This window comes from Adiantum capillus-veneris, chromosome 15, assembly GCF_014529385.1.
Source record: "Adiantum capillus-veneris isolate H3 chromosome 15, ASM1452938v2, whole genome shotgun sequence".
NCBI lineage: Eukaryota > Viridiplantae > Streptophyta > Polypodiopsida > Polypodiales > Pteridaceae > Adiantum > Adiantum capillus-veneris.
In genome coordinates, this window is record NC_140945.1 from 18,170,070 (window position 1) to 18,242,158 (window position 72,089).

Here is a 72,089-nt window from a genome sequence, read left to right on the forward strand (position 1 = left end):
ATATACAAGATAAATTTGAAAGCATAAACAAAGTAGATATTCATCTAGTAACACTAAACTCCACTACTTAATCACAGGTAATCCATGCATAAATAGTATCTTTACAATTACATAAGAGAAGAAACTATTATTAAATCAAGTCTAACTCCCTACCTTTAAGGGAGAAGGGCCCAATTTAGATTGTGATGCCGAAGCATGGCTACATGATATGGACAACTATTTCCTAGCTGCGAGAACTACTCAAGAAAATCAAGCAATGCTAGGCCATGTTCCACCTTAGTGGAGATGCCGAACTTTAGTGGAAAAAACACTGTAGAGATAATTTTACAAGTAGCCCATCTTGGGAAAAGATGAAGTAGGTAGTCAAAGAATGCAACCTTGCTCCTGCACACCAGGCCACTAAGATGAATGAATTCTTTGGCTTACACCAATTAGGGCTCTTGATGGAGGATTACTACACAAAATTTGTGTCCTTATGATGTTATGCTCCCTAAATGACCATGGAGAAGTAGATTTCCCATTTCTATCAAGGTCTCAACAAACCCTTGAATTCATGCCTTGGAGCTATGAGGTCTACCTAGATTCAAGATTCCCTTCTCAAAGACAAACCACTTGCAACAAAATAAATCACCCTTTCAAGGAACTATAATAGTTTTAACAACTTTAGGGGAAGAGCTAGAGGAACCTTCAACCAAGGATATGAATAACGTGGAGTAGCGGCTGCAATAAACTTGGAGCAGACCTTTCCCAATGTCAGGTGTTGTGGATGCAATCAGATGGGACACCATAGAAATAATTGTCCAAGAGGGAAAAACCCTGGAATTACTGCCAAAGCCACTACTCAACCTCACCAAAATCAAGGTAACAATCTAAGAGGAGGTATAAATGGAGGATGTGGTGGAGGAAGAGGAAGAGGAGCAAGATCTTACGTGGTCATGGGAGAGCTAACCTTAATGAATAAGGAAGATGATAGAGCCACTCAATTGGTCATAGTTAGTAATCCTAGAGCTCAAAAACAATAGGTAGTGATCTGAAGCAGAATGAAATAATAAAACTTTGATCAGTTATTTGTATATGTAATAGTACATATTATTTACTTTTTCCAAAATACTTAAGAGAATCTAAAGTTAAGTTTTTATCCAATCAAGAAATTAAGAATAGAACTAGCAAATGGGAAAGAGGTTTTCTCTCAATCTACAGTCTCAGGAAGATAGAATTCAAATTCAAAGGAACCCCTACCGTCATCCTATTTTGGCACCTTGTCAATAGAAATCTATGATGGCATGAGCTAGTTATCCAAAAATCAATTCACATTCCCTATACACAAGATAGCCTTCTTTGAAAAATGACCTAGATATGGAAGTATTAATGCACAAGACGTGTAGGAAGCCAAAAACTCTTGGTATGATACCTCTTAAAACCCTTACATGTTTTTGGTGAACCAGGTTAGGGCACAAAGGGGGTACCTCTGGTGCAATGGTGGAAGCTTTTTCTGAACGCAAATTACTCAGAATGGCAAGAACACGCCGAGCACATTCAGATCGACAAAGCTGGAATACATAATACTTGTTGAATGTTGATTGCTTTGAATGGTCAGTTAGATTGAGCGCATTCATGTTGCCAAGGTGAATATATGGATCTTTCATATGAAATGGATTTGACTTGGTTTTTGAGATAATACAATTGATTTGAAAAGGTTTTTAAGATGGGATCAACATCAAGAGTTTCTTGGATAAATTGGGCAACAAATAGTTAGTACTGCTAAATTAAGGAATTGTGGGATCTCAAAATAAATGGTATTCTTGAGGAAAGATAAAAAAAGTTATTGGAAATAAAGAAAGTAAGGATCAACTAGTTGTATGGAAAGATGAACCCAATGAAAATGCTACTCGGGGATCAGAAGTTTTATGTGTACAGAATTCTTTATTTTGAGATAAGGACATTGCAAATTCTTAAGTTGGGGTGATTGTAAGGTTTTCACCTTTTTGGAAGCGGGAAAGTAAATCCTAAAGCTTTAACTGAGAGCAACATGCCTAAAAACTGGTAAACCACTATCTCTAAAGTAGCCAAAATTGTTATTTTTGGAATCTTAAGCACGAAAATATTATAGCCAAAAAAATGCAAAATTTAATTTGGGAAAAAACTAACCTTGCTATTCCCTTTGGAAATTTTTATGACTAATTTAATTCAAAAACCTATAAATAGACCCCCTAGGCTTCTCATTTTCACTCAAACTCAGAACCCTGGCCAAAAATCTCTTGTGCTAAAGAGATACTCCTTAAAAAGCAATTAGATAAAAAACTCTAGTGATTAAGCGACATAATAGTGATCATCTCAATTAATTAGGGAATGATATTAGTTTATATCTATTTTTTTCTAATTAATTTATTAATTAAAGAAGATTAGGACATTTCTTTTTATTGATTACTCTCTTTGAAATATTATTAGACTATTGATCATTTAATATTTAATTATGATTAGTAATCTCATTATTTATTAATCTCCATTAGGACTAGAATTGATCAATTTTGGCCTTAGTTAAGAGAAATTATATCATTTTAGCTTAGATAATTACAAGATAAGCTTGTTTATAGTGCTAAAAAGCTAAAAAAATTATATCATAATTTTTTGATAGATTCTAGTACTTCTTTACGAAAAAATTAACTACTTTCAGCCTTAAAATTGATGAGAGCTTCAATGAGCTAGCTTGATAAATCACTAGATAACTATCAATGATAGATTTGAGTATAAATAAATTGTGATAATTAGAAAATAATAAGTAATTAATTCTATTAATTATCCTAGCCTAAATACCTTATTTTAAGCTGTAAATTAATCAAAGTAATTAGTAAACATGAGTCAAAAATATTTATCAGAGAAAGATCTAAGTGTAAATATTAGGGAAAATTAGCTAGTAACTACTTGATTAGTTTAAGTAGTTATCTTTGTCCAAAACCAAAATTTTGGCTAAAAGTTTATCAAGAAAATTAGTAAACATGATTAAAATTTAATAGCATATTTATCAAAGAAATTTATAAGTATAAATAACCCAAGATAATTAGCTCATAATTACTTAATTAATTCAAGTAAATATCTTAGCCTAAAAATCCTATTTTCGATTGAAATTAAATTAAGATAATTAATAAATCAGATTAAAATCTCATCAAATATTTATTAGAGAAATATTCAAGTGTAAATAACTCAAGATGATTAGCTCATAATTACTTAATTAGTTTAAATAGTTATCTTAATTTAGAATTCTATTAAAATTTAATCAAGATAATTAGTAAACATAATTAATATCTAATGAGTTATTTATAAAAAAAATGTCTAATATAAATAACTTGCTATAATTAGCTCATAACTACCTAATTAGTTTAAGTAATTATCTTAGTTCAAAAGCCCTATTTTGGCTAAAATTTAATGAAAATAAATTTTAAACGTTAATGAGATATTTTTTAGAGAAATATCTAGGTATATTATTTGTGGTAATTAACTCATAATTACTTGATTAATTTAAGTAATTATCTTAGCTCAAAGATCTTATTTTTGACAAAAATGTAATCAAGATAATGGTAAACATGATGAAAAGATAATGAGATATTTATTAAAGAAATATCTTAGTGTAAATAACTCTTGATATCTAGCTTATAATTATTTAATTAGTTTTAGTAACTGTCTTTGCCTAAAAATTCTTTTTTGGCTAAAAAATAATGGTGATAAATAGTAAATCCATTTAGAAGTTTTTGAGATAATTACCAGAGCTACTATACACTATTAGAAAGTTGAGGAAAGTATATCTTTATGAGATAATTACCATAATAAATATCAAGCTAAAAATATGACTCAGAAGATTATAAGATGATTAAAAAAGTTTAGGAACCCGATAAGGAAACTAGGATTAAAATATCTTACATATATAAGCTAGAAGGAAATTACTATGTCAAAAAGTTACTAGTTTTGACTACCTTTAGAGAAAAAAACTTTTATGACAAATAAAACCACCCTAGGGATCTAGAAATTAGGCTAAGTCATGGAAGTATGTTATAGGATGGTAAAATCAAGTTTTGATAATTTACCTAATAATTAGACATCCTTTTTATAAAGATAGAATTCATGGCTCCCAAGAGGACTTATGCAAACCAACCAACTAAAGAAGATGATAGTATTACAAAGAGGACTGGGGTCTCACATGACCACGAGGCCAGACCAAGCAGTAGGCCTACCGACAAGAGTGTTCAAGCCCTTGAGCTTTAGTAAATACCTCACCATTCATAGGTGGGTCTTCATTATAATTTAAACTATAAATAATTCAAATTATTTTTAATATAATAACACTCCATCCGTTAAAGAGTGAATAAAAACTTGGGAGATTATGAAAATTGGCCAAAAAATCGGAAGGGTATCTCCTAAGAAACCATAATGTGATTGTTGTAAACTAGGAAATAAATGTTTTATGTAGAGCTGATTGAATTACGAAAGGACTACTACACATGGAAAAATTAAGAAACTTGTAAAATTTCTCATCTTTTGGTCACACCAAGCCTCCAAAGTTGATGGACCAGTACATTTTCATCAAAACAGTCATTTCTTATGTTTTGTTGCATAAAAAAAAGACTAGGGAATTTTGTAGGACTTGAGATAAATTCCCTAGTTAACTTCAATGGGTTGGTGATCAGAACATATGATTGCTTCTCACTCACTATTTTTCGTTTTTCCAAAAGAAATAGGTACAAAAAAGTTGAATTTTTACCATTCTGCAAATCTATCATCAAAGTTTCTATAGCCACTCTCAATACAAATAATATATGCATGTTTTCTTAGTTCCCTATTTTCCTTTAGGTTCATAAGGAGCCATGGAGCATGTCAAAATAATAATACATCTCTTACCAAGGGGAATCTTGGGGACAAAGATGAAGTGCTAAATACAGCAAACATGAAAAAACTGGGTTCAATTATGAGTTGTAGAATCCCATAGAAACTATTCAATATCTAGCCAAATTTGATCCTTATGACTAGATATGGTTACTACCTACAAAATGCATGCAGTTGTCACAAGAAACTAACAATATTGAAAAAGCTATACTTGATATACTAGAATGTTTTCTTTTCTTCTATAATTGAAAAAATCAACCATCATTGTCTACTATGCAAAATAGGGTATTAGGTGCCCCAAAACTCAAGGAATATTAGCTTTATGTTACAATATGCGACATAGAAAATCAAAACTGTATTTGGATATCATGAAAGCCACCAAAAAAATCATAGAAGAGCTAAAATTGGCTAAAAAACAAGATTTGACAATTTTTGTAATTTGGTCATAACTTACAACTTTAACATATATTTCTCCCTAGAAGCATCAAGACATTTTGAGGACTACTAAAGATAGTTCTCTAGCATTATAGACCTCACAAACATGAATTCTAGAGTGGTATAGTTGCAAAAAGTTGAAAAAAGCCAAAAACAGGACCCGTTTTTTCACACAGTTTAGGTTGTGAAATGTTGTGCAAGGACAAGGTTAAAGATGGAATTGATATTCCAAAAAAATGTCAAGTTTTTTTCAGCTCATGAGACAACTTTCTAGACAGATAGCACCTCAAATTCCATTTTGAAACTCTTGACATAATTCAAGGAAAATGGTCACTTAACAGGACATAAAAGTGTCCCAGGACATAAAAGTGTCCCATTACCAACCTAGTGTTAAGACATCTTGTCTCAAGACACCTTCAACTCCTTGATATATTTTGATAAAATGATGGCTATAGGGCCACTGATAAGTCAGTTACCCCCATGAACGATGAGTCTCTACTCCATCATGTCTTGATGTTTCTACATAAGTTAAGATATTTTTTCTTATCCTAGGGGAGCCACCTGATTGTATGGGCAACTAGTTTGGTGTATGGGCACCCCAAACTTTTGGTGATATATTCACCTTGAATTATGAATAAGGAATGGGTGCCGTTTTCTACCCTTAGGTGATCTTGAGAAGAAGAGTATTGGTCAATGTTGTTTTTAATACCTGTTTTCATGAATCACTGTGCTGGAAAGTTAAAATGAATTATTATTTTAAATGTTGAAAGAAGGTGATAGTAATTAAATAACAAAGAAGCATGTGTGAGTGCGGGGTGGTAAGTGGAGATCGATTAAGGTTGTTGATCATGGACGGGTACCTGATTAGTCAGGTAATTATCCATCTAAAAAACTAACGTTATAAGACTTCTTCAGTGGAAGAGGAGTCCACCAACGGCTGTGTCCTTACTTACGTAGAGGAAAGAAAGCGTTGGACAAGGATACCTTAGTCAATTTTTAGAGAGTATAGGGCCAAAAAAGTATTGGGTCTTTTAGATTTTGTTCTATTTTTGCTTGCAAGACAGGACTAGGTTCTTTTCTAGAGCTATAGTCCCAAGCCATTGCCAATTGTAGGCTTCTCCCATGCCCACACCTTTGTGCCAAGCATTCACCACAGGACAGATGTCAGGTAACTCTCCCACGAACAACACTCTGACTTGTCCATGCTTCAAATCTTTTTCTTGATTCACTAATGACTTTCACTGCCTTTTAAATTTGGGCACCATATTCATCAACTGTCCAAAAGTACAATCTACTTTTCTCCAATCAGGTCTTCCTTTAAACTGTAAGCTGTTTGGCCTTCTCCCAAAGGAAAATCTACCACTTCAAATTGTATACGAGGCTTTCTCTTTCTCTTGGCTTTTGCAGCTTCACCCTCCTTCTCCTTCCCTTTCTTTTTGCTAGGCCTTGGTGCTGCATATCCATCCCTCTCTCTTTTGCCTACTGGCAACACATTTGCATCTTTCTTTTCTATCCACACAATACCCACATGACCACCAGATATTGAGGATTGGTTTTCCTGTCCAGTACCTTGATCTCCCCGTATATCCAATGCATAATCATTAGCTCTGTTAGGAATCTACTGAGGAAGTGGAAACATATTCCCTCCTATCCTTGTTGGCTTTGAACAATAGGTGTTGATGTGACCAAGCTCACCACAATTATAACAAGTATGAATGAACCTCCTCTGCGGCTCAAACCACCTTGTCCACTACCCGCATTAGCATTAGGATAAGCCTCACATGCCTGATCCATCCCTCTACCACGTCGACGACCACGACCACCTACACCACCAAGAACACTAAGTCGTAATTCCCGCATCATGGTCATCATGTCTTGCATATTTCATTGCAATTGTTCGCTATTATTAGCCCTTTGAACAGGTTGGCCTCGAGCTTCTGCCTGATTCTCCTCCTTTTGGCTACTATTATTTTGCTGAGGGACCGCTTTCCCGTATTCATTAATCCTTTGAGCTTTCCATTCTTTCTCTCTGGAAATGGTGACTGCCTCCTCGAAGGTGGTGGGCCTTTTCAGCTCAACTTTGAACTTCAGACTTTCTTTTAGGTTTACCACAAAACAATCTAGTATATTTCACAATAACCAATTGACTTCCAGCTTTTCAATAAACATCTATGAATTTTCATTAGGCAATCCTTGAAACTATGGGAACTCGTCTGCCATGTTTGATTTCCACAAAAACACTTACATGTGACGTCGAAACTCAAGGGATGTCGATGGATCGTTCCAGTATCTAATCCACCTCACACTGGGTTACCCGGCCCCCAGTGCTTGGCTTCACAAAACCTCACGACCCTCCAAAGGCTGCAATCCAATTATACGACCACCTCAAGTGTTGTCCACAATTCACGCATACATAGGTGGTTGTCCATAAGGACCCACATCCCTTTTACATTCACTGCCTGTAGAATAGACATATTTCAAAGGAATTGGAGCATAGGAGCACCTGCTCCTCCGTGGGGGAACAAAAATGATGTTAGCATGCAAACAAGAAGGTAACAAGAACCTCTATAGCCTTGCACACACCACACCGTCGGAAGGAAACATTATTAACCTGCGGAAAACACCTATGTCGAACACGTGTAAAGTTGGGCAGGAAATAGCCCTAACCCAAACCATGATTAAAAGTGCTGAAAACCAAGATCTTAAAGACAAATCTCGTGTTGTGTAGAACTTTTTAGAGTATCCATATGCTTTATTCTGACAACAGCAGACGAGAGAGTTACAAGCTTTTGAAGATGGGGTCTCTCTCAAAAGCTCTAAAAAAGCTAGTCTCTATTAGGAAAAAAAGGGTGTGCAGGGAATTGCAGCTATTAAAAGAGGATTTTTTTTTGCTCTTATCCCAAGGGATTTTCTCTCTCCTCTTACCTGACATAGATCTCTCCTTGGGCACCTTTTAATTGGTCCAATTTTGGCCTTTTTTGGCTCAAAAATGAGTTGTCGATGACCATTTGACCAAGGAATGGGGTGGAAGCAAGTGTCCAGGGACCAAAAAAGTGGCAAGGCACATGTCCATGCTGTGGGAACTCACAATGGGCGCCCCCTCTCTCCCCCAACACCCACGAGCCCCCACAAGCAAGGCAAGGAACCTCCATTAGCCCCTTTGATACAACCTTAGGGGGTACCCACTCCCCCCCTTATACCCTCCAATTTCCACTTGCTCTCCCCCATGTGGGATTACTCCATCTCCACTTGGCACCATCCTCCCACCTCCCCAACTTCCCAAAAATTCCCAGCTTCTCCCAAAGCATGAGAGGACTTCTCCAACAATTTTCCCCATGGTATACCTTGCTGCTCTGGTCACCGAATGACGCACCGTAACACACGGCTCGAATCCCATCACCTCGGCTATCTCCAAAAATATAAAACTTCATCATTTCTAATCTTAGACCCCCAAGTTGTCATAGTTGCCCTTCTCGCATGGACCTGCAATCACCTTCTAAGTTGAGACCGCCCGCTTCGGTATGCTCATAACTCATGATATACAAGTCCAATTCACAAGCTATAAATCACGAATGAAAATAATTATTAGAAACCATATTTTGGAGTCTTAAAAAACCCAAAACATCAACATTCAAACTTGGAAAAATCACACCTTTCTACATGAATGTTTAGAAGGCGACTTCCAAAACTTGCAGGGCTATGTACACATATATACATGAGGCTAGTGGGCAAGCTTTTTGGCATGATTTAGTGACTTCATGCTTATCCAAAAAATGTATGGCAACATCAATTAAGTTCATGTACTACATCCTACCTTCTCAAACCTTGTGTATGCAGATATAGTATTCAAGGTCCAGCCACACGGGCCAACTGCTACACAGCAAGCCATGGAAGAAGCCACCGCTTTAAATATCCAATATCGAGGTATAACCTTGCCACTTAAGCATTGTGCACCATTTCCCATGTCCAATGCTTATCTTCAAATGTTGGAACAACGGCCATGTGTGGATACAAGCATGCCACTTGGATGGAAGCAAGCTTGCCATCAAAGAGTTTTTGCAAACACCTGGTAGTATAGAGCACTTCCAAGACAGCATCTTGCACATTGTCAATTTTCTACTGCAAACATTGAAGCTCTTGTATCACCATGATTTTTTGCACAACGACCTTCACCCTCGCAACACTATGTTGCATTTTGTTGACAAAGGTGCTTCCTAAGGCATTATAGATTGTGACACTTTTATCTTATTCCCAACTACAAAAACATTTCGAAAGCTAACACATCTGTCTTTGGAATGTTGAAAAAATCGCCTTCAAGACTACCCTTGGGCTGTCTCCAAGTGTATCTCCACTAACCCTCTTCCTTTTTCTAAAGCCACAAATGTATATTCTCTATGATGGGATCCAAAACACATGTTTAATTGCATGCCAGAGCCAAGTTATCTAGAGCAAAGAGCCTTTGTAACAAAAATACATAGAACTCTTGATTTAGGCAAAGAAAAAAATCCCCAAAATGGACCTTCAATTTTTTATTTCCTTCGTATCAGTTGAGCCCAAAGAGATGGCATAGATATTGTATCTTCTTCTGGTCTCGAACCAAATGATAAACGAATACAAAAAACTATTTTTGGGTTGAAATTGTCATTTTATTGTCAATGCACTGTTAATTTAAGTATCACATCACAATTCAAGTGACAATTTAATGTTTTAAGTTCAAATTGTCATTATATCACTGAAATTGGTTTGAGTGACATTTGCGTCATTGTCTATATATTGATTTTTCAATTTCAATTAGCAGAAGATGTACATTGATTATATGATTGTTGAATTTTGGTATCTTGTTTGTAGATATGGTTGAAGACCTTGACTACGATGAATGAGGCACAACGAATTAAGAGTATGAAGAAAATCCGATGTGGACAATCAGACTTATCAATTATTTCTAGCATTCAAGAGGATGAATCAAACTTAGAGGGCAAGCCCTTGAGTCGTAAGCAATGCAAAGGCTTATGTCCGAACCACTTTGTTTGGAATTTACTTTTCATATCAAGTGGCCACACAGAGGGAAACCCATCAGTAAAGCTCTCTAACTTACAACATGTGGGCTTAGCTCGAGTTCTTCTCCAATTGTTTATATGTCATCAACAACGAGCTATCCCCAATAATAACCAAAGTATCATATACTTCATTTAGCAGTGCTATGCACATTATATTTGGGCAAGAGAATCAATTGGGATGATAAGCCTCCTAACAAGAGCGTTGGGCTTGGCCGCATGTTGACAAGTTTTCAGTGCAGAATGAGAAAACACCCCAACCATCACAAAAGAGTCATGTTTTTCTTCTACCAAAGGAGAATGAAATCATTGTGGAGATGGCAAGCCAAAGAGTTGACCTAGCAAGCCAAGTTGAAACTATTGTAGGCTTGAGGTTAAAGGTGTTAGAGCTTGAGACACAGCTCGATGCCACTAGAAGAGAGCTTGCACTAGCTCAAAGCAAGCTTGAAAAGTACAACAAGAAGTTTGGTCCCCTTGTAAAAGAAGATGTCGCAGCTTCCACAATCAATCTCAATACATTTTTGGTTGCATGGACCAACTGTGCATCTCTTGGCTTTGATGAATTTTTCTTGAATGAGATTTTGACAGATCTCAATCAACATGCCGAGTTGTAAAATCTATACATTTTATTGTTGTAATCCTCCAAGCCTACTTTTTGTAATCATTTTACATAATCAACTCTGATATTTATTGCTTTGTCTCTTTTTCATCATGGTTATAAATTGGGTGTATGCAAGATAGACCGTACCTACTTCTCGTAGTCCGCACCCAACCGTGACATCCATGATGCAACTAACTTGTCAAGTTTCCTTTGATCCCAAAGCACAAGATTACGATGCATGGTACACAACTAGAAATCGTCGAGTTATTGCTTTTGGCAATGCCACATAACTCACTGATTGACGTGTTCCTTCCACGCATTTGTCCACGCGCCATTTCCATGTAACTGGGTGAGTATGCGGACTCGACAACTCATCAGGCTTGCCACATAACTTGACGGGTTACGGGGAATTTCCAAGAGGTAATGCCATGTGACTCGGCAAGTTACGTGGCATTACGTATTGGAAATGCCACCTTAACTCGCCGATTTATGTGGCAACGCTCAAGTTACTTGCCACGTAATTCTCCGTGGGTACGTGGCATTCTTGAGACCAGTTGTCAAGTGTTCATGCCACATAACTCGACAAATTACGTGGCGTAGCAGCTTCATGGCATCAATAAACCACGTAACTCGGTAAGCTACGTGGATACATTCTTCCAATGAGATCAACGGGTTATGTGGCGTGCCACGTAACTCGACGAGTTCATTAAATAAAAAGAAAAAAAATATCTATTTCAAATGGTTAGATCAAAACTCCAGCTCAAAGGATCGAGTTAATCTTTACACCTTCGAGGATTGAGCTTGCCATCGCTACCCAAAGGGGCCCCCGACAAAGCGACACCAGATACGTGGTGTTGCATTGCATTTACAGAGAGAGAGAGAGATTGAGGTTGGCTAACTTGGCTTCCACTCTCTCACACACACACGTGCACAAAATGTGTTTGGCTCTCTCACACAGACAATCGCACATATTCGAAATGTGTGCCCCTCTCTCTGACACCCACGCACATGTGCAGAAGATTCTGAATGTGGCTTTCTCACCCTCTCTCCCACATAAACAATGTCACAATGTATGTGCCTGTTGTTGTGTTGGGGGGGCGGGGGGGGGGGCTTGGATAACATGTTTTGGACTCGACTTTGGAACCTTTTCACACGTATACAAGCAAGCTAACTCTAAATCTCAGGGGTTTAGGGCCATAATTTGAACCAACTTGATAACCTTCTTGCAATGGTTTGAGCCATCCATTTTTCATTTTGAACAGGCTTTGGATAAAGCAAACATATCTTCTCCCAAGTCTTAGCTAGATAGAGATGACAATGTGTGTGTGTGTGTGTGTGAGTGAGTGAGAGAGAGAGAGAGATTTGGGGTTGGGGGGAAATGTTAAAACAAAACCTACATTTTTAATCTTATAAAGCCTCTTTTAATGGAAGGAAGTAGGGTTTTTTCTGTTTTTCTTATTAAAAAAAGTAGGAAACTTGTAGACATAGGTTAATTAAGTTTATCCCAAAAACTTTCACTTCAAGAACCTACTACCCAAAGCCTAGCCATGAGAAAAACTTACATGAGCAAGATTGAGAGACTCGTTGAAAGGCTCTTAAACCTTTAGCTTCATGTGTGATAGTTCAAAAAGTAGCTCCAAGTTTCTTTTTGCTTGAAAAGGTTATCCATAAGAAACAATTAAGATTCATATAACTTCTAAAAAAATTGAGCGTACATTGAAACCATTGTAAAAGTGGAAGTGATTGAAAAAAAAAACCTTATTGGATTAATTCTAAAATTGGAAACTCTTATTACATAGTACATAGGCTCCTCTCTCTCTCTCTCTCACACACACACACACACACACACACACACACACACACACACAAAATCAACCAGCGCCATATAATTTCTTGCTCCGATCTTGATGCAACAGTCGATGGTGGTGTACATAGGAGCCACTTTTTTCCTCCTTAGAAAACTAGCATCGAGTACTGCACGGCTCAGGGCACACAATCAATTGTCATATGACAAGCAAATAGGCCACAACTTATTGTCCATGCTAGGTTGCCATATGACACGCACTAAAAGTAATTGGTGTCTTCACCTTGGGCAAGTACTTTCAAAACTCTAATTTATACATCACAAATATATATGCATCCTATGCGCCTGCATCATCTATTGAAAGGAAAATATATATGTATCATCTGCTTAGAACTCATCCTAGATAGATGTAAACCCCTTGGATTTGTGCATATTAGCACACAATGATTGTGCCGTAAATACAATTGAATGGCCAAATTTATTGATGGGGGTTTAAGGCAGATATTCAATTTCCACACAACAATTGTGAAAGGGTTACCTTATCTACCTGTTAGAATTTTGTTACACACTTTTTCATTTACTGATATTGATTGTGTTTCCTTTTCTATGCAGTCACCATGTCGGAAGAGTTAGAGCATGGTGGTGGTGACCCCCCCAGCACTCAGCACCCCCTCAACAATTGGCTCCCTCACAGCAACCATAACCACCAAATAGGTACCGACACCTCCTCTTCTTGCACCCTCTCTAGCAGACATACCCACTTTGGCAGCGGAGTTGTTTTGTGGGGCAGAGCACCTTCACAGTCTTTTAGCATGCCCAGATTGAGGTCAACGGCAGAGTCCTTGAGGCTACCGTGGTAGTGTTCGGTATGATGTGGGGCAGAGTGCCTTCACAGTCTTTTAGCATGCCCAGAGTCGAGGTCAGTGGCAAAGTCCTTGGAGGCTACCGCGGTAGTGTTCGATACGATGCAAGACCCCCGTGCCTTCCAGGAGTGGGCATTCACATACTGTGTTGGGAGAGTAGGGTTTCCGTGGCGTTAGGTGGAGGCCCTTCCTTTGATATGCTCACTCACTTTGCAGTAGTTTCATCCATGGCCAGGAGACTTAGTGGCATGAGCACCCTTTCCCATAGAGCAATCTCTACACCCTAGCATGAGAGATCATGCCCTTCTACATTATGTGACATATTATGGTGCCTTGCATCACCACTTGGATGTGCCTACCTACTTTGCTTTCTAGCTCTACGCAGAGTTTTTCATCGTGCTCAACGTGGATGTGCCTACCTACTTTGCTTTCTAGCTCTGCGTAGAGTTTGTCCTCGGTCTCGACATGGACTACTTTGACAAACGTCCAGAAGGGGATCACTGTCAGAACAAGGGCTAGGGAGTTATGAACTGGTCCAGGGGCCAGACTAGGTAGTGTGGACAAGGAAATCTGTCTAGGGCAAAAGGCTAGGAGCATTGCATATATAGTGGGAGGTTGGGAGGTGGATTCCAAGGTCTAGTCACCTATGCTTTACAGTGGTATTAGAGCCAGGTTTTTGGGCATTCACAGGCATGGAGAGTCATCTTCTTTGCATGTCATGAAAATAAAGGGAGGCCGACAAGCAAGCATGGCCACTTAGCAAGGGGAGAGTACAAGCTGTTAGTAGCGCGGGACCGGACCCTGTTGAAGGGGCGAGCAGGAGCAAAGTCCGCCAAAGAGAAGGCACTTGGGCTCGGCCAGCGCGCGCTACCCTGTTGAGCACAACCTGCCACTGTATCACCGGGGTTAGCGCAGTAAAGAGGTCACCATCTCTCTTTCCCTCTTGCTCGCCATCACTGTAGGTTATTGCTGCCATAGCCAGGCTTTACAAAAAAAAGGAGCCTCACCATATTAGGCCGCCCACAAGCCTTAGGGCAAACCAAAAAATTGATTGGGGCTAGTACCCACAAGGGTTGCAGCTTCAAGCCCACGGTGGTCGCAATTGGTGACCACGTACTCAACTACCATCGACAAAGGGGCCGGCAATTAGAGTCGATATTGCCCTGCGTACAACAATCTGCAAGTTGACAAATTTTTCAAATTGATTCATTGGAAACCGTGTTCATAGAGCCAATTACACTAAAGCAATAAAAATTGCAATCGACTTGGCTACGACGTGTCCAAGCAGGGTACCTGCACGGGTGGATTTACAGGTTGATTACAACTTTGACCACCAACGTAATTAGCACGGCTAATTACCTGTTGCGGTGTATCATACGGCACGAGATTATTTTTCGATTCCAGGTATTTTTTCTTCTATTCCTTCCACTGCACGGTGTTGCCATGTATTTCGATATCAACATGACTTTTGATTTTGAGCATCATACACCTGATCCTACCCATGATGGCTTGCGGTCGGATGCTCTCATGGAGGGTGCCCGGGACGCTATGGGAGGTGATGATGCTTATGAGTTGCTTGATATTCAAGAGTTTTGTGCACTTCAAACACTCATATCAGTAATGGAAGGAAATTTTGCATCTCTAAATGAAAATGTCACTAAATTATCTACATTAATGATACAACTTACGAAGCAACAGGCCAAGGGCCCTGTTGACACACACATGCATGAGCACACTGCTACTCAGGGGAGCAAGGCCCTTCTGATCATGGACAAGGTCCATCTCCAGATTCTTTGCCCACTCTCCCTGCAAAGGAGGTGGATGAGTTGTTGAAAAACACCAAACCAACGACTTTTAAAGGGGAAGATCGAGATCGCAATAAGGATGCAATGAATATCTTCCTCATCAAGTGGGATGGAATTCACGCCTTACGGCATACTCCGGATGCAGTCAGAGCAATGCAAACAAGCTTAACTCTAGAAGGCAAGGCCTACAAGTGGTGGATGTCTCTCAAGGAGAAGAATATCATACCATAGAGTTGGGCAGCCTTTGAGGCTATGTTTCGCAAAGAATTCTTGCCTATAAATGAGGAAGATCGGAATTGGACGGCTTGGGACACGTGTTCCATGCATCAACACCCATCATTACTTGAATATATCTCTCACTATCAAGATGTTATCCTCAAGTTGGAAGGACTAGACACCTTTTAGCAAGTACGTGGGTTTATCAGCGGTCTGACACCAAAGCTTAAGAATCACGTCAAGACTCAAGACCCTAAAACACTTGAGGAGGCCATAGTGAAAGCACACATTCATGATGATCCAAATGAAAAGAAATCACATAATAATCATGTGCCTGCTAATACACATGGTAATACACGCACACAGTATGGGCACAATAAAAGGAAATTTATAGTAGCCAATTCTGAAGCAGCTAAAAAACCCAAGGGGTCCCGTGGTCCTCTTTCTCTTGAGAACTTTGATAAGGCTAAAAAAGAGAAGTTATGTTTTCAATGCTTGGGAAGCAGTCATGGAAAAAATGATTGTCCCAAGGGGAAATTTGCTGCTCATGGCAAGGAGAAAGCAGTGCACACGGTGCAACTGCTACCTCTTGAGTCTTCCTCACAATTCTCTACAGTGGAAGTAACACACACCGAGGTGGTGCATGAATGCTGTCTCATAGCTTCCATGTGACAACAAATGTTTGGACCACATGAGTTAGTACGTATGCACGGGTCTCTGCAAGGGCACAAGGTGTGCATCTTGGTAGATGACGGTGCTACTCACAATTTTATTAATTATGGATTGGTGAAAAAACTCAAATTGCCTCAAACTCCGAGTTCCTACCACTACAAGGTAGAAATGATGAATGGATATGATACCAAAATCTGAGATACTTAAGTCCGATATGTACCGTTGAAAGTACAAGGCTACTCCACATCCTTGGATTTTCATGTTATGAACATGGAGAGGGCAAACATGGTCCTTGGTAGGGAATGGTTGCATAGCCTAGGACCATCACTAAAGTGTAGCTATGAGCACAACAACTTGATGTTTGAATCCCATGGCACACATGTGTTGTTGTTAGGAGAGAAGGATGTGCCTTCTTCACCACTAATATGTACAACTGAGCTTATGCAGCTCGTTTTTTATAATGAAATAGATCAAGTTTTCTTGTGTTACTCACTGTTTCATTTTCTCTCTAACATTGAATATGTTGAACATTCCTCAACGCCGCATGCTTCTCTCTCATCTCTTCCTCCAATGGCTACTTCTCAACAAGCAAAGGTTGCTAGTGATTTAAAATTTTTATTAAAGGAATCTCATGATGTTTTTCCTAATGATTTTCCATCAGGATTATCGTCGACACGATCGGTGCAACATAGCATCGATGTGGTTGCAGGCAGTAAACCAATCAGTAGACCACCCTACCACATGAGTTACTCTAAAGCTGATGAGACGGAACGTCAACTTGTTGAATATCTTAGCAGAGGGTTTATCCAACCCAATTCTTCACCATGGGCTTCTTCTATCCTATTAGTGAAGAAAAAAGATGTTAGTATGCGCATGTGCGTAGACTACCGTGGCTTAAATGCGGTTATTGTTAAGAACAAGTACCCATTTCCACGCATGGATGAGTTGTTCGACAAGGTCACTCATGCTCGTATTTTTTCAAAAATAGACTTGCGGTTAGCTTATCACCAAGTACGTATTTGACTTGTTGATATACCCAAAACTGCATTCCGAACAAGGTTTGGACACTATGAATTTTTGGTTATGCCTTTTGGATCAACCAATGCGCCTGCAACATTCATGACACTTATGGATAGTGTCTTGAAGCCGTACTTGGGCAAATTTGTATCGTTTTTCTTAATGACATTCTAGTATACAGTGCTTCTGAAGAAGAACACTTACAACGTCTGAGGCAGGTGTTCGAATTGTTATGAACAAATCAATTATATGCCAAGGAAATTAAGTGTGAGTTTTTGAAGGAGGAAATTCACTATCTTGGGCATGTTATTTTGGCTACAGGTCTACACATGGATCAATCCAAAGTGGATACCATTTGGCAGTGGCCTTCTTCTAAAAATCTAGAAGAGTTACAGATTTTTTTAGGATTTACGAGTTTTTATCGAAGGTCCATTAAAAACTATGCTAATATTGTTGTTTCCGTGACACACCAACTGAAAGGCAAAGGCAAAGCTTTTCAGTGGGGACCCACTCAATAGCATAGTCTTGATACGCTCAAGTACGCATTAGCTACAGCTTCCATCCTAGCTATTGTAGATCCTTTGAAACCATTTGTTTTAGAAACGGATGCCAGTGATCGTGCTATTGGAGCAGTCCTGCTACAAGAAGGGTGGCCAATTGCATTTGTAAGCAAGAAGCTTGATTCAGCACAGCAGAATTACTCTTCTTATGAATGAAAACTCTATGCAATAGTGTTTGCCTTGAAAACATGGAGATAATATTTATATGGTGCTCAGTTTGAGATGGTGTTTGACCATGAAAGCATTAAATGGTTTGCACAACAAACCGATTTGAAGGGCCGAAAAGCCAGGTGAGCTGGGATTCTTTAGGAATATGACACCAAGCTTCGGTATTGTAAAGGACGATACAACGTGGTGGCTGACACTCTTAGCCGTATGCTAGAGACCAATTCTCTCTTGTTCACAAAACTTTGTAGTGAATTTTTGGATTCTCTAAAGGCCAAATATGAGTAGGATTACGCATATTCCAAAGTGTGGAGCCATGTACAAATGAGGGATCCTTCTCACTCCAATTATGGTAGTGTATCGTTAACCTCCACATAGTTCTTCTCTGTCAAGTGATGAACTACAGCGATGGAAGAATTTTGCCATCGACAATGGGTACCTACTCCATAAGGGGAGAGTTTGTGTACCGACGGACACAGACATTCGGTGCCAAATTCTTTATGAATGTCATGACAGTCCAAGTGCAGGGCACCCGGGTATTAGAAAGACTTATGCTCTCGTACGACGATAGTTTTACTGGCCATGTTTACATGGCTTTGTTCAAGATTATGTCTTGCATTGCCAAAAATGTCAGGTTAACAAAGCAGAGCACCTAAAAGCAGGAGGATTCTTACATCCTTTGGAGATTCCCAATGGTAAATGGGAAAGTATCTCTATGGATTTTATTGTGGGTTTACCCACCACTATACGAGGTCATGACTCAGTATGGGTGATCATAGACCGGTTGACTAAAATATGTAAGTTTATTCCAACCAAATCAACGCTTAAGACTCCAGAATTAGCCAAGTTATTTGTGAACAACCTATACAAGTTGTATGGCTTGCCAAATAACATTGTCAGTGGTCATGATCCCAAGTTTAACCATCATTTTTGAAGTCACATCTTAAGGGTCACATGTGTGTAGACTCCGATTGATTGCAAGGGATATGTCAAACTCCAAGGGTGGGAGTTGGTTCAATGTGATTATGATTTATGGTTAAGGGTTGAGATTCCCTCATGGATTATGGTTGATATTTTATGGTGGAAGCCGATGTGGCTTATGGTTTTTTTCCCTCGATTGAGTTATGCTGTCGAAATTTTTGCAGCCATGTTATGTTCTAAAGTGGTTATGCAGGATTGGTCGTGCCTCACCCAAGTAGGGTAGAGCTCTCACCCGTGTGATGTGATTGGATTATGGTTTATGGTTTATGGATTTTGGATTGGATCATGAAGTGATCAAGATGGTTTATGGTAGACGTGAAAGGGTAGAGACCCTGTATAGTCTAACTGTTTGGAAAAGGAATTGTTTGTGCATCTAGGAATTGCTATTGTGATTGGACTCATGTTTTATGTTTCTCATGGCAGTGTTGCTACAAGACTATGTCGGTGTGCGGATGCGGTGCGTGTGCGCAGAGAGTGCAAAGGGGAAAGAGGGAGACAGAGAGCATGACACGATGTCGAGAAATCTGCGGTCTTGCCAGGAAAGCACCGGGCTTATGGCTGTGAGAGTTTGTGAGAGAACTCAACAAAAATTATATGAAGGAGTTAAACCATAGATTCCATGAAGACTAGGGTTTGGAAAGAAGTGCAATCAAAGAAGACTCACTCTTTCTCTCTTGCATTCACACACACAAAGAAAGAACACAAAAGAGAATGTCAAAACAATACGAAGATGAAAACATCAAGGCTATGGTCATATCGTATCATGGGTAATATGAAAGGGTTAATAGATGAGTTAATGGCATTCAATCTTGGCTGACCAAATAGGCTACGAATTGTTCTTTGGAATTGTAGTTTTGTGCTTACCATAATATATATATTTTGTCTAGTGATTGGGATTAATTGTGTGTACAAATCCTCTTGGTTCATAGCAAGATAACTACGCTTACATCAAAAGAAAAATTATAGTCTATGAGAGGTAGTATGATGGGATCCGGTGATAGAAGTATTTCATTGAGCCTTTCAGGGCCAAAGAGAAACACTATACGTTGTTGAAAGTGTATTTTACGGCTAATCCATACGTTAATTCTAATAGATCGTACAGAGTGAAAGCGATAGAAATGATCATCATGTGGGTTATTCATCTAATGTGAGAAATGTAGACATGAGAAAAATGTAGATATGAGAGAAGCGAAGAGATGAGAAGTTTCCCTCCCAAGCCCTATTCTTGCCCGTAGGCAATAAGGATACTGCGGGGAGAGATGTACCTGTAGCAAGGAGAACCTAAAATTTGTAGAGATGATGAATTACTAAGAGTGAGAGAGATAGGTTTGGTTAAGGAGATGAGATTAGATACATATATATATGTTTTGGATTAGAGATGAAAATGAAAACAACAAGAAATCAAGAAAACATCAATGTAGAACACATCTTACTTGACAAACCCTTCGGCACCATTATTGATGGAGAGATAAGAAGAGTGGATAATTCCACTTTGATTGATACATCAAGTGCAAGACCTTCTTTGATTAAAGTTGATCTTCGAAGGTTAGCTTGTTGCAAGAATGGCTAGTCTCCCTCTAGGAGAAAGTGTAGGCTTGGGCTTATGTTAATGGCTAAGTACAATTAGGCATTACTACTCACTCCCTCAAGAATTCCTCTCATCAATGTCTTGAATGCTTGAGTTCTTTCCAAGGAAGAAGAGGTCCCCTTTTATAGGTGAAGGGAACCCACAAGGGTTTACACAAGAAGAGAGGAGCCAGTGTGAACAGGAATTGGAAAAGTTGGAAATGAGCTGTCCCTGCATGATGTGGGCAGACTGGGGTCCAGTATTTTGATTATATCTCCTCAACAGTTGCTCCAAATAAAAAAGTAAAAATATGGGCAAAAACTTCAGCTCATTAGCTACGATTTTCATTTTAAAATCGTTTTCCAATTCGGATTGGAACCTTGTGTAAAAAATTCATCAAAATAGGGTCCATTTATGGTAGCAAAAGTCTTCATGTGGTCTCCTTAGACTAGACTTTCATTTAATTCCAAAGGACACTTCATGCCATATGAAAGCATGACATTGCTCCTTGACAAAGTTTTGTAATCATGCTTGCAATAATGCATTAAAATAAGTGTATCTTTGAAATCATGCCACCTAGTGTCCCACTAGGATTTGATTCTCTCTTAGTAGCTATTTAAAAAGAAATATAAGAAAAGTATAAAAAATACATAGAATATATATATATTGGAGTTTACCCTAGATATAGGATCTAGCTAGGGTGTGAGATGATAATGAAATAGTAGAAATAAAGAATCAATTCTTTTTGCCCCAAGTTAAAGAGGCGGAGCTATTGATGCTTTTCCCATAGTATTTTCTGATGGTAAAGTAAGGATATGTTACCCTTGAGAAAAATAATAGGATGAGATAGAAGGCTTATTATTATACTTAAATATGCATATGTACACTATAGGAAATATAATTATGTATCTAAAAAAATACAAGATAGATCTTGTAGCATGCGTTCCCACCATGTACGTGTCATAGCACGACATCCACCCCCTCTAAACCTGCACATCCTCTGGTATGTGCCACATTGTCTCTTTGTAAGATTAGACCTCTTGTACATCTTCCTTGTCTTCTTCTTCACTGGATGATTCCAGAGCTTCATGTTCACTTTGATCTTCACCTGTGTTTTTCTCTTCTTCCTCATCCATATCTTCTAGATCATTGTCTCCTCTTCTCTTAAACATTTTAATCCTTTTTCCTGCAATGGGAATCTTTACTTCTGTACCATCTAGTTCAGACAAGCTATAAGTAGCATTTTCATGCACATGCTTTACAACATACGGTCCAAACCATCTTTTTGAGAACTTACACATGACTGTGTGCTGGTTATCAAGGCTACTATCATACACTAAAACCCAGTCACCTTTGTCAATTTCTTTGCTCCTGAGTCGATGTCGCTTATCAAAATAGTCCTTGTTTTTCAACCTTGCATTTTTGAGTCGTTCTTTTGCAGCTTCAATGTCTCCAGGTCTTCTCTCTAGCTGCCTTATACGCAGTGCAAGGAGATCTTCTCTACTAAGCCCCTCTTGCCAAGGTAGTACATTCCATGTGGGAATTGTATCCTCAATCGGCATCACTGGGTTTTGACCATGCATTAGCTCCGCAGGCATGTAGCCAGTTACTGAGCTATGTGTTGTACGATCAGCCCATAAAGCATATGGTAACAATTTTGGCCACTCACCAACTCTTCCTTCGCAAGCCTTGGCCAAAGCTTTGATGATAGGAGGATGCCCTCTTTCACTCTTTCCATTGCCTTCAGGGTTGTAAGCTGTAGTAAGAGAAAGCTTGATCCCTAATCTAGAAAAGAACTCCCTTGCTTCTTCGGCATCTAGTTCACCTCGATCTGCAGTGATTTTTCCCACACAACCATAACGGCAAATCACCTCATCAAGAAGGAATTTGCACACAGCTTCTGTGGTCTTAGCTCTTAATGCTCTTCCTTCAACCTGGTTAGTTAGGTCCTCTCTTGCAAGAACCAAGTATCTTATCTGCCAGAGTCCTAAAGGCATCGTGACTAGATCCACAACCCATTTATAGTGCATGGCTAGTGGATATGTAGGGTGCAATCCATCACGATGTCGAACATTTGAATACATTTGACAAGTTACACATGACTCTACAAACTGAGATACATCTTTATACATACCCTTCCACCAGTATTTTTCTTTCAACTTGGAGAAGGTTGCCCACACACCCCTGTGTCCAGCCCATAGACTCTCATGAAACTCTTGCATGAGCTTTACTTGAGTCTCTTTTTTACATATAACCCGTTGTGGTGTAGCACCCTTTTGTTTAGGATGCTTCCACAAGTAACCATCCCTTAAAAAGTACCCATATGCTTTCCTGCGTATCCTCTTGAATTCTTGTTCAGACCAATCATCCTGTTTTGTTAGAGTACTCAAGTACCTTCCAATAGAAAGCCAATCACCTTCATAAAGATCTTTCAAGAACAATTCAAGTGAATTAGTCATGCAGACATTGTTACCTTTGACATGAGAGATAGAATAGAATTTTGTGCCTACATCATCTCCCTCATCAATCATTTGTGACTCATCTTCATACCTTGCCCTTGATAGCATATCTGCCACTGTATTATCTTTACCTGCAATGTGCTTAAACTCGGGATTTAAGGACTTAATGTAGGCAATCCACCGCAACATAGCAATGTCTGGTGTTGAGCAGCTTGTAATCATCCCAAGAAGTGGTAGACAATCTGTTTCTACAACCACACATGCACCAATTAGGTACTCTTTCCCACTTTTCAAAGGTGTAACCATACCCCATAACTCTCTCTTTATCTGTGGATAGTTTCTTTGGTGAGCACTTAGTACCTTTGCTCCAAATCTTACCACATACCTGTGTCCTTCTTTGTCATCTTGCCCTATTGCCCATCCAATCCTTGTAGGACTGGTATCTATTGTCACAATCACTGGCCTTTGACACTCATAGTCTACCTTTCTCAAAGTCGTTGCTGACTGGAGTAACTCCTTTAGCTTTTTCATGGATTTTACATATGCTTCTGTCCATTTAAACTTTTGATTCTTTCTAAGCAGCTGATAAAGAGGATCAGCTACATGTGCATAATGTGGAATCCAAATAACATAGAAGACACATGCTCCCAGAAACCTTCTAACCTCAGTGATGCTAGTGCATGTTTCTTTAATTCTTTGGATGGCATCTACCTTTGATGGACAAGGTTTCCTACCATATGGCCCGCACATGTGCCCCACAATGAGCACTTCTTTGACACCAAACATAGACTTTTTCCCTGACAATGTAAGATTCACTTCTTCCAACCTAGACAAAATTTTATCACAATCATTTATGTGATTTACCACAAACCTGCGACATCCCTTGAGATCCAAAGCTTCATCTTTGTCACTTTCTTCACATCCTTTGATAGGCAAATCATCAATGAAAGGCATTGTGATTTGAGGAATAAAGTCACGTAAGACCTTATTCATCTCATTCATCATATGTGCAACTGAGTTGGTTGCTCCCTGTGGCAAGGTACACATCCTTACCAAACCCAAAGGTGTCCTCATGGTTGTCAAGTGTCTGCTTTCGATTGCAAGCTGAAATTGATCATACCCTGAGTAGAGATCCCCCATTGAGTAGATTTCCCTCCCTGCAAACGCCTCTGCAAATTCATCCACAATTGGACCTGTACCTACATTTCTAATTGTCACCTTGTTCACTGGTTGCATATCTTGGATGAAGCGTAGAGAACCATTCTTCTTTGGAACTGTGAACCACCTGTTTGAGTATGGAGCACAAGAAGGCTCCAAGATTCCCATTTTGATTTTCTCATTTAGTAGCTCTACTAACTTTGGCAAATGAGCCTTTGGAACCGGAATAGGCCGCAGATTCCAAGGCACATGAGGTATTGTGAAAATTACCATAGGAGCTACAATATAAGGATCAACACATCCTATCTCATGTGGCTCAAATGCAAAAGCCTTACCATGCTTTGAAAGCATTTCTTTGAAGCACTTTGTCTCCTCCTGTGTTAGAAACTCCTCGCAACCAATCTGCAACTCTTCAAAAGACTCCTTTGTGAAGGTATGCCCGATCTTTTTAGGATTCCGCAAACTTGGTTGTAAAGAAGCCTGTTCAATCTTTTCCCTATTGTTGGGTGGTAAGGGTGAAGCTACTGGTTTCACCTTCTTTGCTACACTCTTGTATTTAGTTTCAACATGGACTTCTGGGCCAACTGTTTGGCTTTCTTTAAAGGCTTCTATTACTTGATACATTTCCATAGAGCAAACTTCCACAACTTCATTTTCAAGATGCAAACTAGACCTCATTATAGCATCAAGCTCACCCATAGTATCTACAAAAGAAAGTTGTTCACATAAACCCAAAACATTTTCAGTAGGCTTTAGCAACCCACTCTTTTTCATGCCTATCTGTATATTATGCATATATTGCCTCTCACATTTCTTCAAATCTTCAAGTTTTGTAAAACATACTGATCCATTCCTTGTTACCAAGGAGCTCATTGAGAAAGTTTCACCTATTTTTGGATCAGGCGAGACCCTTTTTCTTTCTGTACCACTGCAATCCCGCTTTACAATGGTACTTGGCAAAAACCCATCATTTCTCTATGATCATGAAACTCTTTGCTCACCTTTGGTAGAGGATGTTCTCTGAGGTTGTCATGATTTCTTTCATGGTTTACACAAACTGTGAGAAATTGGACAGCACGTTTACCATCTTTGCTACGTATCCTAGCATATGCTGAACCATCGTCCATTACCTTTGTTTCCATTCGAACTCCCACAATGTAGGGCTATCCAAGGATAAGATGATATGAAGATGTATTCTGAACAAAGAAGTTTTGGTCAATCTTTACATCACCTATTGTCACCTTCACACCTGGACATGCTGCATACAATTCACCGGATGAATTGTTTGCCACTTTTACCATCCAACCATGATCTGTGTCCATCGGCCATTTGCACTTGTTGTAGAGGCTCTTTGACATTATGTTTATTTCTGAACCATGGTCAATCAAGGCAACAAATGGCTCTTCAAGATCACCTACCTTGACCAAAGTTTCTGTAGTAGCCCTTGCCCAATGACTTCGTGAATAGTAACTCCTAGGAATATCTTCAACTTCTTCATCATCATTTGAGAAATGCATTTGCTTCACTCTCCCACTAGATTGGTAGCATCCTATCACAGCTCCATCATCCTCCTTATTTTGTAGTTGCATCCCTTGTGTCTTTGAGGTTTCCCCTTCAACCTGTGGACGAGAAACTTTAGCAAGGGTTTGCCTCTTCCTCTTGATGATGTCAATGATCTCCTCATGGAATTCACGCTTTGCAATGCCAAGAACTTCTCCCAGAGTAAACTCAATCTTGCTATTCAAGATCCTTTCCTCCAAGACTTTCTTTAAATCTATAGCAACCTCAATATCAGATTGTAGTTTATAAGTTGGGCCTTTTGTCTTACCTTTCGTTGGCTCTTTCTTCTTTCCTGTTGTAGACTCCTCCATGAGTACTTCAGGTGGAGATGCTCCTTGTGTTGAGGGTGTTTGAGAAGGCATTGAGTCCCTTATTTCCCCAATTCTAGAAGCTCTTTTTGATGGTCCTTCATCAGCATTCTCACGTCTGCGCTTCTCTTCTACAATTGCCTCATTTTGTTGGCATTTTGTAATGTAGGCATGCACTGACAATGAGTCCACTGGATCATTCCATCCTGTTTCTAGACATATTCAATCACCTGCTTCATGTAGAATCTCTTTTGTAAGCTTTCCCTTTTTAGCTAATTGCATGACATTTGGCCAAATTTGACCATGATGGTCACTCACCTCTTCATCACAAAAATGTTAAATTTTTACTCCATAAGTAGCTGCCTCAACTGAAGAGGTGGCATGCTTGGTTGCCATATCTTCAACTAAGGTTTGCATTCCCCCCTCCCAAAGTTAGTTCTCAAGGGTAGACCTGTCTCTCTTAAGTGGATTTTACCATCCTTAAAAAAGACAACATCTTTTGACAAAGCATCACTAAAATCATCACAATCCCTTCTTACATGGTCTGTACTATCACACCAAATACATCTATTGACAAACCCTTCTTTGGGCTGTTGTCTTTGCCTAGGAAGTGGCCCTGATGGTTGGCCTTTTTCTTCAAGCTTTGCAAACTTCACCTTCAAGTCACGCATTCCCTTCACAAGCTCATCTAGCATGGACTCATAAAACTTAGGAGCGATAAAAGTAGGCTTTACCATTTTGTTAGAAGTTGAGGTGGAAGGACTTGTAGTGTTTACTACCATCTTGTCCCTTCTTCTTTGTCGTTTGGCAAGCAGTGAGACAACACCTTCAACCTCATTCTAGTCGGTCTTTAGTCCTTGCTCAGCATCTTTATCTTCAAGAAGAAGCTCCAAATTTTCTTGAAACTCTTTACCTGCAGCTTGTAAGAAAAGATCTGTCTTCTCTGCATCTAGTGTGGCCCTTTCTGTCCTAGTGAGTTGTGCATAGCACCGCTCAAATTCCCTAAGTAGCTCTGTTATTGATAGTCCTTGCTTTGGCTTGACTACCCATTCTAAGAATGTCCTTTTGGTCACTCTCTCCGAGTCCTCCATGAAATATTCCTCCTTTAAAGCTACTTTGAGTTCTTCCCAATTTCTCCCATGCCCATCTCTAATTGCCCTAACATGCTCCCTAATTTCTGGAGCAAAAACTAGCTCAAAGCTTTGAATCATCTCACCTTCTGACACGCGATGCAACTCCATCTCCTTCACATACTCGCGTAAGTACTTGGTTACATCTTTGCCATTGAACTGATCCATTTTGTTGACGACCGCTTGTATGGACTTCGTTGCTGAAATCTCCCTTCTTTCAGTAGCATGTTGTTGTTGCATGAACATTGCAAATTCTTAAAACATTTGCATTGTTGCTGGGTCAAAATGCATACCCTGTTGCTCAACATGATCACCCATGGTTACCCACAAACTCTCACCCTAGCAGATTCGCGTCGGGTTCACCAAAAATATGTCAAGAAATTTGCGGTCTTGCCAGGAAAGCACCGGGATTATGGTTGTGAGAGTTTGTGAGAGAACTCAACAAAAACTATATGAAGGAGTTAAACCATAGATGCCATGAAGACTAGGGTTTGGAAAGAAGTGCAATCAAAGAAGAGTCACTCTTTCTCTCTTGCATTCACACACACAAAGAAAGAACACAAAAGAGAATGTCAAAACAATACGAAGATGAAAACATCAAGGCTATGGTCATATCGTATCATGGGTAATATGAAAGGGTTAATAGATGAGCTAATGGCATTCAATCTTGGCTGACCAAATAGGCTACGAATTGTTCTTTGGAATTGTAGTTTTGTGCTTACCATAATATATATATTTTGTCTAGTGATTGGGATTAATTGTGTGTACAAATCCTCTTGGTTCATAGCAAGATAACTACGCTTACATCAAAAAAAAAATATAGTCTATGAGAGGTAGTATGATGGGATCCGGTGATAGAAGTATTTCATTGAGCCTTTCAGGGCCGAAGAGAAACACTATACGTTGTTGAAAGTGTAATTTACGGCTAATCCATACGTTAATTCTAATAGATCGTACAGAGTGAAAGCGATAGAAATGATCATCATGTGGATTATTCATCTAGGATAATATGTGAGAAATGTAGACATGAGAAAAATGTAGATATGAGAGAAGCGAAGAGATGAGAAGTTTCCCTCCCAAGCCCTATTCTTGCCCGTAGGCAATAAGGATACTGCGGGGAGAGATGTACCTGTAGCAAGGAGAACCTAAAATTTGTAGAGATGATGAATTACTAAGAGTGAGAGAGATAGGTTTGGTTAAGGAGATGAGATTAGATACATATATATATGTTTTGGATTAGAGATGAAAATGAAAACAACAAGAAATCAAGAAAACATCAATGTAGAACACATCTTACTTGACAAACCCTTCGGCACCATTATTGATGGAGAGATAAGAAGAGTGGATAATTCCACTTTGATTGATACATCAAGTGCAAGACCTTCTTTGATTAGAGTTGATCTTCGAAGGTTAGCTTGTTGCAAGAATGGCTAGTCTCCCTCTAGGAGAAAGTGTAGGCTTGGGCTTATGTTAATGGCTAAGTACAATTAGGCATTACTACTCACTCCCTCAAGAATTCCTCTCATCAATGGCTTGAATGCTTGAGTTCTTTCCAAGGAAGAAGAGGTCCCCTTTTATAGGTGAAGGGAACCCACAAGGGTTTACACAAGAAGAGAGGAGCCAGTGTGAACAGGAATTGGAAAAGTTGGAAATGAGCTGTCCCTGCATGATGTGGGCAGACTGGGGTCCAGTATTTTGATTATATCTCCTCAACCGTTGCTCCAAATAAAAAAGTAAAAATATGGGCAAAAACTTCAGCTCATTAGCTACGATTTTTATTTTAAAATCGTTTTCCAATTTGGATTGGAACCTTGTGTAAAAAATTCATCAAAATATGGTCCATTTATGGCAGCAAAAGTCTTCATGTGGTCTCCTTAGACTAGACTTTCATTTAATTCCAAAGGACACCTCATGCCATATGAAAGCATGACATTGCTCCTTGACAAAGTTTTGTAATCATGCTTGCAATAATGCATTGAAATAAGTGTATCTTTGAAATCATGCCACCTAGTGTCCCACTAGGATTTGATTCTCTCCTAGTAGCTATTTAAAAAGAAATATAAGAAAAGTATAAAAAATACATAGAATATATATATATATTGGAGTTTACCCTAGATATAGGATCTAGCTAGGGTGTGAGATGATAATGAAATAGTAGAAATAAAGAATCAATTCTTTTTGCCCCAAGTTAAAGAGGCGGAGCTATTGATGCTTTTCCCATAGTATTTTCTGATGGTAAAGTAAGGATATGTTACCCTTGAGAAAAATAATAGGATGAGATAGAAGGCTTATTATTATACATAAATATGCATATGTACACTATAGGAAATATAATTATGTATCTAAAAAAATACAAGATAGATCTTGTAGCATGCGTTCCCACCATGTACGTGTCACAGCACGACAACGGGATGTGGGGTGGAGCTCCCAAATCTCACTGTGTGAGCACCATGTGAGAATGTGAGTGAGAGCTCCTTATTCTTTGTATGTATAAAGAATAAGGAGATAATTGTGGGCAGCCAGACACTGACCGGCGGACACGGGTAAAGCACGGTGAGGCACACCGCCTTTACCTAACATTCTCCCACTAAAGGCTGTGTGTCGATAAGTGGCAATAGGACTAGCCAACAACTAGTATATACAAGAGGTGAGAGAAGACGACTCTCAACCTATGCCCACTGGCTCACTCCAAACATGCACTAGTGTAGATGCAACATGCATACCACTAGGGCTAGAGCTATGATGACACTCATGATGCAGGTATCGAGTGACGACCTCCATGGCTCCACAATGCACAATGCCAGTGTCAATCATCGCACGACTGACAACTCCCACTGCAAATGCACCAACCGCATAAGCAAGATTAGGTCTCGAAACCAAAAGATCAGACATAAGAGACCCGAAAGCCGATGAAACATGCACTATGTGTGCCAACCTATCCCTGTCAGCAACCTCAGTGCCATATGCATCCTCATCAGGAACCACCTGACTATGCATCACCATGTCAGCATCATCTGGCAAAGGCATATTTGCTGGGAATGACTGCAAAATCAAAAAATCAGCACCACTGAAATCACACACAGCTGTCTGAAGGACACTGTCGCCCTCAAACATATCAGACGCATCATAGAACAATGCATCGGTCTCTGGCTCAATTGATGTCACCTCAACTGATGACTGACAAAGCTATGCATTCCCAGAGATACCACTGTCTATGTGAACGTCACCACAAGACAAATGCACAACCTGCTCTCCATATAGCACATCCGCAAAAGAGACACACCTCATCTCTCGCTCCAAACATGGCTGCAAATACACAGAGACTACACCGCCTAGTGTGTCAGAAATATGCAAAGGGTATATCAGACCACTCCTAGCACCTCTGGCTATCACCAGTGATCCCCTATGCATCTGAAATGACCGCTCTCTAAGCAATACACAATGTCCACTACTCTGCAACTGACGCACTGAAATGAGACTCTGACTGAGTCCTGGTACATAACGTACATCTCCCAGCATAAGCAATGCACCGCTAGGTAAAGACATGCATACAACTCCAGCACCCTCTATGTCATATGTTGAACCATTATCAAACTGCACACAACCAAGTCTCCCACTAGAGAAAGACCAAAATAAATAACGACGTGACGTCACGTGAAAAACTGCATGCTCGTCTAGTAGAAAATGCGTAGACAATGTACTATCCCAAGACACAAAGTTAGACTCAAAAGTGACATGCCCGTCACATGCACACACTCTAGCATGTGTCCTCACAGTAGCACCATGCATCTACCTCTTCCGTTGCCTCATACGCCTAAAGCAACGACACCTAATATTCCCATCATGGCCGCAGTGCCAACATGTCAATCGCGATCATGAACGAGAACCGCCTCTAACCTGAAGCTAGACTCAAAAGTGACATGCCCGTCACATGCACACACTCTGAAGGCAAGCTAGACTCAAAAGTGACATGCCCGTCACATGCACACACTCTAGCATGTGTCCTCACAGTAGCACCATGCATCTGCCTCTTTCGTTGCCTCATACGCCTGAAGCAACGACACCTAATATTCCCATCATGGCCGCAGTGCCAACATGTCAATCGCGATCGTGAACGAGAACCGCCTCTAACCTGAAGTGTCTCCATGCCAAAACTATGGCAAACAATGCTCGAGATCACAAGACTCTCCCACCCGAGAGCAAACCACTGTCTCAAGCAAACAAGGATACACAACTCCTCACTCTTGCAAGAGTGGATACAAAAACACAAAACTGTGTCCAAACTGACAAAACCTATCAAAGTCAAAGTAAAACACTCGATCACAAACTATGGCGAGAATCTGGAAAAAAATCCTACAGAGTTTTCCCAAAAAACTGAGCAAAAAAATCAAGTACAATCTCTACCATAAACCATAACACTACTCAATGCCAATGAGTAGAAATGCCAAAATGCCTCCACATTTTCACATACAATGGGAATCCGCACTCAACGTACATCAACGGAGTGACCCCACATAAGCAAGCGCCAAAATATTTTCAACCCGAAAACTTGATCAATGCAAAAACAATGCTCTCAAGAGAGCTCATCGGCACTTGAAAGTGCTCACCAAAATGCATATATAATGGGCATCAACTATGCACCATAACCATATGCAAACCCATTCACAAACACCATGAATCCAAGCACAAAATCACTGTCAAAGTATCCTATCAAAACCAGTGAAAGAAGCTCCACATGTGTGCTCCAAAAACCGTGTCTCTCAAGAGACCGCTTCGGTGGTGTGTAAATGCCTCCGTACTTCGTAGCCCAAATCTACCAAAAACCCTCAAACCACAAGCTCTGCACAAGCTCAAATTGCATCTTCAGCTTAGAATTGATGCACCTAACTTTGAGCACCTGCCGTGCTTCCAAAAGTGCATCAAACTCTCACACTGCGAAAACAAAAAACCTGCAATTTCAGTATACAGTCAGTCTTATCTGAATATCAGCAAAACGGTGAGGAATTTGCAAAACATTTCTTCTGCAAAGTTGTAGACCGCGTTGATACGGACGGGCTAGGTGGACAGAATTTTCAGGTCTGCATTCTACAAGGAGGAAACGAATCTGAAAACAGTGCTGCTGCGCACACAGTTTTTAGGGCAGCACCTTCACTTACACACAATCTTCCACACTCCTTTCTGAGCTTCCACAAGAGGATACATCACTCTCAACTGATCTCACAAGCTCCCATTTCATTCTCACAAAGCTTCCAAGCTTTCTTAATCTCTCCACCACCGAGAGCGATCGAGTTATCGCCTCGAAGCTCTCAAAGCCATCGTGCTCTCTACGATCACCATGGCTCTGATACCAATTGTGAGTGCGCGGATGCTGTGCGTGTGCACAGAGAGTGCAAAGGGGAAAGAGGAAGAGAGAGAGAGAGAGAGAGAGAGAGAGAGAGAGAGAGAGAGAGAGAGAGAGAGAGAGAGAGAGAGAGAGAGAGAGAGAGAGAGAGAGAGAGAGCACGACACAGGATGTGGGGTGGATCTCCCAAATCTCACTGTGTGAGCACCATGTGAGAATGTGAGTGAGAGCTCCTTATTCTTTGTATGTATAAAGAATAAGGAGATAAATGTGGGCAGCCAGACACTGACCGGCGGACACCAGCAAAGCACGATGAGGCACATCGCCTTTACCTAATAGACTAGGATCACCTACATCACTTAGCCTTAGACTAAAGGGTCGCTGACCTGGGGCTTTGCTGGATCGGGGGTGTTGCCTAGGTCTTCATCTTTTTGTTAGGCTCATCTACACGGTTAGTGCGTCGGGGTTGAATGACCTACACGGCTAACACGTCGGGGATCTTGCCTTGGCTTGGCTCAAACACCTGATACTAGACATCGAAGAGGCGTGGCACCTAGATTGGTATGGTTGGTGTTGATACCTTACCAGCTGCTGGTATTTGGGATCCTTTCAAATCTTGGGTTCATGGAGGGAGGCGAAGCGGCCTCACCTATGTCTGGCTCAGGTAGGATGGAGATGTTCTAGCTCGCTCTCGGCGAAGTGAAATTCTCTCTATCCTTAGTAGAGCGGAGGTCGATGGGTGGACGGTCGATCCCTACACAGGGTCCGCTGCTCTGCTAGTTATTTTGTCATATTTTTTTTTTTGATGTTATGTTATACCCAGATTTTGTCATTGCATTAATACATGGTTTCCTGTTCCATTTAGATGGGCATTTAAAGATTCTTTGTTTTCAATTTCTCATGTCTCTGTGCACTCTATTTCACCCTCCACTATATTCTCTCTCTCTCTCTTCCCGCAACACGGTGTACACATATATTCACCCTCCACAATGTTATATTTTTTCTTGAGTACGCTTTCATTCATAACACCCATTCAAGGGTAGCACTAGTCGCTATGTACCTCTGGATGCAGTCCGGCTCATGGCGTAAACTCCATGCTTGGTCGGGCGCTAAGAACTCCTCCCCCATACAAATGCTTCCACAACTCTGATGTATATTGAAAATTGTATAAAGGTGTAAATTGTATATTCTGTGCATAGACCCCTAGGGAGGAGTATCTCTCACCTGGTATCAGAGCCAATGCTTAAGGTGATAGGGATAGCCTAAAGCCTGATACTAGTCGGGCTAGTTATGCATCATGCACGCATTCATGCATGCTGTTTGAGAAAGGATTGTATTCATGATGCATCTATAGGTGGCATTGGTTGATGGTACTTGTTTGACTTGTCTTCTTGAGTGGAAGTGTTTGGGTTGAGTTATGGTAAAGTGATTGTAGTGTTCAACAACGACGATATAATTTTATTGAATGTTTGTTTTGTAGTAACCAATGGCTCCCAGAGTGACGTCTGAGTGCTTTAGCCAAGGAAATGAGGTTTTGGTCATAGTGTTCAACGACATGGCGACACAATTGTCCATGGATGAACGAGAACTCTTTTACTTAGAAGTTGGGACCAAAGTCTTTGGCATACCAGGAAGCACAACTTGTTGAAAGAGTGTTGACCGTAGTTACCTTACCCGTCACCAGGAACCTTTCCGTCCGTTCTTCATCTATATTGACGACAGTCCAAGAGATTGGTTTGCAAATCTCATACTACTTCAACTCAGAATATGGCTAGGCCTAGGAGACATGTTCTACTACTTGGCGATGTGTTCCCAAATGTTAAGGATTGCCGAAGTTGCCAAGAAGTTTGAAGCTCTTGCAACTGTCATAGGAAAGAAAAGTTAGAGGATAATACTACAGACCACGTTGTCGCATGAGAGGTCTGAGAGAATACCCTGTTATGAGAGTTAAAAGGATATTTAGAGAATTAGCTCCAAGACACCCATAATATTGTAATGAAATCATAAAGATCAAATTTTGATGAATAAAAGAAGCATAAACTTAGTTTTGACTCACATGTGTACTAAGTTTTCTCTCTTTCTCTTATTATAGATGGATCTTCTTAATTGTCTTGATGAACTTGTGAGTGATTTTTCACAAAGAATCTTTTTCAATTATGCGGCTGGACTCAGTCTCCATTGGGGAATTGAAGTGACTCGAGTTTCAAAGGGGACTAGGGATTTCCTTATACCCAACACTTACGTAGCATGGTAGTTATATGTTGAAGCTCAGCCCGAACATCAAACACAAGTACCTGATAGATTCATGACTAACCCACAGCTTTGGGTGAAGGAAAAGATCCAAGAAGGTGATGTTAAAGTGCAAGGATATGTTCTTGACATTAACTTATGCTCTCTTTTGGACATACCGAGTTGTGAACTCATACTTAGTAAAAAGGTCCTTATGCTAAACCAAAGATACGGCTTTTGTGAGAAGGTCATAATCAGAATATGGAAGAAGTCAAATGGCGGCAACCAATTCTATTATCTACCCGAGGATTGGTTCAATAGAGTCTATGGACCCATTCTCAAGTACAACCCTCACAATGTTACCATTACCTTCGATGACTACGAGAAACCAAGGTGCATTAGTGACTTTTCTTGAGCACGACCAATAGCAGTGAACTCGAGTAGATATTTCTATAGAAATGATGTAAATGAACGACATGCCCATGTAAACTGTTTTAATGGATTACCACCCAAGGATGCGTCGTGGGGGGAAGAATAGTATAAAGAGAAAGACATGACTTTTAGTGCACAAGTTGAAGTGCTAAACTTCGACACCCGTGATGTGAACAAATATAGGGGTAGAACCTTAGTTGTAAGAACCAAGAATTGGTTCATTGGACCCTTTCGTATTTATGTATCTCCCAAGAAACACTATGTACCTTCTTGATCTTCTATAGTTATTAAAAAAAATTGGTTTTTATATAACACATATTATTTTGAGGATATAATACTTGATTTTGAATCTTGATTTTATCCTTCTAACTGACATGAGTGATGGTGTGTGTGTGTAGATAATTGACATCTTACCTTCAGGGATATGGGCGGATATACTCTCTCGCCTTATGATGGAAGAGCATTTCCAAACTGGAGTGGAAGTACAAAGACTTGTCACTACCACGCATAACGGGGAAGAAAGAAAAAGGTTGATGTCTACAGATTTCATTGTACCGAATACTTTCAGAGCTTGGTATCAGTATGCTATAGGGAATCCCGAGTTTAGACCACCTCAACATAAACCTTCGCCTGTTGGGTGTATCGAGTGGATACATTCTAAGCTGGAAAAGGAAATTGTTGTCACAAAACAAATATTGTATATAAATGCGTATGAGCTTACATTAAGACCAACAAAGGAAACGTGGATAGCTAGAAACATATTACCCTTAGTAATGGCTACGGGGTGTTTCAGCATTGTTATGTTTAATGTATGTGGGAGATAGTGCGAGAACAATGATCGACATTCCTATAGTCCAATCCCTTCGAAGTTATTCTTTGACTTATTTGGAAGGTTATTAATCTACAACCCTCGCAATGTAAAGATTTTATACAATGCCTACAGCAGATCTCAGTGCCTTGCAGATTGTGCAAATATCCACAGCTCAGTTGGATGGGACACATTGGACGTGTTTCCAAAGGATTCTGCTTTCTTCAATTACTACTTTGAGTACAGGAAGGCGATTATCCACACTGAAATGGGGGTTCTTGTAACAAACAAATCTCTAACTCACACAATGGTATGACTCATACGCCAATGAAGAGATGTTCCAGCCAAAGATCGTAAAGGACTATTGAATCAACCATCAGAAATACTGAAGGAATGGGACAACTATGCTCCATTGGTGGAAGGATGTCACAATGGATATTATCAATTACATTATGCTAGAGCCACTAGGATTTATTAGAAACTTCCTAAAAACCTTGTAGACTTTTGAAAACTCAAAGTTTTGTGATATCAAAATTTGATTGATTTGTTATTCCTTATCCTAATTGCTTCTCATCTTATCTTAAATGACTATTCAAATTGATTTAAGTGATTTCACGTGAAACAGGATATTTTGCTAAGTGTGATCTTGGTTGATATGGTGCAGAAAGTTACCATGCCTCCTAGAGGAAATGCGGCTGGCTGCTAACGCAAATGCACCTATTGTTCCTCAACACACCATCATCGATAGAGACATCGATGCTATGCTTTGCAAGTCTCAACCTGGAAATTTTAGCGGGGAAGGCAAAGATGTAGGCAAGATTCTTGAAGATTGGATAGAGCGCATGGATGACTACTTTGATTTGGCTCACTCATCGGCAGTGAACAAGGCTATCATCGCTAAGTTCAAACTGGAAAAAACAGCCAAGCATTGGTGGAGAGACCATTGCACAGAGAACAATGTTGATCCTAATGCTGCAACTTGGGATTATCTTAAGACTCAACGTAAGAAGAACTATCAGAACAAAGTTTATCATTCAGACCGTATGAACGAGTTTCTTGATTGTACTCAGGGGACCAAAGATCTGGAATCATACTACCAACATTTCTTAACCCTTGTCAAGTATACTCCAACAGAGATGGCTCAAGAGATTAAGGTAGCTCAATTCGTGCCAGGGCTACATAATCCTATGAAGACTAGGCTCCAAAGTCTTCGCCTTACCAATTTTGCAGATGTCCTTGATGTAGGAAAACCCATTGAAATAGAGTTATCTACTGCCAAAAAGAGGAAACCAGAACCTGTTTCTGTTTGTGAAATCAAAAGACCTCGTCCAAAGGAGGAACAAAGATCTAGAACTCCACAACAAAGAAGAGAGAGCTTATTACGTATGAGAGCTAGATAGGATCATTTATGCTACACTTGTTTTGATTCTGGTCATCAATCCAGGGATGTCCCTTTAACAACTCAAGCTTCACAGGATTGGTGGACAATTATGAACATAGAAATTTCAATCCGAATCGGAATTATGGGAAATTTAGACCTAGGCCATCGGCAGTTCAGAGGAACTTCAATCAACAGAACTTTAACCAAAACCAAAGACCGCCTCAAAACCAGGGGAATTTTAGACCAGGCAATCCGCCTTTTTTTCAGAACGGACCACCTATCAGCAATAACAACAATGGGAATGTTAATCGTCGACTTCGTCTAGGAGGAGTGGGAAATCAAAGACCTCAGGGAAGACCTCAAGCTAACAGAGCTCAAGGGGCTAGAGGGGAAGGAAATCAGGTAAACGTGTATGTTCATGCTGCAATTGAACATCAGGGAGTGAATGAACAATTTTCAGCTATTCAAATCCTAGCAGAGTATTAAGGTAACCATTTTATCCTATTGGTTGATTCAGGAAGTACCCATTCTTTCATATCTCCTAAGTGCATCAGAAACCTCATTCTGACTGAACACCTTGATACAGACCTTACAGTAGAATTAGCTACGGGTAGGAAGGTTAGATCTTCTACTACATGCAAACTTCAGAGTCTTACCCATCGGAATTTACGATGGAATCCTAGGGATGGATTGTCTTTAAACCAACGATGCTCATATACATTGTAAAGATGCTTCATGAACTTTTCAAAATGATCAAGACGCTAGAGTTACAGTTACTGGAAAAAGGGAAAAGCCTAAGCTCAAACTAGTGAACTTTACTAAACTTATGAAGAGTTATAGGAAGAATGAGAAGATTTACAAAGTAAAGCTTAACCCTAAAGAGAAGAAGATAGATTCACCTGAACTCGAATGGATAACAGAGTTTGATGATGTATTTACCGAAGAACTTTCTCATCTACCACCGAGGCATGATGTTGATCATGCAATAGATCTTACTCCAGGAGCTCAACCAGTTGCTCGTAGACTTATAAGATGTCAGTATCCAAATCTGCCGAACTCAAGGAACAATTAACACAACTTCTTGAACAAGGCTTCATTCAACCTAGTGTTTCTCCATGGAGTACTCCTGTTCTCTTTAATAGGAAGAAGGATGGTACTTAACGTCTCTGTATTGATTATCGTGGATTGAACCAACTAACAATCAAGAATAAGTATGCAATACCAAGGATTGATGAATTGCTTGGTCAATTACATGGATCTTCTATCTTCACAAAGATTGATCTTAGGTCAGGGTATTTCCAAATCCGAATCAAGGAGGAGGATATATCAAAGACCGGATTTAATACTCGTTTTGGACATTATGAATTTACAATTATGCCTTTTGGACTTACTAACGCTCCTGCAACTTTTAATCGTCTTATGATCGACGTGTTTCAAGAACATCTTGATGATTTTGTTCTTGTCTTCTTTGATGATATCCTGGTTTACTCAAGAAACAGAGAAGAACACGAACAGCATGTGCGACGAGTACTTGAACTTCTCCGTCAAAATCAACTTTATGCCAAACGTAGCAAATGCACCTTTTTCACTGACAAGGTGGAACATCTGGGATTTATTGTATCCAAAGATGGTGTTTCTACTGACCCAAGTAAGATTGAAGCTGTCAAAGCTTGGTCTACACCGAAATCATTACGGGAAGTACGTTGATTTCTTGGTTTGACAAGATGGTATCGCATATTTATTGAAGTTTACGCTAAGATTGCATCTCCATTGACTAATACGCTTAAGAAAGAAATTTTTTTTACTTGGAATGAACGTGCTCAAGCTGGTTTTGAAAAACTCAAAGAAGCTTTGGTGAATGCTCTAATACTACAGCTTCCAGACTTCTCAAGGGCATTCACTATACTCACTGATGCAAGTGGACAAGCAATTGGTGACGTTCTGCCTCAAGAAGGAAAACCAGTAGCTTATGAATCTCGTAAGTTACGTATACATGAGTTGAATTATCCTACGCATGACTTGGAATTATTGGCCGTTGTGCTTGCTCTTAAAGTATGGCGACATTATCTTCTTGGAAGGAGATTTGAACTACATACCGATCATAGAAGCCTAAAGTGGATCTACACCCAACCTGACCTTAATATGCGACAGAGAAGATGGATGGAATTGTTATGCAAATATGATTTTGGAATCAAGTATAAACCTGGGAAGGAAAATCTGGTGGCTAATGCCTTGAGCAAGAAGAGTATAGTAGCAGCTCTCACAACCTCTACTACTTCTCTAATTGACCTTATTCGAGAAGATATGACTAATGATCCGTATTACTTAAGAATCCAATACTTGATAAACCTAAATAATCGCACAGAGAAGTAGGAAAGGAAAATCAAAAGCTTTCATGTTGAAGATGATGACCTTTACTTTGGTAATCATCTTTGTATTCCAAATCAAGCTGAAATCAAACTTCAGATATTGCAAGAAGCTCATGATATACCTATAGCAGGACATCTAGGGTACATTAAGACTTACTCTACTATAAGAAAGAGTTTCTTTTGGCCAGGAGTAAAGTGCAATGTGTTGAACTATGTTACAAGATATTTAACATGTCAACATATTAAAGCTGAACGAATTCAATATCCCGGTAAGCTTCAACCTATTGATGCTCCACAAATGAAGTGGGAATGCATATCTATGGATATTATTACATGACTTCCTACATCTCTGGGATATGATTCTATTTTTGTGGTTGTTGATATGCTTACAAAAATGACCCATTTATTTCCAGTCAAGACAACATTTACGGCTAAGGACATAGCTCAAGTCTTCATGAAAGGTGTTTTTATGTATCATGGTCTACCTCGAAGGATAATATCTGATTGTGATGCGAAGTTCACCTCTAATTTTTGGAAAGCTTATTCTCAGCTACATGGACCCATTTAGCCTTTAGTACTGCTTATCATCCTCAAACTGATGGGCAAACAGAGAGAACAAATCAAATCATTGAAGAAATTTTGAGAGCTTATTGTATGCATGAATAGAGTAAATGGACCAGCTATTTGTATTTGATTGAATTTGCGTATAACTCATCATTCCAACACTCAATTGGAATGTCTCCTTTTCAAGCATTGTATGGGCAAGAGTGTCTTACTCCACTCAAATGGACAGACCCTCTCATACGAGTTCAAGCATCCAAAGAAATATTGGATGAAATGCAACTACAAACCAATCTTATACGGCAAGATATTAAGACTGCTCAAGATAGACAGAAGAGTTACGCTGATCCAAAACGATCTACCAGACTTTTTGAAGAAGGGGATATGGTATTCTTGAGAGTGAAACCCAAACGTAGTTCTTTATCAATGGGTAAGTGTAAGAAGCTAAGTGCAAGATATTATGGACCTTTTGTAATCACATAACGAATTAATGACCAAGCTTACAGACTCTTGTTACCACCACACATAAAGGTACATGATGTTTTTCACGCCAGCTTACTCAAGAAGTATGTACCTGATCCACAATATATTCTTGATGATTCTCTATTATCTACATCCAACGACGGAACTTTTGAAGTATATCCCAAAGAGATACTTCAGATCAAAATCAAGCCTCTACGTAATCATACCATTATTGAACACCTTGTTAAATGGTCAACGTATCCTCAGGAAGATGCCACTTGGGAACATGATGATGTAATGAGACTAAATTATCTTGACTTCATGTCGAGGTGAGGACACCTCGAATTTTTCATGTGTGGGAGGATGTAAGATTTCCAATTTTTGGGTCTCTTTTAAAAATAAGAAAAATAGCTTCCAATATCTATTTTGTCGAATTTTGGTTGACAATATTAGAAAGACATAATTATGTCGGGATGTTACGGTGTGGCGTAGTTTAGCTACAGTTTTCATTAGTTCGATAGATACTGTTTGGATGGTCAAATTTAATGTAAAAATTGAATGGTAAGTGGGAGAGTTGACCACCAAAAAGCAAAGGCTTGTTTTTAGGAAAGAAAGACTCTTTCTTTTAAAAAAGGGAGGAGGAGCTTAGTTTAGGACTCTTTTCGTGGGAGCCAAGCTTCTTTTTAGAGTCTCTAAATCGCGCATCGAAATCCATGTCCTCAAGAGAAAAAAAATTATAAAAGAAATTGAAAAGCTATGAACGTGCGCGAACTTGTCTCTGCTTGCTCACTCTATTATTAGCTAGTACTTTTGGCCTTGAGAGCCTATATAAAGACCTCTCTTCTTTCACTTTGAGGAGGATAGATACACTCTTAGACGCGGAAGCTCTCTCGCTTTGCCGTCAAAATTACTTATCTATTATATGGAGTGGTGGAAGCTCTTCATCAGCATCTCCATAAACTCTTCTCTCTCATAAAGAAGAAGAAGAAGAAGGATACTTTCTCTCTAATTTCTTATTATCTTCTCTCTCGTTTCACGGTGTACGCGCTCTCCGGAAGTTTTCGTGGCGAATACCTCTACATAGCTCTCATCACCGCTCTCTTGCGGCAAAGCAAGAAGCCTTTCGACAATCCCAAATCAATCCAAAAGCACGGTGAGAAACCATAAACTTCATAGTCATCATCTCTCTCTCTCTATCTCGTTTTTTTTCTACGTAGTCACCCTCTCGGTGATTGTTTTGGTATACGAGTGCAATATGTACGGATTAACTAAGTACATACGAGATTGCCTCATGATTGTTTCATCATGTTTTACACGTTTATTTATTCACATGATGCGTTATAGTCACGCACGTGCATAAAGAAGCGCTTTTCGTTTCACGTCAAAGAAGTGGTAGGAATATTGTTTTGGTCATAAATAAAAAATTGCTATGAATCAGCCCGAACCCTTTATATCATGGATAAAACACATCATTTAGAACATTTTCTCTCTTATGTGTCATGTGAAAAACACGCACGAGTTAAGAGATATGGTCAAAAAACAGATTGCTACCCACTACACAACCAAAAATTTTGACTCCAAGCTCCTTGGAGAACTACTATATAGATTCTCCGGATGGGCAAACCCACTTAACCAATTGAAAATATTGATAAAAAATGATGATAAATAAATTTAAATCTCCGTTATCATTTTGGGAATGCGAGTTATTAGTCACTCTATTATCAGTTTTACCTACACATGTAGGAGTGCTATCAAAGGGGGATACCATATGACGTCGTGAGTTAACCGAGCCGTTTTGATATGTTCTATGGTTTTTTTTGGTGAGTTGATTTCAATTATTATATGGCCCTAAATTTACATAAAAGCATATGGTTAAACATTCCGAACCGCATAGACAGATATGAATAAAGTGACTTTCTTTGGAGGTTATCGTTTGTTGTGTGAGTATCATATGGTCAAAGTGACGTGATGGGATGATAGTCTACATTATAGAGCTTAACTTGATGCATTGGTTTGAGGTCAAACACTTTCATTTGCATGTTTTGCATGCTCCCAAAAAATGTCAAAAAAATTGTTTCTGCTTTGTGTGTGAAGTTATGGTTTATGGTTGACCTAAAGGTCGGAGTTGTGTTGCATCATGTTTATGGTGTTGGAATGTTATCATATGATGTATGTGAACTCATGGATTGATGTGGATACCTCATATACATGGTTATGATTGCTTTCCACCTTTCTAGGTCAAAACTAGCTCTAGGCGCTAGAGACTCAGTGGTGAAGTGCGGATGTGATGCATCAACTTTGCACGGTTGGATGTTGTAAAAATTGGATTTTTATATCATGATTAGTCATTGGTCGGACTCTTTTTATGCATGAAAGAATCACATCTTAAGGGTCACGTGTGTAGACTCCGATTGATTGCAAGGTATATGTCAAACTCCAAGTGTGGGAGTTGGTTCAGTGTGATTATGATTGAGATTTTATGGTTAAGGACTGAGATTCCCTCATGGATTATGGTTGATATTTTATGGTGGAAGCCGGTGTGGCTTATGGTTTTTTTTTTTGGATTGAGTTATGCTGCCAAAATGCTGCCGAAACTTTTGCAGCCATGTTATATTCTAAAGTGGTTATGCACGATTGGTCGTGCCTCACCCAAGTAGGATGGAGACCTCACCTGTGTGATGTGATTGGATTATGGTTTATGGTTTATGGGTTTTGCATTGGATCATGAAGTGATCAAGATGGTTTATGGTAGATGTGTAAGGGTAGAGACCCTGTACAGTCTAACTATTTGGAAAAGGAATTGTTTGTGCATCTGGGAAGTGCTATTGTTATTGGACTCATGTGTTATGTTTCTCATGGCAGGGTCGCTATAAGACTAGGATCACCTACATCGCATAGCCTTAGACTAAAGGGTCGCTGACCTGGGGCTTTGCTAGATCGGGGGTGTTGCCTAGGTCTTCTTCTTTTTGTTAGGCTCATCTACACGGTTAGTGCATCGGGGGTTGAATGACCTACACGACTAACGCATCAGGGATCTTGCCTTGGCTTGGCCTAAGCACACGATGCTGGGCATCGAAGAGGCGTAGCGCCTAAACTGGTATGGTTGCTGTTGATACCCTACCACCTGCTGGTATTTGGGATCCTTTCAGAGCTCACGTTCATGGAGGGAGGCGAAGTGGCCTCACCTATGTCTGGCTCAGGTAGGATGGAGGTGTTTTGGCTCACTCCCGGCGAAGTGAAATTCTCTCTGTCCATAGTAGAGCGGAAGTGGGTGGACCGGTCGATCGCTACACAAGGTCCGGTGCTCTGCTAGTTATTTTGTCATAAAAGAAAATTTTATGTTATGCTATACCCAGATTTTGTGATTGCATTAATACATGGTTGCCTGTTCAATTTAGATGGGCATTTAAAGATTCTTTATTGTCAATTTCTCATGTCTCTGTGCACTCTATTTCACCCTCCACTATATTCTCTCTCTCTCTCTTCCCGCAAAACGGTGTACACATATATTCACCCTCCACAATGTTATATTTTTTCTTGAGTACGCTTTCATTCATAACACCCATTCAGGGGTAGCACTAGTCGCTAGGTAACTCTAGATACAGTCCGGCTCATGGCCTAAACTCCATGCTTGGTCGTGCGCTGAGAACTCCTCCGCTATACAAATTCTTCCGCAACCTTGATGTATATTGCAAATTGTATAAAGGTGTAGATTGTATATTCTATGCATAGACCTCTGGGGAGGGCTATTTCTCATGCAGGCACCATCATGGATAACTATCCATTGCCAATAACGGATCATGTTATTGAGAGGGTAGCAAGGAAAGAGGCCTATAGTTTTTTGGATGGGTTCTCAGGCTACAACCACTTGACAATTAAAGCAGAAAACCAACATAAGATAGCTTTTGCAGCAAAGTGGGGTATATTTTCCTACAAGGTAATGCCTTTCGACCAGACTAATGCCCCTGCTACATTCCAAAGACTAATGAGTCATGCATTCAAGGCATATCTCAAACAATTTCAAGAGATATACATGGATGATCTTTGTGTTCATTTTCATTGGACAAGTGACCACATAATGCATCTAGGAAAAGTCTTTGAAAAGTTCAGAACGTATCGTATTTACTGAAACCTTGAAAAATGTGTCTTCATGGTAAGACAAGGTAAAGTTTTGGGCCACATTGTGTCCAAAAACAAAATTTCCACCGATCAAGAAAAGGTACAAATAGTTTCCACACTACCGAGACCAAGAAAGATGAAAGAAGTGCAGGCATTTATGGGTCATGTGGGTACTACAGGTGTTTCATATATATATGCTATAATAGCTAAGTCGTTGTACGGCCTCATTGCTAAGTTTGAATGGATAGAAGAATGCGAGCAGGCTTTCCATAAATTGAAGCAGCAATTAATTTCTGCTTTAATTTTGCAAGCCCTTGACTGGAGAAAAATCTTTCATGTTCATGTTGATGCATCGGCCTATACCATAGGATGCATATTAGCCCAGCCTGGAGAGAAGAAAATGCTACTCTAGCCTATAGCTAAACAACGGAGAGAAAAATTATACCACTACGGAAAGAGAAGATCTAGCAATGATATATGCTGTCAAAAAATTTAGACACTACCTTCTTGAAAAAAAATTTGTTTTCTTCGTGGATCATCAAGCACTGCTATATCTAGTAAGAAAACCTTGCAACACTAGAAGGATTATTCGTTGATTTATACTATTGCTTGAGTTTGACTTCACGATAGTCGTAAAAAAGGGGACTACACACACGCATGAGCAGATCATCTTTCACGACTGTTCCATGGGGAAGCACCTGAGGGTATCGATATGATCTACTATATTTGTATTTGTTTAACATTGAAATGGTTCCAAGGTGGAGTGAACAGGTCTATTGGAAAAACATGGAACACAATGTCCATACATATGCAAAATCATGTGATATCTGTACAAAACAACCTCTAGTGGAACATGTCACCCCGTTTCGAGTAGTACAAGCACCCAAATGGAGTACTCACATAACTGAGCACTTAGGAAACAAGACCTTCTCTGAGGGATGGAGAAAGGCAAGAATGAAAGCTGTAGAAAAAGAGGCCAAACACTATCTGTTAATTGCCAACCAATTGTATAGGAGGGGAAATACGAACAACTACGATTGTGTGCTACGAAAAGAAAATTTTATGTTATCCTAGACATTATGTGAAATTTGGACTCATAAAGGAGCCCTTTAAGGAGTTTGACTTTACCTCTCTCTACCAAAATGGATGCATGGATAAAGTTTTGCAAACAAACTCCAAAGTTGGCGGAGGTTTGACAGTTAGAATGTCCTCTTCAAGCTCTATACTAATATATAGCACGCCATGAGATTCCTCATATTTTAGAAGATTCTTTTTTTTATTCAACTATGATATGACAACTCTGTCGGAATCTAAGTGAATCCAAAAAGAATCTTCTAAAATATGGAGAATCTCATGGCGTGCTATATATCAGTAGATACAGCTTGAAGAGGACATCCTAATTGTCAAACCTCCGCCAACTTTAGAGTTTGTTTGCAAAAATCTATCCATGCGCCCGTTTTGGTAGAGAGAGGTAAAGTCAAACTGCTTAAAGGGCCCCTTTGTGAGTCCAAATTTCACCTAATGACAAGCACATTCAAGACAGCCATGGGGACATTTCTCTGCTGATAAAAAGGCAAAGTTAGTGCTACACTTAGGCATATGGTGGCCAGCCCTATTTATGGATGCAGAGACCTATGTCAAATGATGTGATGAATGTCAACGCACCAAACCACCCCTACGAAGAGATGAAATGCCATTAAGGCCAATGATGGGAGTACGAGCTTTTGCCAAATGGGGCATCAACTTTATTGGTCCCATCATACCTCCGGGATACAAATCGCACGCACAATAGATCATAGTAGCAATAAACTACATGATGAAATGGACAGAAGCAAAGGCAACACAAAAAAACGATACACAAACTACAACTCAATTCCTTTTCGAACATATTTTACAAGATATGGTCTACCCACTAGTAAGTGATAGGGAAACGCACTTTCTAAACAACGTCATTGAAAGCTTCCTTGATAAATTCATGGTGGTCCATCGCAAATCAGCACCCTATCACCCGCAAGCCAACAGGCAAGCGGAGAGTACCAACAAAATCTTATGCATGGTACTCACCAAAATAGTCAGTGATTCAAGAAATTGTTGGGATCAAAAGCTACACACAGCATTATGGGCTTACAGAGTAGATTTTAAAACTTCCATTGAGACAACTCCCTTTAACCTGGTGTTCAGGATTAATGAGATTCTACCCATGGAATTCTTAATCAAAACCCTACTAGTTGCAACACTATTAGGGTGGATGGGCCACGAGCTATCGAAAAGACTAGATACCCTGGAGCAATTAGATGAAACCAGAATGAAAGATATAGCTGGGATTGTTAAAGAATATGATGTTAAAGAATATGTCTGTTGTGTTATGGGCGGCTGGAAATTGCTATACTATGTTGTAAATATACTTTGGATAATAGTTCAAAGTGAAGAAGAGGAGAGCAGCACGTTGAACAGTTGCTGCTGCAGGGTAACGATTATGTGTGTGTGTGTGTGTGTGTGTGTGTGTCTCGATGTGTGTTAGTGTGTGTGCATAGTCTTATTTACTACCTTCTCCATCACATGCACACTCTACAAAGTGGTATCAGAGCTCAGTTTAAGGAGCTACAGTCAATACACAGATTTCCGCAGCTCTGGAAAACAGCAAAAAAGAGAGGTTTTTTGGTCATAACTCCCTCACCCGAACTCGAAATACAGTGATCCAGAAGTCTATCTTTCTGTTTTTGGGCATTCCCAATGCATTGGCATACTCAAATTTTCCAAAAATAGAAATTTTTTGCAGCAAACAGCCAGCTCTCATAGGCATAGAAGATTTCCAGTTTTGCTCTCGGCAGTAGATTTACAGGTTATAGGTGAAGAATTCAGCATTTACACAGGTTTTGGAGAGTGGCATAGAGCTTTTGCATCATGATATTGTGTTCTCGAAGATTACATTTGGTTGTTGTGGGTCCGTTATGGACAACCACCTATGTAAGAAAGGTTGTGGAAAGAAGTTGAGGTGGTAATATTGTCAGATTGAGTACTTTGTGGTTATTTATGGATATGCGGTTAATGTATTTTGGAAAACTGCAGCCTTTGTGAGGGTTGAGTGAGGTTTTTTAAAGCCTTGCCTTGGGAGCTTTGGTACCTTGGCAAGGTGGATTAGGCACTGGAGCAAACCCCGACTGGCCTTGCTAAAGACCTCATATGTTGTTTACGACTATGGGAAGAAGGTGGATGTATGGATATGTGATACAGGACAGCGTATGGATTGCATTTGCATACAAGTCCATGTGGACATTGTTTTAGAGTATTTATGCATAGTATTGAGTCAGTCTGTGGCAAAGTGAGTCAGTGGATTTTTCCTTGGCAGTGATTTATTGAGATTGTCACTTGGTTGAGATTGTCACTTGAGATATTGTCCAAATACAAACGGAACTCTACCAAAATTTTGTCAAAATCTTTTGGAAGAAATTGAGAGAGTAAAGATGGTAGAAAGTTCAACTCAAGTCACAGATTGTTGGAGAGAAGCTGACCAGAGAGAACTACATCATATGGTCTTATACGATGGAAAACTTTATCATGGGCAAAGGTTTATGGGACTACATTACAGGTGAATAAGAGTGTCCTGAGGTTGATTTTGAACCAAACAGAGAGAATGTTGAAGCACATAAAACATGGCAAGCAAGAGTAGAAGCTTACAAGAAGTGGATCGAGAATTCAAGGAAAGTGATGCATTGGATTTCACTATGCATTAGTGACTTCTTTATACCACATGTGAAGAAGCCTCGATCTCCAAAGGAAGCATGGGAGATACTAGCAAGAATGAAAAGCTCCAATACAGAACCACAAAAAGTTCACTTGAAGCAAAGATTACATTGTGTATGGCGAGGAAATAGATCCATATCATATTATGTGACAGAGATAAAGCAAATGCAGGAAGATCTTGCGAGCATTAATGTTGAAGTTCCAGATGATGACTTAGTTTCAGTGACATTGAATGGTTTGGGACCGGAATACAAGTCATTGGATACATCTATATCTGTTCGAGGACACATGCCTGATTTTGAAGAGTTAGTAAACTTTTTTTTGCAAGAAGAGGTGAAGTTAGGCAAGTCACGTCCTTCTACATCAAATAACAGTTCCAGAGATCAGGTTTTTTACTCTAGAGGTCGTGGAAACAATAGACGTGAAAGAGGAAACTATAGTCATGGAAACAATGCTGGAAGAGGTCAATGGAAAAACCAACAAAGTCAAAGTTACAATGATTACAGCCAAAGAGACAGGGGGAGAGCCCGACCTCGTGGACATGGAGGTGGACGATTTGTACATCCTCAAAGAGATGGATATTGTAGCAGATGTGGCATTTATGGTCACTTTGAAAGAGAATGTTACACAAGGCTAAATCAAAATCGTGATCATGGTGGAAAAGGCCGAGGTTATGGCAGACATGGAGGAAACTTTCAATCCTCATGATCAAAATATATATGACAATAGATTGAGTGGACATTTATTTCCTATGGAGCATGTTGTTGGAAGCATGGTGGAGCCGCATTATATAGATGATTGGTATTTAGATAATGGTGCCACAAATCATATGACATATCATGGTGAATGGTTTGACAGAAAAGAGAAGTTAGAAGAGGATGAGTTTGTCGCTACAGGTGATGATACTATGCATCGGATTACACATGTTGGTTCAGTTCCATTGCTAGAAAAAGACGGGACATACAACACATTGGGAGATGTTCTATATGTGCCTTCAATCACAAATAATTTAGCATCAGTTGGACAAATGACAGATCAAGGGTTGCAAGTCCGTTTCAATCGTTATGGATGCTTCATAGAGGAGTTTCACAAAGGCAGACCGGCCAAGATATCGGCACGAGGAAGAAAGGAAGGTCGCTTGTTCTCATTGGAAGCTGGAGATCCATGTTTACACAGTGGTATGTCTGCAAACAAATCAGCCACTTAAGATGATTGGGCAGAGTTATGGCATAAGAGGATTGGTCATGTCAATTTTAGAAGACTAAAGCATATGCAATCAAATTAAATTGTACGTGGATTACCAAAGTTTGGCAGATTGAATTTTGATCATGTTTGTGAAGCTTGTCAATTTGGAGAGGAATCTCGTTTACCATTTCCAAAGAGGGGGAGAATTAGCCAAAGTCCTTTGGAAATTGTTCATTCAGATATTTGGGGACCTTGTGATCATGCTACACCAAATGCTTGTCGATATTTTATCACATTCACAGATGATTACAGCAGAATGACATGGGTTTACTTTCTAAAGGCAAAGTCAGAGGCATTTGAGGTATTCTTGGAGTTCAAAGTTATGGTTGAGAAAGAGAATGGTTGTCAAATTAAATTCCTATGTACAGATGGGGGGGGAGAGTACATGTCACACAGTTTTGATGATTACTTACGTGGACAAGGCATAAGAAGACAGATTACTTGCGGATACACACCACAACAAAATGCAGTTGCTGAGAGAAAGAATAGAGTCATAGCAGAAATTGCAAGAGCCATGATGAATGAGATGAATATGACATTAACATATTGGGCTGAAGCAGTTCATACAGCAGTACACATTATGAATCAAACGCCAACAACCGCCATCCATGAAATTTCACCTTATGAGAGACTTTATGGGATCAAGACAACAGATTCCTACATAAAAGTTTTTTGATGTGTTTGCTATGTTCATGTGCCAAATGAAGCAAGAAAGAAGATGGAACCAAAGGAAGTGAAGTGTATATTCTTGGGCTACCCAATTGAAAAGAAAAGTTACAAGTGTTATGATCCTACGATAAGACAAGTTTATGTCAGTAGAGATGTCAGATTTTGTGAGCATGAACCATGGTATAAACCAAAGCCAGTGATGATAGAAGATGAGTATGAAGAGCAAGAGAATGTGCGTCATGTTGTTGATAAGCTAGGACCATCAACAAGAACTATTTCAGGACCACATATGGTAGAGGAGAGTACAGGAAGTGTTAACCCATGGAGCGGTCGTTTGCGAGATAAGAAGCAAGATGAGAAAGGCAAGAAGAAAGTGGTTGAAGAGAGTTATGGAGATGAAAGCCTCAATGAAGAGTATGGTTTACCACATTTGAGGACACCTGGCAGTAAGCATACTGAGAAATATGTACCCCCATATGCAAGAGTTGAAGAGAAGAGTGCACCACAGTTGAGAAGATCAGAGAGGGTGCGTTATCCAGTTGATAGATTGACATACAAGGTTACATGCGTACACATTACACATACATGGTTTCACGTGTGCAACATAAAGAGCCTACATGGTTTCAAGAGGCAATTGGAAAATCAGAATGGGAGTCAACTATGGATGATGAGATGGATGCTCTTGTGAAGGATGACACTTGGGATTTGGTTTGCTTGCCAAGTGGAAAGAAAGCAGTTGGTTCAAAATGGGTATACAAAGTCAAGTGCAAGTCATATGGTAGTGTGGAAAGATACAAAGCGAGGCTTGTTGCTAAAGATTATGCAAAACAAAAGGTCTTGATTATGATGAGATATTTAGTCCAGTTGCAAAGATGACAACAATCAGATTGGTGATTGCAATGGCAAGTATGTTCGGTTGGAAGTTACGCCAAATGGATGTCGATAATGCATTCTTGAATGGTGACTTGGAAGAAGAAGTTTATATGATACAGCCAGAGGGTTATCAACATCCAGAGTTTCCATATTATGTGTGTAAGTTGAAGACAGCATTGTATGGTTTGAAGCAAGCGTCTAGAGCTTGGTGTGAAAAGATAACCAGATTCTTGAAGAAGATTGGATTTAAACAGTCTACTATTGATCACTCATTTTTTTTGAAGCATGTTGATGGAGAGATCGTCATTATTGTTATCTATGTTGATGACTTGATTCTCACTGGAAGTCATGATGAGAAAATTTTGCATGTCAAGAAGAGTTTGTTGAGAGAATTCAACATGAAGGACCTTGGTGAGTTGAGATATTTTTTGGGAATTGAAATTGTCGACACTTTATCAGGAATTTGGATGATACAAAGACAATACGTGTTGGATATGCTTGAGAAGTATGGAATGACAGCGTGCAAACCGGTTGATACACCTCTTGATCAAAATGTGAAGTTGATTGATGATGGACATTACATTGATGATGTCACTATGTATCGCAAGATGGTTGGAAGTCTTATTTAGTTGACAATAACAAGGCCAGATTTGAGTTACGCAGTGGGTGTTGTGAGTCAATTCATGCAATAGCCATGTAAAAGTCATCTTGATGTAGTGAGACGGATTATGAGATATGTGAAAGCCACTATCAGTTATGGAATGTTTTATGAAAAGAATGGGAAGCTTTGTCTTTATGGTTACATAGATGCAGATTGGGCAGGAGATTTTATGGATAGAAGATCTAAAAGTGGTTATGCATTTTCCAATGGCAATAGTATGATAAGTTGGAGTAGCAAGAAGCAATTAACTGTAGCATTATCAAGTACAGAAGCTGAATATCATGGAGCAGCTTTGGCAGCATGTGAAGAGTCATGGTTGAGAGTACTTATGGTAGACTTTGGTTTTGACTATCTTGGTAGTGTCATTATATATTGTGACAATATTAGCAGCATCATGTTGGCAAAGAATCCAGTTTACCATGCTCACACTAAACACATTGAAGTACATTATCACTTCATTAGAGAAAAAGTTTTGGTAGGTGAGATTGATTTGGTGTATGTGAAGACCAATGATCAAGTTGAGGATATATTTACAAAAGCTCTTGGAAAGGAGAATTTTTTCTACTTTCATGAAGCATTGGGAATCCATCATATGCAATCTTATTCTGAGTTTGAGGGGGAGTGTTAAAGAATATGATGTTAAAGAATATGTCCGTTGTGTTATGGGCGGCCGAACATTGCTATACTATGTTGTAGATGTACTTTGGATAATAGTTCAAAGTGAAGAAGAGGAGAGCATCACGTTGAATGGCTGCTGCTACAGGGTAACGATTGTGTGTGTGTGTGTGTGTGTGTGTGTGTGTGTGTCTCGCTGTGTGTTAGTGTGTGTGCGTAGTCTTATTTCCTACCTTCTCCATCACCTACGCACTCTACAGGGATATATGCTCAGAAAAAACAAATGAAGGCTTTCCATGATCAACATGCAATTATCAAGGAGTTTCAAAAAGGGGATTACGTTTTAGTGTATACCCTCAAACAACACTCCAAAAAACTCAAAAGGCGTGGGTTGGGGCCTTTTGTAATACATGATTTCTCACAAAGTGGCACCATCAAGTTCGCAACATTAGCAGGTGAGGAGATGCCTAATTTGATGAGTGACTGCAGAATAAAGAAGTATCTTCTTCCGCTAACACCAGAAGAACTAAAAACAATACATGTAGCAGATCAACGTAAAAGTCAAGCACATGACATTCAAGAACAGGCACATCAGGAAGCCAAAATCAGAATATTAAAGTGCAAGGAGAAAGCAAACTTTCAAAGAATACTCTGATAGCATCCATACAAATGATGACTACATGGTTAGATGGAATGGATCTATGTATTAAGTTACAACTTGCTTATGGCACAACCGAGCGAGCATTAGTGGACACCGGGGCAAGAGCTAATGTTGTTAACTACTCCACTTTCAAAAAACTCACAAGGGAACCTCTAATACCAAACACGATCGGGTTCAAAGTAGCAAAAAAAGGCACAATGGACAGTCTGGGACACATAAATTTACCAATCACTATTGATGGCACAATTTATCCGCATCAATTTCATGTAGTCGAAGATCAGCATCTTAACAAAGCAATTATTCTGGGAGTTCCGTGGATGCGCACTTATCAGGCCACACCAAACTGGCAGGACAATACCTTACAGCTCAGACAAGAGGACCATCTTTTGCCACGCCCTTTGTACAAACAAACCATGTATGGGAACCTCTAGCATCACCACATGCACTAGTTCAACGGTATTTTCCAACCATGGTAAGGAACGTATGGATCAAAAAATCCATCATGAAAACCAATCTGAAGAAATTTTGGATACCCAAACAACAAAGCAATACAAGTCAATCTACTTTGCCTTCATAGAATTAGGACCTCGCCAAACCGTGCACAGCCTTTGTCGGACAACCTAGGCCAATCCAACATCAACCTTGACAACCAAAATATGTCAAGTGGATATGGAAACCAAAACAAACTCGCTCACACGATGACTCTTCTAGGGAATCCACAAGCAAGCAATTTCAGTGGCAGCCAAAACAAAGCCCTCAATCAAAACAACCAGCAACATCACAACTTATGCAGGTTACTGTCAACACATGGTGCATCTTCTGCAATTACTACTATTGGACCACGCAGATTCAATGTGACCTCACCACCAGCAGCCACTAAACATATTGTTCAACACCCCTCTCTTGCATAGCATTTTGTTTCCATGCATACCCTCCATCGGCATCATAGAGACACACTATACGGTTATGCATAGACACATATTTTGTTCCCATGCACTCTAACACATGTTCGTCTGGGACAACTCACTCTAGGAAGGGGGGGAAATGCAGCAAGATTATCATTTTGTATATATTATTATCATATTAGTTCTTTTCTTTTCTTTTCTTTTTCTTTAAAACAAGCTTTTCACAGCCTATAAACTCTTAGCTTGCATAATCATGAGCCGTACCGACACCATCTAATACCCGGTTAAGAATATGTATGTATGAGAGGTAACACTAACTTTGGCTAATTTCTGGCCAAGTAACATGGCAAATATGAAAAGGGCACAAGATGGATTTTGAGCCAACTTCTAAAGGATCAATCAAAACTATAGATCGAGCGTCTTTTGTCGACCAGATATTAGAATGAAGAACAGTTCAAACTATAGGTGATCTGCACAAGATGGATTTTGAGCCAGCTTCTAAAGGATCAATGAAAACTGCAGATCGAGCGTCATTTGTCAACCAGATATCAAAATGAAGAACAGTTCAAACTGCAGGTGATATGAAAAACAAGATATGTTCAATGGAGGTAAGTATGAATGGGGCATTCCGGGTAGATTAGGAACATATAGTCAAATGGGGCAACATAAGCTCCTTCTTATGTAGAGAGAGAGAGAGAGAGAGAGAGAGAGAGAGAGAGAGAGAGAGAGAGAGAGAGAGAGAGAGAGAGAGAGAGCGAGAGAGAGCTACAGAAGCATAGGGTTTTTTAAATTGTTTCTACCCGCTGCGACCACCTCGGTAGCTCTTACTACACCAGATTCGACATGTATGATCATTAACCCTACAAGAACATGTATGTATGCCCCATACTGCATCAACATTGCCAAAACAACAAATCAAAGCAGTACAAAGTCACAAAATTTGCAAACTAACAGGGTCAATGGGGGACTTCAAAACTCATCAAAAATCAAAAACCTTTCATCAGTAGATCCCAAGTAGCTAGCAGAATCAGGTAGGACAAAAATAGCAGCAAAAGGTGGTGAAACATGGATCACGATCCATGTTCCTCAAACCCTAAAATTAGAAAAATTTTTACAGGAGCATCCACAGGTGACCAGGAACAACCTCCTCTAGCTGGAATTTCAAAATGCTTCCAAACATGGATCGCGATCCATGTTCTATTTTGCCAAAATCAGGGCAGGAGTGATTCACTAGTTGGGGAATGCAAAAATATGACTGATGCTGCAAAAATTGCTCTTGAAATCATCAAATCCTCCTAGGTTGCTACCTTCAATCTGAAAATGGTCTTTTGGCCAGTTTCAAAGAAAAAAATGCCAGTTGGAAAGGTTCACACTCTCCTCAAAGCCTATCATCAGGGAGATGCAACTTAAAGGTGTTTTTAAAATCAAAACCAAGAAAAAAATTACCTGCAAAATGGTGCAATTTTCTTGGCTCAATTTTTCCCTCCAATGAATTCAGATTATGGTGGGATTTGAAAGGGAGTTGGGCAAAGCTGTGAATTATAGGCACAAAACATGAGGAATCAAGGCAATAACAGATATCAGGCGAAAAATGTGCCCAATAGTGGTTCCAAAAAACAGATATGATCAAGACAAAAAAACATGGCCATAAACTGGGAAATGGGGCAAACTAAGAAAAAACATGTCCAAACTTGACCAAATTTCACCAGTTTACTAGGAAGACCTTTGGGAAAATATGTGCAAAAAAATTGTATCAAAATTCATCCCAACATGGATCACAATCCATGTATCTTTTTGACCAAACAAAGAAAAATCCATACCATCTAGCCTAGTATGCTCAAAGAAGCCAAACCATAAAGTTTCAAGCCATTTGAGTTTCAAAATCCACTTCAAAATGCCAAATTTGTCTAAGTCTGAAGAAGATATCCAAAAATTAGCTTAAGTACCAAACCAATGATCCAAATCCCAAAAAATTTGGACCAAGGCACCATCTAGATGAACCCTACCAGATGGTATCATCAAATTTCCAAAATGTTGTCCAACATGGATGGCGATCCATGTACCTCCAACCCTAAATCTAGAGAAATTTGCACAGTAGCATCACCATATGCCCAGGAACAACTTCCTCTAGTTGGATTTTCAAAATGCTTCAAAACATGGATCGCGATTCATGTTCCTTTTTCCTAGAATCCACATGTTGCACTATATCCTTGTGCCTATAGTAATCCTAAATGCACTAGTGAAGTTTGGTCAGATTTGGGGTAGTTTTGACAAAGTTAAGCTCATTTTTTCATTTTATGGTCAAGTTTGCATGTTCTTCAACTTTTCAAAGGTTGTGATCAATTGCTAAACCCTATTTCCAATACTAAACTGACCACACAATGCCTCAAAGGAAAACACAAAGGGAGTGGGAAGCTGCACCTTATGAGATAACAAATATCTCCTCACATGAGAAGGCTCATATCACAGAATAGGTACTCAAAGCAATACCGGCCAACATATTCATTGGAAGGTTTCAAGTCGTAGACGGAGAAATAGTGAAGGCCACTATCTTCCCACGAGAAATGTGGACACTGCACATGGCAGTAGTAATGGCAATGGGATTGACAGAGAGGAGAGTGGTCAGCTGTAACTTTGAAAATTACCTTCTCGCCAACATCGTCGAAGCAAACCTAAAGGGGAGCCAAAAAAAGTAAGGCCTACATGAACGTAGGGCCAATGCTAACATGGATTTCCTATCAAGCATTGGGGATGATTGATGATCTACCACTCACAGAGGCGCAGATAGATCTAATTTACAAATCTAAAAGAGAAGTAAGACCTCTGGCCAAACCATCCACAAGGCCAAAACCAGAAGCTAAGCAAACAAGGAAAAGTGCAACCATAAAGGACTCAGACAACAAAAAGACAGAGTCGGATGCTTGGAGTAGCCAGAAAGCCGGGTCCCAACAAAGAGATACCCCTTCGGAGTACCAATCTTCAGAAGAGGAGCTTGACACCCAGTTCTCCTCCCTGGAATATACAAGATTGAGGAAGAAATCTTCCCGCGTGGCAAAAGCCATCCCAATAACTCAAGCCAGGAAAACAATGGAAGAAGCGCAGGCGTTGCGGGAAAGGATTCCCTAACAAAAGCATGAAGAAAAAAGAAACAAAGGTTGACGATGAAAAAGAAGAAGAAGAAGAAGAAGAAGAAAACATTCCATTGCTACGCAGGTAGACAGTGGCTGTGGAACGGATCAAGCAGTCGAAAAGACAAGAAGCCAAGGAAAATTGAGAGATTGTCAGCGCCATGTGGCAATGGATACATAACGAGCTCAAACAAAAGCTGGAGCTAAGGGAGAAAGAAGAGGCAAAGAAACCACATGTCGATGATCTAGAATCGTCTGAGAATCCACTCAAACCAAAAAAGAGGAAGATAACTCACAAGGAAAGGAAGGGCAAGACATGCTTGACCAGTAGGGTCAAGAGTTTGATTCTCCCAACGACACTTGGGTACCTTCAAAGATTGCAATAAAAGAGAAAGAAAAAGTTGAAGACCTCCCAGAGCAAGGAACGAAGAAGATGCAGTCGGAACAAAAGACATATCAAGAAACGGAGGCAACACAACCAAAGCCTACCATCACTTCAATGGCTATAGAAGAATTAAAACTGAAGAAAAAACGATTGATGAGGCTGGGACATCAGATCAAGGTCAACAGAGCCAGCTGAAACCAAGCATGCAATCTGTAATAGAGGAGGGAGAAAAAATGGTCTAGTTATTTGACATTGATGCTCACTTAGAGCATATCAAGCTCCAGTTTTAATGCCAAAGGACTCTCTACAACCTGCGCGAGCTCGAACTGGAAGATACTAAAAGAGACATGTCTAAGGCAATTGAAAACACCTTGCAGCTAGAACAAAGAGTAGAAGAATTGGAGAAAGCACAGCTACAAGTCCTATCCGAGTTGTAAAGAGAACAAGAAAATGCAAGGAGGTGCAACAATTTAAGGAGGCCAACTCTACACTGCAAGTTGAGCAGCAATGCCTCGATGAGGAACTAACCAGAGAAAGGGAACAAAATGAGAAGCTGCAAGGATGATAGGTTGTGGTTAGCAGGACTCTGACTCAGCTCTTAGCCATACAAGAGACTCCCACCTCCTCAACCATGACTGCAAGATCAACCTCCCTGAACCAAGAGGTTAACGATCTAAAAGAGTCCCTGGCTTAGGAAAAGTATGATAGACAAATCATGACAGCAGGACATAGGGCCCTGCAAAGAGCCAAAGACGAAGAAATTGAAGAATTGAGGAAGCAATTGGTTGAGGCACGGGGGGACTTGGAGACTCTGAGGGCCAATCAAGCAAAGCCTCACCAAACAGCCCCAGTAGACTTTGAGCAAGAAGAAGGGTTAGAGAACTCCACATTCAAAGCTCACCAAACAGATGTGCCAACTACAAGCACTGGAAAAGCAACACAAAAATCTGTAGATCCAACCACAACATCCACTTTGGATTCGGCCACGACGAACTTCAGTGTTGGATCTCAGAAGTCAAAGACCCCTCTCACAAAGCATATCTACGGTATGAATTGAAACTGATGGAATCGGCTCCCCTCATTATGATCGCTCCAGATGAGGTGGTCAAAAACCTTGGGCATGAGATGATCGCCCTGCCCACTGATGCGGTAGGAGGCTGGATTATGGCAACAAAGAATGCTACCAGACCTTGAACCAAACAGCTGAGGGAATTACAGGGATGCTCTTGTCACTGCAATTCAGATTCAGGGAGATATACATACTTTGGAGGACCGCTCCATCACGCTTAGACCTACTATCTCTAAAAAAGACTAGAAACAAAGAGAATGAGTCCTAAAAGAACCAAGGTGAAAGACTCATTTAGTTGATCAAAATTTTAGGTACCCATACCGATGGGATCCTTATGATCAAGGGTTTCAATGACTATGCACAAGGACAGTGGAGCTCCAAGCACAATCCATACTATGAGGGTTCCAAATACCTTGATTGAAGCAAGGGATGTGCAACCAAACGAGAGTCAATGAGTGGACTCCAACCTAGAGTTCATTGTTGGGGTTTTCAAGACAGAGGTGTCATCTTAGGAGAGCCTAGATTTATGAGAATGGTTGCCAAAACATGAAGGATATGACTCTGCATGCGTAGATAAAAACTCCAACACATAGAGCTCCACCCCTACTCAGGAAGAGCTTAAAAGCTGGAAGAATTTTTGCATTGATAATGGTTACTTACTCCACAAGGGTAGAGTATGTGTACCAAAGAACTCAGACACTAGGCGTCAAATCTTATTTGAGTGTCACGATAGTCCAAGTGCTAGTCATCTAGGTATTTGTAAGATGTATGCCTTAGTTCAATGGAAATTTTATTTCCCGGGCTTACATCATGATGTTCAAGAGTACGTACTAAACTGCAAACAGTGCCAAGTTAATAAGGCAGAGTGCCTAAAGGTACGTGGCCTTTTACATCCTTTAGAGATTACACAAGGTAAGTGGGAGAGCATCTCTATGGATTTTGTGGTAGGACTACCTACTACAAATCGTGCCCATGATGCCATACTGGTAATTGTAGACCGTCTCACAAAGATGGGTAGCATCAAACATGTTGTTTGCATCTCAAGTGCACTCTTGAGATTCTCATTCTCAACCACAAGTACCCTTAGTGTGCCAATCTCCATTGCAAGTGCCTGTACGTCTTTGCCTTCTTTGTTTATGGTCTCTTGCAACGATACCAAGTATGCCATGATCATGGTTTTTGATGTCGTTGGTTGGGTAGTTGTGTTGCTATCTCCACACTTAGGAGATTTTGGATCATTTTCCAAAATGGTTGTGGACCTTGTTGAAGAAGAAGAACCCTTGCAACAAGTACTAGAAGACATTGTATATAAAATAAGAGATGAGAGTCAACTTTCTTGAACCTGTTCACTTCAAAAATGATGTTACAAAAATGCCTTCCATAACTCTAAAAATGTCTATCTTTACATCAATGTCTAGAGGGCGTTGTGCTCTTTGATTGAGTCTATAGATCACCCAAATCGGAGTTCGGATGAAGACGTTATGAATCATGATCAAAAGAGTGAACTATTGTCTACTAAGTCAAAAAACGGCAGCGAGAGAGAGAGAGAGAGAGAGAGAGAGAGAGAGAGAGAGAGAGAGAGAGAGAGAGAGAGAGAGAGAGAGAGAGAGAGAGAGAGAGAGAGAGAGAGAGTTGGTTTGTGCCCAGGTAGCCAGTGAGGTAAGATTTGGGTTTGATTGTCAACACCTTCACGTTTCTCTTTGCCATCATAGTGCATAAAGATGAGTTTTTTGTTTATTCACAACACCTGGGATAATATCAGCCATTTAATTGCTTTGTATATCTCAAGATAAGATGGTATACTTGGAATGCTATGAACTTATATTAGATTTTCATGTTGGCCTTGATTTTATTATCATCATCATGTAAATATTTTTCGTTGGTGATGTAGTCATTATTATATGATTGTACTAGAGAGAGAGAGAGAGAGAGAGAGAGAGAGAGAGAGAGAGAGAGAGAGAGAGAGAGAGAGAGAGAGAGAGAGAGAGAGAGAGAGAGAGAGAGAGAGAGAGAGAGAGAGAGAGAGAGAGAGAGAGAGAGAGAGAGAAGGAAGGAGTGAGGGACAAAGAGCCACGGGGGAGAGAGAAATTAGAGAGAGAGAGAGAGAGGGAGAAAACTAAAAAGGCCTCACTCTAGAAGCTTTTGGAGCGAGCTATGAAACGTAAGCAAAAAGAGGGGAAAATCTCACTGCAAAGCTCACTCCAAAAGCTCTCTTTGTATCCATCCTCCCTACACAGCCATAGGCTTCACATCATATGGATGGAAGCAAGCAGGAGAGTAGGCCTATGACTTGCTACGTGCAAGAGAAGAAAGTGAGCATGCTCTTTGTAGAAGGTGTGTGTGTGTGTGTGTGTGTGTGTGAGCACAATTTGCTAGGACCAAGCAAGGGTGATAATATACCTTGATGAGCATGCAAGCAAAGGACCCCCAAAGGGATCTCATGATATGGAATGGCTTAGCAGCCTGAGGGAGACATTTCTGATCAACCCGCTCATAGTTTCTCAAAAACAGAGAAGCAAACAATTTTAGAAGGGGGGAGAGAGAGAGAGAGAGAGAGAGAGAGAGAGAGAGAGAGAGAGAGAGAGAGAGAGAGAGAGAGAGAGAGAGAGAATAAGGCTATTAAATGGGCCGCTTATGGCGAGGGACTAGGAGAGGTAGAGACAACAACCAAGGGATGTGGGTAGGTAGTGAGCTAGAACATGCTCGTTTGTTAATTAGTTCAAATGTGTGAGGTACACCAACCTTTTTCCTTGGGTTGTATGTGGGTGCTATTAATCATTACCTAGAATGGATAGTTGAAAATCAAAACATGGAATGAAAAGAGACATGGCTTGCCATTTTTGGCTATGGATACTTACATCCGTAACCCTAAATGGAGACTCATAACTGAATTTCAAATGGGAACGAGGAACATAAGCATTGTATCCTTTCTAGTGAGCCCACCCCATAGTTGAAGTTACCCAGATTCCACTGTCTTAGTCAAAATGTGTGTGTGTGTGTGTGTGTGTGTGTGTGTGGGTGGGTGGGGCCCTCCCCCAACCCTCGGAGAGGGTCCACATGGTGGGAGGTAGGGCCCACCATGTGAAACCCTACCCCCAACCAAGTTATGTCCAATAAAAAAACAAAAAGTTCAAAAAGAAAAATGTACATAAATGTTCAAATTGTAATCACAAGTTGAGAAAAGGTTACCATTGTAAAAGTGGTGTCCATTGGGATTATAAAAAGGTATTGAAACCCACATAAAAATTTTCTTCCAATTTATACAATATTGAGCAAGAGAGAATCCCTCACTATCATACCTACTAGCTAAATCAACATGTGTTCTAATAGGTAGTATAAGTGTTTGTTTGTGAAACCATCAAAGATCCTGCAAACCAAGATATGAGTACAATTGCAATGCTATTTATGAGCCAATAGCAATTATGATAACTAACCAAGAATTGCTAAAAGATAAGGTTGATAGCAATGCCGTTCTCAACCATGTTGTTACAACATAAGTAGATAAAAAAACAAAAACAAAAACTTATAGTTGTACTTTTCACTGACCAGATATGAAGAACTAAAGTGTTCCAAATTGTCCTTGTTGATTAGGAATTCAACATTAAGAAGATATGATGAGATGTCATAACCATATTCATGTGTATGGTGAGTAGTGATAGTCATATTGTATGCCCTTGACCAGATTTGGAGCCCATTGGGCCCCAAACAATCCACTTGGATTGGGTGGGTCAAATAAAAAATTATAAGTATTCAAAAATTGAGACAATGAGGATATGATTAAAGTATCAAACTAAACTTTATAAAATAGGTATGTCAAAGTAGTTAATAATCCTACCTTATTTTGACCAATTAGGAGCCCAAAGAGCCCTAAACCCATCCACTTGGATTAGGTCGGTCAACCTAAGGTGCGACTCTAGATTCAAGTTAATGTATACATGACAAGTTAATGGATACATGGACTTATTAGGAGCCCATGACCCCAACCCATCCACTTGGATTAGGTAGGTTAGCTCAATAGTTATCATAGGTCTAAGCCCATTGTATGGTACTAACCTAATCAAAGACTAGTTAGGAACATATGCGTGTGTTTATGATTGATTACCTAACAATAGTTTGGCATGTGCAATCTATTGAACCATAAAATGGAACAAGACCGGATCATATGTATGTACCAAAAATGAAAATGAAAATTTTCAAGAAGGTACTATCATTGTAGTTGGTATTGTAATCCCAAGGAAGGAGAATCTTACCTATCACCATCTAAGAACACAAGCTACATGTCTATACTAGCATCACTTGGGAAGACAAATGGAAATGACCCCTTCCCCTTGTTATCAATGTCAGTGCCAAAAATTACAAAGAAACTAACAACTAAGGAGAGATCGAGCACTGAATCTATATATATATATATATATATATATATATATATATATATATATATATAGAGAGAGAGAGAGAGAGAGAGAGAGAGAGAGAGAGAGAGAGAGAGAGAGAGAGAGAGAGAGAGAGAATGTGTTAAAGATCCAAACTGGTGCAAATGGGAGCGAGAAGTGAAATAGAGTAAACCTTCACTTCATGTAATTAAAAGTCAAATATAACCCTATTACTAGGTTTTAATTTATGTTTACATGCTTTAAAATTTAATGCATACAATTCACAAGAAAATTCCAACGACATCTTGTTTGTTTGAGGCCAATATTTTCCCCAAAAAATCAATAATGGCCATCTCCCATGAGATCCTCACATGAGGTTATATGGCTCAATCAAATAGAAAAAAATATCATATTTGAATAACATCAAAGCTAATCCATTTATAGGTCAAGTTTAGCGTTATTTTGTTTGAACAACCCTACAAGAATTTCAATAATAAAAATGTGCTTTGACGTTACCAGTTCAAAACCAACATTAGTTATGTATGCCTAAAGATACAAATGAAAAAACGTTTAAAATTTCAACTTTGTGGCTCAAATCATGCTCCTGCGATATTCCAAATATATTCTAATAAAAAGCTCCCCAGGTACTTTCTAGATGATGCTAATATACCAAGAAGTGTATGACAAATGAGATCATTGAGCACTCCAGCCTCTAGAAAAACCCATTTTGCATGTGTAATTAATGCGCAATAAGCATATGCTTCCAATTGTAATGTTGCAAACAGAGATATTCAAACATCCTAGGCCAAAATCAAGATGATATCTATCATAATAATCAATATCTAATTCTCCTAAATAGATTTTTCTTATAATTTATTCTTTGTATAGTTGTCATTAGATTATTAGAATGATATCATTTTGTACTTTATAACTTTGTGCTCACATAATCTGTTGTTTACTTACAGAGTCAACTTGTTTTGAGAGGACATGAGCAAGCAACCATGTGCAGAGATGGAAATCACCCTATTTTTGTTCCGTGAGGAACCTTTCACTACCGTGTTAAAAGATTTTGATAAGAATAGTAGGATTTTTGTAGAATCTTGAACCAATAGGTACTCTCTAGGAGCTCTTAGAAAAGCCATCCCTATAGTACTACTATCTTCCCTAGTGTCATAGACACACAAATACTTGTGTATATGAATCTCTAGATGAGAAAGACAAATACTTGTAAGAGAAGCCTAACAGCAACAACATTGTCTCCATTTGTAATTATTTTATGAGGCTGGATTCCTCTATAAATGCAATATAAATATTTCTTTTTGTTAAATGGTGTCGCACTGAGTGAGAGTATTTTATTTAGATTACTGGAGTTTCATACAGATTTGAGAAATATTGTTGATTTTTTTGGATATTCTGATTTGTCTGTAAGATGTTTGAAGTTTCAAGTCTTAATCATTCCACCATGAAGAAATTCATGCAATATTTTGATTTCAGTTTAATCACTAATGGTTATTCTTATTAAGTGGATCATAACCTTTGTCAAGATGTCCTCATTTGCTTTCCAAGATGCTAAATTCTTGCTTTCCAAAATGTTATTGTTTCCATACTATTACTATGCCAAGCTTGACTTAGAGAAATGAAAACTTGAGATGGAGGTGTAGATATATAGGGGTGAATTATTATTGATTCTTGTTTCATCATATATATTATAAAGCCTTTGAGTTTCCACCTTTTTGAGTAGTGTTGACAAGTTTTTGGTATCAAACCTTCTTAAATATCCCTATTCATTCGCTATTGGTAGCTATTTATTTGGTATTGTTAAAGATCATACCAATAGCTATCACCTTGTGAACTTAATTGTTGAATTGCGGATTTGATTTTTACTATGTAGCTCATTTGGATAGAGAAAGTGTAAACATAAATTATAGATACATGCATTGTTAACATAGAAGATATGTATCACTCGAACGTATATAACTGCTAATCAAGAAACCTTTGGTCGGATACTATAACAATAGGGGTCACATGTGGTTTTAAATACCAAAGAAATGGCTTAACCAAAAAATTTCCAAGAACACGAGGTGAACACAAGGAAGTAAAAATTGGCTCCTTGTTTGGTTGATTTCTAGTGCTAAATGTTCTGAGTGCACAAAATTTGTGAGGCCTTTGACCTTGCGAGTTCACTAAAGTATATGTAACATAGCACATGTGTTCAACAGAAGGGAATTTATATTCTTGTAAAGTTACAGAAACATGTGTAGGTAAGGCCTATAAGGGCTACTTTCAATCCATTGTGGTGAACGGACATGATATAGGAAAATTTGACATAGTGAATACTCCGGACATCAAACACTACAACTCTATCTCATGGCCATACATTAAAACAAAGCCCCTATTTGTCATTTTGAAGCCCTAGAGACCCTCAACAAGAGGGACCACAACGGCGCGTAGAATGCCCATCTAGGCACAAATAGGGACCAAGATATTTCCAAGAACAAGGGATGGACACAAGGAAGTAAAAAATGGTTGATAAGCATGATACAAGGTTTAGGTATCTGCCATTTGGGGGGGGGGAGGGGTTGCTATGAACACATTAAACTGCCCAGTTCTATCTCATGGACATGCATTAAAAAAAGCTTGTACTTGTCATTTTAGGGGCCCAGGGATCCTCAACAAGAGGGGCCACAAGGGCGCGCAAACTGGCCATCCAAAAATTTTGGATGGCTGATTTGCGTGCCCTTGTGGCCCCTCATGTTGAGGGTCCCTGGGGCCCTAAAATGACAAGTACAAGATTTATTTTTATGCATGGCATGATACAATGTTTAGCTATTTGCCATTGTGGAGGGGGGGGAGGGGGGAGTTTGCTATGAATACATCAATTTGCCCAATTCTATCTCATGGCTATGCATCAAAAAAAGCCTGTACTTGTCATTTTAGGGCCCCAGGGACCCTCAACATGAGGGGCCACAAGGACGCGTAAATCAGCCATCCAAACATTTTGGATGGCTGATTTGCGCGCCCTTGTGGCCCCTCATGTTGAGGGTCCTTGGGGCCCTAAAATGACAAGTACAGGATTTATTTTTATGCATGGCATGATACAATGTTTAGCTATTTGCCATTGTGGGGGGGGGGGGGGGGGCGGAGTTTGCTATGAATACATCAATTTGCCCAATTCTATCTCATGGCTATGCATCAAAAAAAGCCTGTACTTGTCATTTTAGGGCCCCAGGGACCCTCAACATGAGGGGCCACAAGGGCGCACAAATCAGCCATCCAAAAATTTTGGATGGCTGATTTGTGCGCCCTTGTGGCCCCTCATGTTGAGGGTCCCTGGGGCCCTAAAATGACAAGTACAGGCTTTATTTTTATGCATGGTCATAATTCAAGTGGTAAGTTTTTTTTTTTTTTTTGAAGTGTTGGACTTTTAGGCTGTTTTCAAGAGCTTCTAGTGTTCAATTGGCTCTGAATCTGTCTGGGCTTGTCTCACATAAATTTGTTCATCTCGTCGCGCTCTTCGACTATCGTGTGATGCAAAAAAATCATATCCTACTCGGATTTTCCAAAAATCAACGTGCAAGTTGGCAATTTCTTAAAAAATGATGTAAAACAGACATTTCTTACTTTTTCCTTAATCTACGGGCTCGAACGGGCATTAAAACCATGGAATTTGAAAATACTCAGAGAACCAATGTTTTTTATTGTGTTAAGGACTGCATTTCCTACATACAAAACTTTCTCAAAATCTCACCCTAACACCTTCAAAAGTGGCTTCCAAGGAGTGCCCTCGATCAAAAATTGAAACTAAAGGAAAACAATCTGAATGAACTCCTAGACTGTGTACAAACTTTAAAATAACCAAAATTTTCTTTAAAAAAAAGTTATTGCTAAAAATTTGAAAATAGACCACCCTTAGACTTCCCACAATGATAGAAATCAAAAGGTTCAAGGAGAGGTCTGGTGTCACAAGTGCATGGTAGGAATCTAATCGAGGCTTATTCCGTCAAGATCTCTTATACTTTATTATGTCTTCTCATGTACAATCTTACCAAACAAAAACAAATTTACACTTTAAATGACTACAAATTTTATTTAACTTATCAAACAATCTAAAATATGGTAGACCTAGAGTGCTCTTACACATCAACAAACAAAAAAGTCCAAATTTCTTCTCATTAACTTTGATAAACATACATCTGTGAACACTTTACAAGGAGTAGTGTGGTCATAGTTCTTACATCCATTCCATGACATGGTATGCTCCTGGGGTGACCTATCACATAAAAATATCTTTGGTAGGAGTGCCCTCATGTTAGGAAAGAGTGTGTTGCTGCTGATGAAAAGTTTTTGCATTGTCCTACTAGGGATCTCTTCATGTCAGCATAATGATTTTTGGTGTAGTGGGAGCCACATTGCCGCTGAGGAGAGCTTTGTGCCACCGTAAAATCTTCATGTTATGCCAGTTCCTTGAGCCGTTCTTGCAAACAACGCCACTCAACTAGCATAGCAAGAGGTCACCTTGTAACAAAAACATGTATGAATTCAACATTTGCAAGCTATATAATGAAGACACTTGTTAAGTATATGTTGTACAAATTTGCAAGTATTTCTATCTAGCTGGGAATAAACAATATAAAAATATACATTAGGATGAGACTACCACCCCTAATAAGCATGGATTTGAAGCACCTACCTGCAAGATGTAACAAAGAAGACTGTTTTAGAGGAAAAGTGGTGACACTTGGCCTCTCTAACCTGCAGCCTTTCACTATTTGTGCATAAAAGCAACCTTTGTGCCAAGCACTACAAAACAAGTAGAGGCAACACCTTAGACTTCAAAGTTTATGATAAGAAGAACACAATCAAAAGTAAGAAGTATATTGTTACCTTGCATAAAGGGGTGTTTTATTCAAATATGTGATGGTATTGGCAAGATATTGAAGAATCGTCAACATTCATCTCACCGATGCTACGACGTTCCTGGGATGACCTTTGCTCACCCTCACGTGCGGCCTTCGATGCAAACGTTGCGAACAAGCAAATATGTATGCATACGATTTGTGATGTCCTTGAGCACCATGGTAGTTGTTGCATGAGGAAGCAAAGGATGAAAAGAGAGAGGGGGGAGGGAGAGAGAGGAACATGGGAGAAGACAAGGGGGTAGTGGGGGAGAGAGAGAGAGAGAGTGGAGAAGGAGGAGAGAAGGGGACAGGGAGGGAGAGGGAGGAACATGGGAGGAGAGAAGGGGACAGTGGGAGAGAGGGAGAGAGGGAAGGAGGAGGAGAGAAGGGGCAGGGAGGGAGAGGAGAGGGAGAAAGGAGGGAGGAGGAAGAGAGAAGAAAGGTTTTTTTTTGAAAAATTGGACTTTTAGTGCTTGTAAGTTTAAAAAAATGTCAAAAAATACTTTTTTGATATGGATATATGTTGGGGGGGGAGTTTTAAGTAAAAAATAAGTAAAAATAACTTTTTTTAAAAAAAGTCAAATTTTGGCTCTTAGTGATCCACGTTTTTGATGATGTGGCCACACCTCTTTACTCCCTTCACTTTCAAAAAGCTAGAGAGATAAGGTGACCTCTTAGGTCCACATCCTACATGTGTCTAAAAAAAAGGCTAGAAAAGCCTACTCAAAACTAGCTTCTTGAATGCCCTTGTCCCCTTAACCCTACACACCATTAGCCTTAATCCCTAAAAATTAGGATTCCTTACAAGGCCCATGCAAGGTTCATATTTCTCCTAATGGTGCTTGTCCCGCTTCTCATGCTTGATGAATAAGGTGCTTGAGGTGCTTGATGATTAAGATGCTTGAGATGCTAGGGCTGTACTTGAGGTGAGAACCCAACCCAAGCTTGTGCTGGGAACTGGGCCTATGCATGAGGGGCTTGAAGTGTCAAAAAGTTGAATATTCAATCCCTACAAGGAGGGGGCAAGCCCTACATGAGGGGGGATGAGAGAGAACACCTACACACTCACACAAGGCATGCTTGGTACAAAGATAGCAAAAGGGACACTTGTCAAGTTCCTCCTGATGTTGCCCTCATGGTGTGCCTGAAGCCTATTGGTTGGCCACCCAAGGGGTCCAATGACAATTTAGGACATTTAATTAATTGATTTTGCATTTATCAAGTACTCTCTCTCAAAGGGGAAAGGGGACTCTTGTCCCAAGGCTACCCTTGCTGCTTGTAATGCCTCGTGACTGGCTAAGCCTAGAGGGATCCAATGAGCTTCAAGCATGAGCTACAAGGGGGGGTCAACCCAAGCAAGCTAGGGGGTTGCTTAGGGGTATACTCACCCACACACACTCACAAACACTCTCATGGTGTGCTATGCAAGGTGCAAGAGCTCCCTCTCCTTCTCCAAGCTCCTTGAGAAGTTGAGAGCCTACACCAACACTCTTGGCTATGGAATGCAAACCCAACCAAGATCTACGCTTCAATGCTTAAGCTTGCCATCTTCTCCATCTTCATTACTATGATATTATGTATGCTAAGCAAAAAGACTGATGATAAGTGAGGACTATTTCTTTCTCCTATGGAATACTTCTTCTTCCTCTTCCCTACCCTCATTCCCTGCTAGCTCTCTCCACCTTCGAAGGTGTTTGAGGTCTTGGGACTGAGGCTTGGGATAGTCAATGCTTTCCACAAGTTTATGTTATGCTTATTCCAAGAAGACTAATGGTTTATTGCAATTAGATTAATTACTTCATGCAAGTAGATTAATTGTATTGCAAGGTAGATTAATTGTTGCTTTAAACACAAGTTGATGCATAAAATTTACATCTTCATGCACCCAAATGATTTAGGGAACACAAGGATTGATAATGCTCACAAGTTCTTATTGTTTTCAAGCTAAGATTGATTATTGCTACTATTAAGCAAAAGCTTGGAGCATGAAACTTCCATATTCATACTACCAAAGAGGTCTCAAGGAACACAAAGATTGTATTTGTACCCAGTCTCTCCTAATGAGAGAATCTATAATACAAATGCCTTTTGGAGGGGGGACCGGCTCCACATAAATCCGGTCCTCAAGTGTTGTCATATTCTCTAAACTCTCTCTCTCTTGCAAAAGTATTGCTCATGCCTAGTTAATTAAGTGTTATGATTAAGTTGCTACTACCAATTAAGTTCACCCTCTATGCTCTCAAAGTTGCTCACTCTAATTCTCTTAATTCCACTTTTCTCTAAGTTCATAGGCCATTTTCATTACATTGGTATCAGAGCATTTGGTTTCTCTTTTCTTGCTTAAGAAGAAAGGTACTTAAGTAGCCTATAAATGGTTGATGTTGTTTATTCTATTAGGGTAAGTGGAACTGGGATCTATTATCGGTTTTGCTGAGCCCACTATGTCGGATATGGTGCACACCTCGGGAGCTTTGGACTTAATAATGGAGTCTTTTTAAACTTTCCTATGGATTTACCATTATTGAGCCATAAGAAGTCCAAAAGGAGCTAACCCTTGGCAACTCTGCTATGTTAGACCTACTCCTCTACTCTCTATACTTAACCACTTTGAGCCGTGGGTGTAGATACTTAAGAGTCATTTTTCAAAGGCTAAGAGGAGTGGCAACTAAGGTTTTGAATTGCCAAAGCATACGACATACATAAATTTTGTTAACATGGCTGACAATAACCAAGAGAGTAGAATGAACATTGATAACTTTTATTTTGCACATGAAGTTGCTAATGACGATGCTCCCATGTTTATCAACTGTCTTGTTTCTAAGCTGCAACAAGCTATGGGAAACCCAACCCTACAAGGTGAAGTTTTCAAACAACTTCATAGTTATGGGATTCTCCAAACTCCCCCAAAAGAGAGAGCAGCTCAGAAGTCTCTTGGAGATATTTCCAAGAGAGGGCTCTCTATGGTGAGAGAAGAGGATAACCCATACGAAGCGCTTCAATGTTTACTAACAGGCTTACCTACATCCAAGAAGAGAGGTGAAGTCTCTACTATAGATCCTTCACAAGGGAAGGAGAAAGAAGTGAGTCTCCTTATACCTCCGAAGATGTGGCTCCAAGAAGATGGCGGCCTCAACGATCTCCAACTCCCCCCAAGGAGAGATCGCAACAAAATCCTCCTCCTCGTTATCACAAAAGGGAAGAGAGGTACCAAAAGAAGGAAAATGAGAGAAAGAGGTCACCCTCTTCTCCATCTTCATCACCTTCCTCATATTCCAATGAAGGTAGCAGCCATTGCAATTCCTATCCGGTATGGAGAAGGTCCAAGAAGCTGAAGAAGTTCAAGGAGGGAGGGAAGAACACTACTTTCCTTACCTATGATGGCGCCTTTGGTGCTACGGACAAGATCTTGGCCTTCATCCAGCAGTTTGATGCGGCCTTTGGTGATGAGGGCTTCATGGAGTCCTCTAAACTGCGCTACGTATCTATGCATTTCCAGAGCTCCACTCGTCAATGGTGGGCTAGCCTACGAGCCCAAAGAAAATCTCCAAGGACATGGAAGGATTTAAGAGCCTCCATCATAAAACAGTTTCTGGCAAGCAACGCTAAAGACAATGTCCTCATGGAATGGCAAAGCTTGAAACTCTCTCCCTACAAGTCTATTCAGAAGTATGTAGATAAGTTTTGGGATTTACTTCTCAAAGCCACTGTCTACAAAAAGATAGACTTTGAGGAGCAAAAGCAACAATTTTGTGTGGGTATTTCTGAAGAGATGGCCTAGTATATCAACTCGCAAAGGCCTAATACCATACCAACGGTCATACACCATACTATGGTCGCCTCTCAAATCAATTTCCAACAAGGGGTTAAGAGAAACTTTAAGCCCATGGAAGTGAAGGATCAAAATGAGCCTAGAGGGAGGAATAATGCTCAA

At 39.7% G+C, this 72,089-nt stretch overlaps 1 pseudogene; it reads left to right on the forward strand.

Moving 5' to 3' along the window:
- The first annotated feature begins 15,093 nt into the window (after nt 1-15,093).
- LOC147440350 (uncharacterized) lies at nt 15,094-58,383 on the forward strand (annotated as a pseudogene).
- Nucleotides 58,384-72,089: the final 13,706 nt, after the last annotated feature.